The sequence below is a fragment of the Neovison vison genome, chromosome 7, assembly GCF_020171115.1.
Source record: "Neovison vison isolate M4711 chromosome 7, ASM_NN_V1, whole genome shotgun sequence".
In the NCBI taxonomy this organism is placed as follows: domain Eukaryota; kingdom Metazoa; phylum Chordata; class Mammalia; order Carnivora; family Mustelidae; genus Neogale; species Neogale vison.
In genome coordinates, this window is record NC_058097.1 from 97,953,444 (window position 1) to 98,025,532 (window position 72,089).

General features: G+C 42.4%; 2 protein-coding genes and 1 long non-coding RNA gene across 8 annotated transcripts; 1 reads left to right on the plus strand and 2 right to left on the minus strand.

Moving 5' to 3' along the window:
* Positions 1-1,665: 1,665 nt before the first annotated feature.
* Positions 1,666-23,637, minus strand: AASDHPPT (aminoadipate-semialdehyde dehydrogenase-phosphopantetheinyl transferase). The gene is made up of 6 exons (XM_044257729.1): positions 23,404-23,637; positions 20,879-21,104; positions 9,384-9,505; positions 8,343-8,504; positions 5,316-5,387; positions 1,666-3,652 (listed from the first exon to the last, which is right to left on the minus strand). The coding sequence occupies exons 1-6, from the start codon at positions 23,584-23,586 to the stop codon at positions 3,488-3,490; spliced, it is 930 nt and encodes a 309-aa protein (XP_044113664.1). The 5' UTR covers positions 23,587-23,637; the 3' UTR covers positions 1,666-3,487.
* On the minus strand, positions 14,286-14,908 carry LOC122912239. Its single transcript, XR_006385578.1, has 2 exons — positions 14,864-14,908; positions 14,286-14,640 (listed from the first exon to the last, which is right to left on the minus strand). It is a non-coding gene; the product is annotated as an uncharacterized LOC122912239 (long non-coding RNA).
* A 219-nt stretch (positions 23,638-23,856) lies between the features above and the next one.
* KBTBD3 (kelch repeat and BTB domain containing 3) lies at positions 23,857-57,077 on the plus strand. 6 transcript variants are annotated; one of them, XM_044257730.1, is made up of 4 exons: positions 23,857-23,996; positions 38,232-38,311; positions 49,659-49,903; positions 54,286-57,077. In XM_044257730.1, the coding sequence occupies exons 3-4, from the start codon at positions 49,683-49,685 to the stop codon at positions 55,886-55,888; spliced, it is 1,824 nt and encodes a 607-aa protein (XP_044113665.1). In that variant the 5' UTR covers positions 23,857-23,996; positions 38,232-38,311; positions 49,659-49,682; the 3' UTR covers positions 55,889-57,077. The 6 variants fall into 6 exon arrangements, with proteins under 6 accessions (XP_044113665.1, XP_044113671.1, XP_044113668.1 ...); XM_044257734.1 differs by having other exon boundaries at positions 23,978-23,996; positions 38,232-38,294; XM_044257736.1 differs by lacking the exon at positions 49,659-49,903 and having other exon boundaries at positions 38,232-38,294.
* Positions 57,078-72,089: the final 15,012 nt, after the last annotated feature.

Sequence of the window (72,089 nt, forward strand, 5' to 3'; positions counted from 1 at the left end):
TTACTGGCATGCCCCTGAATTCTGTAGATTAGAGTTCAGACTCTGTATCTAGTCTGTCTGGTCCAAATATTGAGTCTGCTATTCCACAGATGCAGGATTTTTAACTAAGTCCTTAACATCACGCTACCTTTTATTCCCCCATCAATAAAATGTGGATAATATACCCTACTCTGGAAGGTTCTCAGGGCTGACTAGCTCGACACTTCTAAAGCACTTACCAAGGGAGAGAGCCAGTCTACGTATGAATGAATACCTTGGGACAGAGAAGCCACTTGATATTAACTGGACATATGTCCAAAGACCTCTGCTAACCTCACATCCACAAACTCTATGATGACATATTTAGTTCCCCCATAAAATGAAATTAGCTCTATCTCCCCTTTGATTGAGTGCTGGTTGATGAACTGTTTTCAGACGTATTTTTGATCAAAGATGCATGTACCTACATACTTACGTATAAACCTATTTCATCTTCAAGTTCGGATGGCAATAGTTCAGCCAGTGAGGGGCTATTGGGTTACCCAAATCTAACTGGTTTCTGATACTGAGTAGTAAGGATAATGAAAAACTTAACTGAAAATTTATCCAAATCTACTTGATTCCCGAGTTTTAAATTGCAAGGGGTACATGAATATGCACACATACCTAATAGATTCATTTCTCAAATCAATCCATCAGTTCCTATGCAAGAAACTATTAACAGAAACCAATGAAACTTAAGCAGTACAGTATAATGCAAATAATGGTTTTGGACTCAGCAAAACATAGTTAAGGATCAACAGCACTGTGGTCCAGCGCAGCAGAGGATTCAACAACTAGCAGGACCAAATACTGGGCTTTTGTGGTGAGGGGAACAGAGCGTCTGTGTCGGCAGCAGCTAAGTCTCTTACCACTAAGGAGACTGACCTTCCTTGTATAAAGTCTCGAAATGTTATCTCCCATGTCCCCGTTGTTCTTAGGAAGCTACTTGAGGATATGCTAAGACAGGAGACAGAGGACATGGGAAATCTGGGAATCCAATGGAGGGGAGAGGCAATTTCAGGATGATGGCTATAGCAGCCACAGAAGTGACCAAGTCCAGACTGGACAAAACACATCGCCCCAGAAACAATTTCTTTCAGAAAATAGATGAAACCGATAGTATTGACAAGTCCCTGTATCTAGCAGAGTTTGTGGTCACATCAGCAGTAAGCTTGTAGGAACCTACGCAAACAAAGTCAACTGTTAACTCAGGGAACTAAAAATGCGGTATGGGGTGAGAGGAACACCCCACCACTCCGCCGTACACAGTGTTACATCATCTTCTAAGTCAGTCTAATAGCGTGAGCGCAAAATTACAACCTAGTTCCGCTGGGGCAAAGGGGAGCAGGGAGGGAGCCCCTAGTGGACTGGGAGCAGAGGAGCAAACCTGACACTAGGAATTTGTGCCTCCAGTTGAGAATTCAAGTAAAAGCAAAAGAAACACATTATTGGAAGATACAGGCATGGTGACAAAAAGAGCCTGCTCTGGGAGGCGGGTAGGAAGGTGGGGAATGAGGTCAAGGGGGTAGTATTTTTCATTCAGAAGAACAAATCAATAGATCCATTTGACTCTGTAAACTGTGTAACTTCAAGAAACAGAAAAACAAAAACATGAGATCTAGCACAGTGCCTGGCTCATAAAAATTCAGGAAAGGTAACTGCTTTATTGTCATAACAAGACAGATGACAGGTTTTCACTTCACCATTACATTCATGCTAGGGACAACACTGTTTCCCACTCCAGAGGCTATGTGGTCTTTTAAAAACACATTATTTACTAAGCTTGGGATATTTGGGCATGCTTAATAAAATTTTAAAAAAATTACAAAACATTCCTTTTTTTTTTTTTTTTTTTTTTACTGAGCAAAGTACCTAATTTTATACAATTGACACACAATTTTTAATTTTAGTAACAGAAATAATGATGTCATTTCACTTATTGATATTTAACAGTAACAAGACTTGCACTCCCCAAGACATGCACTACGGCCAGAAAAAAGTCTGTCGTCGACAGGACGGTCTTGGCATCTTACATATTGTTCCCACAAATTCTATTTGCTAGATTTTAAAAGACGCAAAGACAATGAACAAATGGCTCATAAAAAAGGAATAAAAACAGCCAATAACAACACTGATGTATCAATCTCATTTATGATTAAAGAAATACAAATTAAAAAAATAAGATACCATTTCCCACTTATATTGGCAAAGATTAAATTAAAAAAGGGCTCCTATCTATAGCTGAGCAGGGAAAACGTAGCTGGGGGTGAAGGGCTGGTCACACACCTGATACACTATGGACGTGGAAATCACAGGGCCTTCCGGGAGAAATCTGGCATTACTTATCAAAGCTCTAAGAGCGCTCAAGCCTTAGGAACCAACTTGCAGAATTTTTCTTAAGGACAGAAATAAGCACGTACACCTCATAACACGGTTGCGAGGACAACCACTGCACCAATGCCCATCGTAAAAACTGCAATCAGAACGCCCAACCCGGGGCAAGGAATCTGTGCACCGTGGCGCACCCCACTTAGGCCTCAGGCAATGGGATGGACACCCCCCAACCCCCGCCCCAGCCATACCCCCTACCGCGCCTCGGTCTCCTCCTTACCCAGAGTCCACTTCCCACAGAGGCAGATACTGCTGGAGAACAGCTTTCTCAGGGACCTGAGTCAGCAGGAACTGAGGGGAGACGCGGGGCTGGGGGAGTCCTCTTCACAGACAGAAATGAGATGTGAGAGGAGACCCGGCCCTCACTGCTGGTCAGATGCAAGTCTATGAATGTGAAGCTGAAAGTTACAAGAGCGGCTCTTACAATGAGGGAGAGAAGCTGAAGGCAAACCCGGCAAACAGGCTCAGGCAAACCAGGTGTCCTGAAGGGCACCTGTGCCCTGTATGTGAGGTCAGAAGAGAAATGTCCCAGGCTACTGAGGTTCATTACAGCCGGACATTGTTACCTCTGGTCAAAAACATCCTGGCTGTTATTTACTATATGGCAGAAGCCTTTAGCGCCTGTCGGTTATGCCACAAACGCACGGCAACGACCAGATGAGCAGTTAAGACAATAAAAAGATAACGCAACACTATGTTTCTACTAAAGAAAAAAAGTGTACTAATATGGATTCATGATGGCTGAAAGATTAAGAGTTTAAATGTTTCCTCCGCATATTTGCATTTTCTATTCTTTTCTACAATGAGCACTTACCACTTCAGGATTCTGATACCTTTTCTACTCCTTGCATCAACCCAGTGCGATGGGGGGGGGGGGGCGGGGACACACACACATATTCTAGTGAGCTATCCTCAACTGACAGCCTGCTGTTTCTAATAGGAAAACTTTTTTTGTTTTTTTTTTTAAAAACTGGTTTTTGAAATAAAATTTGATACTATCAGGCATTTATTTTTTTAAGTGAATACAGAAGATTACAAACAGTTTTCATTTTCCTTTGTTACTCAGGGAATCCTATCATGACTTTGTACCATTTCGTATTGGAATTTCTTCTGTGAAGCAAAAACAGTCCCAAAATGAAGGATCTTCAGGGGTCATAGGAACAGCAGATGATATTAAATCATTAAAGGTGAGAATAGTGAACTGCCTCTGAGTTGGTTTAGAATCATCCTGAGATGGAACCTATAAGGGAAAAGAATAGATTACCTCATTGTTTTACCGCATGTTCACCTTACGATCAACTTCATGATTAGGAAAAAGAGAAGTAAGACCAAATTATTACAGGTCAGTAATATTAAGTTATAACAGAACAGGATTTCTAGATAATTGCAATCATCCCTCATGTCAGTGTTGCCAACATAATAAGTTAAGAAAAGTTAACAAATAACCTGGCCCTTGAACTTTCTTGGTTCATAACCTGTGCTATTTGTTTCAAATGTAGCTTTCTGAGCCACACATCCAAAAATTCTAAGAGATGAGTTAAAAGGATCCCCAAAATATGTCACTTTTAATATGCAGCGAGGTTTTTCTGAAGAGGTGGGCCATAATACAAACTTCTGAGACCTCTCCTGAGGGCAGACCTGATAAAGTTCCCATCAACACACAGCACCTTTAAGGAAAACATTTATTCAGCACTCAGTGTGAACTCGGTTTCAGGTTCTCAGAGAGAGCCCCCGTTCACAACTAACCCAGTGGAGACCTTCTTTACCATCTCATCTCCTCTCTGAGGGAAGACGTGGATTTCATACTGTACATTAACAAAGCCCAGTACAATTTTGCATGATTTGTCTCACAGCTAAGCTGACGGCACTGTTATCCCAAATTTACAGATGGGTAAACTGAGGCTCAGGAAGATCCAGCACTATGCAAGCTCACCCAGGTTAACATGGCAGACTTGGGTCTAGAAGCCGGGTCTTCCTAACAGCATGCTTGTCCTTGAGAGACAGCCTAGAGTGCTCTGCAGCATAAAGCTGAGACTTACCCACAGGGACGGGTAACCTGGGCCAGAACAGCTTCAGGTAACGTCCGTGTGTAACTAACTTAATGTCCCCTGTAACTAAGTTATAAAGACTTTAAATCCTTGGCTAACGATCAGAGGCAGGGTCTGTGTGCAGAGCTATTATTCCAGTCCCGCTATGGTTCCTCATGCGGGTTCCCTAAAAACAGGGACATGCACACGGCTCCAATTCTTCTAACACTACCAGGATTCTTTAACACATCATTTCCGCAGAATCACAACTCTGTATGTGGAGGTCAAGGGTCCTTGACTGGAGGGTCTTTCTGTCTCATTTTCTCATGTAACAATTAACAGCAGAAGCAAGCAACCGCAGACTGTGATGGGAAGAACAGAGCCCCATATTCTGCTCCAACATGACACACGGCCCCCATGTGTGTGAGCCTGTAACTCTGGGAATAATTCAGGAGATCGCTATAAAAAAGGAAGGGGGCTCAACCTGCCAGATAATGCCATTACTCAGCACCCCTCAGCTGGTACCTTCCTATTCCACACAGCCCCAGGGCACCCGGAAATAAACCACTGCTAAGGGGACTAAGACGGGCTATCTGGAGTTTCTATGGAAATAGAAGTAGGAGGACAAAATTTAACAAAATTTCTCCTTTGTAGTATTCTTGAATATGAAGAAACAGGTAATACGCTCTTTAAAAATTTCTGTGAATTCCGAGATGATATTAAGGATTTGATAATGAAAAAACACTTCTAAATCCATAATCTTAAACAGACACCTCTAACATGATAGAAACCAGATGACTGTTTCCATCAATAAAGAATAAGTCCACACTGATTCATGCTTTTTAGAAAAAAGTAAGAGAAATCTTAAAATCTTACATCCTGATGTCTGGATCCATCCGGTTTCCTAAGAGCCACGGCAACAAAATGGTGCTCATCTATTTTGCTTTCCTGAAAAATAAAAAGTAGTTAATAACATCACTAAATATGCAAACTCCGATGTTGTTTGGTCTTTATTTTTCAATCTCCTTTCCCTCTCTCTCTGTATACATAGGCACCTGCCTCCTCTGACCCATTTACGATGTCACCTGTAACCACATGAGTTAACAGCTTCAGGAAATTTACATTGAGAGAGGAGTTGAATCTACCACCTGTACTGCAATGTTTGTGACTGAATCCAGGAATGTCCCTTCCAGCATTCCCACCTTCTAGCAGCAGAGCCCATCGAGGGTCAAAGTCTGCTTTCAGTTGTCCTGTCTTGCTAGCCCTTGTGTCTTTTATGACAGCATTTTAAAATATAGGCCCATTTAGGGCCTAAAATATAGGCCCCAGTAAAGGAGAACTGTCCCTCCTTTATTAACAGAGCATTGCTCATTTTTCTTTGGTCTGATTATGCTTTTTCAACCAGAAAACGAACTAGACGGAGTGCCCTATCTGGCGGCCCATCGAGACAGTCCTCGGCCATCACTGGTGTTTATTCTGGACATATTTCAAGCGCTCACGTAAAAAACTCAGACCACAACCCTGGTTTGTAACCATTTCGTGAACTATGGAGTACAGCCCGTGGGAACTCACAGGTAAGCCTGAAAGAACACGCAGTTTTCTGCCCTCTGCTAGGTCTGAAACATGGGGATGGGGCTTAGAATAGGACAGATATTGAGGTAATAGTTTGGATGTTTTAATAGTTTCTAATAGTTTATAAAGATATTGCAGTTACCTCAATATAAATAATATTTATTATATACGTATAATAATATAATATAAATTATATATAAAACCACCCCAACTATTAAAGTTTCCAATGAAAAGTCACTTCCTAAGGGATTCTTCCATAAGGTACCAGTCTGAAATAGGAAACTAATAGTCAGAAATAGTATCTTCTTCGTATCTTCACACCTTAAGGTACCCAAATTAGCAAAAAATAAATGAGATTGAGTAAGAGACAGGTATGTTTAAAAGAAGAAAAAATTTGTCAGAAGACTGAACAAAGGTGTTTTCCCTTTAACGAAAAGCAAGCTCACAATATTTGTAATTATAGACACAACTGCCCTCACTGATGCACTGCCTTCCCTTCCTCACTGTGAATACACGGACACGTGCACTTCCTAATGCAGGCACACTTCAGCTGTAATCACTTTTACAAAACCACTGACCACTTGTAAGAGCTCTGCGGTGTCTGCACCTGAGGGGACTATCAGAAGGAATCGTGGACAACCACCAGTCCGCCTTCCGTCCGCCCACTAGAACACCAGGATGCCTAGCTCGACCCACCTATACATCTCGCCAGAAGCCACAACTCAGTGACGTGGATTTCTAAATACAGCTTCCTCCTACCTAATGAGACCTCATAAGCGCCATGTAAATATGAAACACGACACAACAAACACGAAGAGACCGCATGACAATGAGTGACTCAATCACAGTACACCCACACTCAGCGGGACGCTGCAACAGCAGCTCTGTGAGGGGAGAACTTTGCTCCTATGTCCTTTCTATCAAAGACGACATACAAGAAATATCAGATAAAACAAAAAAAAGGAAACCAGCAACTTAGGTACCTACTTAAACCAAGCTCATTCAGTGCTCCTGAATTTAAGATTTAACTTCTGAAGACTCTCCAAATTTTCAAGACTTTCTCCTAAGCTTACAAATTTTTTTTTAAAAGATTTTATTTATTTATTTGACACACAGAGATCACAAGTAGACAGAGAGGCAGGCAGAGAGAGAGAGAGAGGGACGCAGGCTCCCTGCTGAGCAGAGAGCCTGATGCAGGACTCGATCCCAGGACCCTGAGATCATGACCTAAGCCGAAGGCAGCGGCTTAACCCACTGAGCCACCCAGGCGCCCCCCTAAGCTTACAAATTTTATCCATAAAATTACTGTGAATATCAGAACTTCCCTATAATCTCCAACAAACCAAAAGGGAGCAAGAACATTTTATCTTTTTAGGAGATAGTTTAGTGTAAAGATTACAAAGATCAATCATCTGCAGTTGAGAGTGCATGTTATTTTCTTTATAACGTAGCCCATTTTTAAACAAAGACAAAAGTTTAAGCTGGAACTTAAAAATTCAAATTTTGTAATTTTTTTCAAATGGCAAAGCTGAAAATGTATCTGTCCTAAATATTAATACTTCTAATTCTTTAAGCACTTTCCTTTCAATGCAAAGATTTTTTTTTCAACCTAATCTCATCATTTGTAACTTTTTGGTGGTAACCTTCTATGGAAACTGAGAGCCTACAAAAGAGGACATCCCTCTTGACCTAAGATTCCATTTTTCTAGAGGATTATTCTTCCAGGTATGGAATACAATATTTAAGTGAAAGTCCTTTGTATTTGTTACAATAAATAATGGATTCTTGAGTATGTCCAAGCTAGCATTTTTGGTCTATAATAAAATGAGCCAGGTCATATAGAAAGGAAAAAGGTAAAAGAAAAAAATATCTGAGTTTTTCTAGTCCTGAATTCTAGTTATTTCTGAAGCCCCATAAAGTGAATCCCTCCAACAGGCCATAATACTGCATTTCTGGCTTAAATGAGTTTGTGTTGGGTTCCTCCCTCTAATGACCAAGAATTGCTAGTGAGAGACCAAATATAGAAAGAGACCAAAATCTTTAACTCAACTAATTACGGCCACATGATCGTGGTCGTCTAACCTGGACTCTCTCTCTCAAATCCCCTCATCATGGGATTTCCCTTCCCATTTTACTGAACTTCCTGTGACTGACCTTTCGAGTATCAGCCTAAAATCCGTAGGCTCTCACAGCTTCCCTCACCCCACTCAGAGCACCAGTAGTGGATTCCAGCTGTGTCTCATTTCAATGACCAGACCCCAAACTCATCTCGTAGACATGCACACACTATGGAGAATCTTATAGTTAGAGCTAGTGTGATAAATTTCTTACTTCAAATGCCCATTCTTTTTCTTCTTCCCCATCCAGGAACAAACGTGTTTCCTTATAAACTTGGCCAATATCCAGATTTAATGGGGATATATCGAATTCAAGCCGTTGCAATTCAAAGCCTAGTCCAACACCAATGGCCTTTATGAAGCTTTCCTTGAGTGCCTAAAATACAGAGATATTTTCTATTAGAACATTCAGCAAGCAACATTTTTCATAAACTTTACAGGCCCAACGCAACTGGAGTTTTAACTCTATGCTACATTAGGGCTGTAAATTATTACTATTTTGGGAGGTGCCTAGGTGGCTCAGTTGGCTGAGCATCTGCTTCTGGCTTAGGTCATGATCTGGAGTCCCAGGTTCACAGTCAGCGGGGAGTTTGCTTCTCTGTCCGCTCCCCTACACCCCCCACCACCTGGCTCATACTCTCTCTCACTCACTCTCTCTCTAATAAAATCTCAGAAAAAAAAAAATTACTATTTTTACACTTACAGTAGCAAAGAGACAAACCAGATGTGTGATCTTAAGGTCATTTAATCTCTTGATGCCTCCATTCTGTCACATGTAACAGGAGATACTAATGGTACCTTCCTCACAGCACTGTCATGACAATTAAATGAACTACCACGTGAAGAACATATGTTACATTAGAGCATATTACATTAGTATTTGTTAAATAATATGTCTCCTGGCATGTAGCAAATATTACATTAGTGCTTGTTAAGTAAGGCCTCATATGTATGAGCTCCTTTGAAAACAAAAACATTAAATATTATTTAGAATTTAATATTTAATATTAAACAGTGATAAAAGGTCTTGTTTTAACTTTAGAGCAGGTACCTTCTGAGAATTGAATATATATTCAATTTTCTTAAATATGATTATAGCAATGATGCATAAAAATCATGAAGTTTCCAAGTAGTCACCCATTTATTCCAAACACTCTAAGAACTACTGGGTAACTAAAGGACTTTTGCTTCTGTTTTTAGTGAGGCTAATGGATCACCCTAGGCTTTTATTCTCACAATTAGAAAGAAATTATACCCAGTTCCTGTAAAACATGTCAAGTTGAGTCCATTCATCCTTAAAGCTTCTGATCGTTTCCCATTCTTTGTTGGTGAACTTTCTTTTCATAATATGAAAGAATTCCGGAATTGAACCACGACCTGCCAATTGAGGAAATATAAAATTAAAAATAGCTATTCTGTTAACCAAAACCGTCAAAGAGCACAAAGAGAAAGCTACAGGTCAACCTCACTTTTGAATATAATCACAATAATCCTAAACAAAATGTCAGCAAATCAAAGGTGGGAATTAAAATAAGATTCCGTGACCAGCAGGGGTTAGCCCATAAACGGAAGCATAGTTTAAAAGAAATGGTGAAATTCTGTGGAATATTAAATAATTAAGGGGAAAAAAAACACATATGGTTATATGAATAGGTGCCTTCTGAAAATCTGATACAATTTAGCAGCCAAATGAGCTATAAATTCTAAGTAACTAGGAGGAAATTTCCTATATGTGGTAAAGTATCAGAAATCCACAAAAAACACTCTTAAAAGAGATACTCTCTAGGGTTTACATTTTTTACTTTGCTACAGAACAGGGGGAAAAAAAAGCAATTTCCTTATTAGAAGTTTTTAAGAACCAAGAAAAAGCTGAAGATCTTTGTTATTACTCTTAAGTCACCACTTTGCAAAATTAACATAAGCTCATTTCCTTCAAAATAGTGCTCTTTCAACAGGTTTCCTAATTTGACATCTCCAAAAGAAAAAGATTTTAATTTCTGTCTTTTCAGGGATGCTCCTGTGAAATAAGTGCATTTAAAAGAAAAAAAAAGAAACTGAGACCCAGTCCTAGTGCCTCTTTACAGAACATTCTCAACAGGAATAATAGAAGAACTCAGAGAATCTGATTCTCAGAATTAAGTGCTAAGATGCAAATTAAAAATACAACATGTGCCCTTTGTATTATACTTTCCCAAAATATGACTATGTAGTTTGTCTACCTTTACCCCTAAGCAGGATGTTTCTATCATCGTTCATTTCCTTACTGTACAAATATGCAGATTACATATAAACATTACACAGACATGTAGAGACCTAATGGTTACAAATGTCTATCCTGGTTCCTGGCCTCACACACCGACAGCCCAACTGGCCCATCAGAGAGCCTGGCCCTAGGGAGATGAATCACAAATGTCTACTGTATGAATAAATGAACTTAGCCATTATTTGTTTACTTCCCAATGCACTACTGCCCTATGTCCTTCCTTCAAGACTACATATTTTGCAGAAATACCACCTCCTCCACTGTCAAGGCAGTCCCTCCGTAGATTGTGATAACACAGTTTATCTACTGTAACTCCAATTTCCATTTCCAGAATACCCAGCTCTAAAATCTGCGTGCCCAACTGGCTGACCACCACTTTTTTTTTTTCCTTAAGATTTTATTTATTTATTTGACAGAGATCACAAGTAGGCAGAGAGGCAGGCAGAGAGAGGAGGAAACAGGCTCTCCATGGAGCAGAGAGCCCGATGTGGGGCTCAATCCCAGGACCCTGGGATCATGACCCGAGCCGAAGGCAGAGGCTTTAACCCACTGAGCCACCCAGGCGCCCCTGACCACACTCTTGAAGTGACAGCCGCCACTATACTCTTTAAGGCCATTAGAAACTTGTCTAGGGAAAAAAGATGTCAAATCCCCCTGCTGAACCTTTCCCTGGCATTTCATTGCTAACTCACCCCATAAGGATTCAATAGCTGGGCTCCTATGACGATCCTTTCCCCTGCAAACATCCCAGTGCTAGATGCCAGGGACATGCCAACGAGCAGAACAGACCCGCGCTCACCTCCACAGGGGGCTTACAGTTTCTCCTGCAGTAACCATCTACCATTCCCAAAGCTCTGTCAAGGGTAGAACCCCATAAAAGCCAATTCTTCCACATGACTGTTTATGATTCGCCTACCATTCCCACTTCAACAGTCAACAGTCTCTTCTTGTTAAGCCAGGAAATATTTCTGATGACCTACCTTACAATGAGTGATATGTGGTCCTTTACAAATCAAGACAAACACTCATTTATTTTCAAGTTCATCAGACTCATTTAATTCATCTGTCTACTCCCTGGCACTCTATTCTTCTCAAGAAGAATACCTTTGAACACATTTTATGAATTCAACTAATATTTACTGTCGGTATCTATTCATAATGTTAAAAGACTGCTATTTCCTAAAATTAACCCAGCAAAGCTATAAAGTCATTTCATGTAACAGCACCGAAATAGTAAACTGATCTGGAAGTCCCAGGGAAGGGGATTCTTCTTCAGGCCATGGACCCCTTACTCTTCAACACCTTCTTTAAGCCCCTGAATAAACACGGTGTTGTTAAAAAGCAAAGAGAACTAGTACATACTGGCTTGAGAAAGAACACGCTTAAGACAGCAGGCTTGCAAAAGTGACAAGAGAAAAACTGGTATTTTAAATGCTGGAAGTGTTGTTATCTACATAAATCATCAACTGTTACCTCTTTAACAGATCCTGGCACAGAGCAATAACAATGGGGAAAAGCTACCTTGGATTTAGGAGACAGCATTGCATTGCATATTTTGAGTAGAACTGTAGTTTTAATGGAACACTACCCAAAAAGCCATATTTAAAAATACATGCCTGTTGTCAACTATACTGTCATTTTGTTTGCTGGTTTTTTCATAACCTTCAAAAAGCCTTCTGATTTTTTTAACTAAATAAGATGGGGCAATCATGAAAGAAACAAGACTTAAATATGCATGCTAATAAAAAACAAACTGATTAACATAAAAAGCAATCTAGCACAATCACTGAAAGCAATCACAAACTGATTATGTACAGCTAAAAAAGTATCCAATGAGTGTGTTTTCATATACTTTTGAGAGCATTTTATCCATTCCACGAAATAAGAGATTTGAGAGCAACAGGAAAAGAGGATTTTGTAAATATTCAGCCAAAGCACGACAGCGCCACGGTGTGGCACTGTGGTGGAAACACATAGTGGGGAACAGTCAGTCTAGGAAACTGGAATTTAAAGGAAAAAAACAAAAAACAGTATGAAATACCAGAACAACACACCTGTCCCTCAGACTATCTGAAGGCCACACAACTATCAGCCATATAATCTGGCAAATCTTCCTAATACAATCTTCGACTTAATCATACCGGATATTTAAGAATTTACATATAAAGATAAAATGACTCAAAAACTAACATTGTTCTAGATTAACCAAGTTTACAGAAACCAGATCCCCCCGCCCTTGTAGCTTAAACTTCAGGAAAAGCAGTATTAGATATTCACCGTTCCACAATGACCAACTACTCAAGACTACAAAGCAACCGGGAAGTTCATTGAACAATTAAACATACAGTAACAACCTACAACCAAGTAATTTACATTAAGTGCCTCCAGCTGCTGTTGCCAGCCTATGGAAAAAAATCCTATTAGTGCCACAACCGACATTAATCTGTCCCCCAGGGGCGCCTGGGTGGCTCAGTGGGTTGAGCCGCTGCCTTCGGCTCAGGTCATGATCTCAGGGTCCTGGGATCGAGTCCCGCATCGGGCTCTCTGCTCAGCAGGGAGCCTGCTTCCCTCTCTCTCTCTCTGCCTGCCTCTCCATCTACTTGTAATTTCTCTCTGTCAAATAAATAAATAAAATCTTTAAAAAAAAAAAAAAATCTGTCCCCCAAACAAGGTCACTAATGTGTATCTGGACCAGCATCTCAGGTGAAGTTCACCTTTCTTCCTTAAGAAAAGGGATCGTTTATTGGGGCGGGGGAGGGCAGGAGCTGAGCAAAGTCCAACTGTGTGCGTAGGAAAAACAACATTTAGTTTTTGATAGTAGGTCATATTAGAAATTCCAGTAGTGTCATTTTCTGGATTACATACATTCTCGCTTCCATGGGAGGGGACAGATTTCTAAAATCTGAGTTAGTATGTACACAATGATGTGTGATTTACAAGCTTACCTGTTTGGGAATTTATCCAGACACAAACCCAGAATAAAGCAAACTGCAGGAGCGACTCCTACTGGGTTTCACAAGCTCAAGGGCAAAGCCTCTCCCAGCTTCCAGACAATGGAGCTCTGGGGGCCCTTCCCAGATGTGCTATAGGGCAGAAACACTGGACCAAAAGGCAGCTACCTGGGCTGAGGCCCTCCCTGTCCACAGCCCTGAACCCTGGCTGCTCTCCGTGTTTCTGTGAACACTTTTTTCAACACACACGTGTCAACACACACATAGGAAACAGGCCTGCAGAGCCAGGACAGGATTCTGTGGCTGTAAATGTGCTTTCTTTTAGAGAATCTTTTTTTTTTTTAAATTTTATTTATTTGACAGAGAGAGAGAGAGAGACAGACAGACCGAACAAGTAGGCAGAGCAGCAGGCAGAGAAAGAGAAGGGAAAGCAGGCTCCCCAGTGAGCAGAGAGCCCGATGCAGGACTCGATCCCAAGACCCTGAGATCATGACTTGAGTGGAAGGCAGAGGCTTAACCCACTGAGCCACCCAGGCGCCCCTATAAATGCGCTTTCAAGGATCCTGAAGGCAAGGTGGAGGGGAAGGAGGGTGAGACCACCCCAGGGACCAGAACACGGATCATAAGAGACCCCAGGGACTAGTTGTACACCTTGAAACTTTAGCTCATTTGTCCTGCTGGGTTGCACACTTGCTTGGAACCCATGCCTCCCTTTTATTTTCCAACTTCTCCCCTTTGAAGTGGGAAAGGCTACCCTACACCTGTTCCACCACCGAGTCACAGGATGAGATGGTCTGTTTAAAGGAGTTCTGCCCCACCAGGGAGCATACCCACCTCACCTCTACCTGACTTAGATCAGATGATGACGTCTGGAACTTTCTGAGTTGACGATGCTCAGAAGAATCTTGGGAGTCGGATGGAATAGTCTAAGATCTGGAAAAGCTGGGATAGGATGACTTTATTTTGTATGTGGGAAAGACAGAAACTGGGGAAGGGGGAGGCAGAAGATGGACTGTGCTGGGTTGAACAGTGTCTCCCCCAACTCATGCCCACCCAGAACCTAGGAAATGGACCCTTCCGTGCACACGGTGCAAATGTTATCAAGCCAAGAAGAAGTCACACCGCGTGAGGGTGGGCCCCGTGTCTACCGACTGCCGTCTTTCTGAGGGAAACGCTGAGGCAGAGGACGCAGGAGAGAAGGCCGCGCGAAGATGAAGGTAAAACCAGTGATGGAGCTACAAGCCAAGGAACGGCGGGGACTGCCGGGGGACCAGGACGGGGTGACGATGGATTCTTCTCTGGAACAAGAGAGGGAGCACGGCCCGGTTAACACGCTGACTCGCGGCTCTCGGAACACACGGAGTTCTGTGGTGGCAGACACAGGACTTCGCCGTCCTCCGCCAGGGACCCTGGCAACCGACACCCGTGCCCCCGGCCCCCGTATGTCACGCGCAACCGCACCGCTGCGCTCCTGGGACTAAGCGCCGCGCCCGCGCCCAACGTCCCCACGGGCCTCCGCACCTCCTGGCTGGTACGCACGGACGTCTCGGGGGTCTCTGAAGCTTCGGGCGGGGAGTCGCGGAGACGGAGGAATACGCGAGGGACGTGCCGGCAACCCTTGAGCACAAGGACGCCGAAGCTCTGCCCTGCCCTCGCTGCGGCCGCTCCCACAGCCGGGTGTCGTGTGTCGTGTGGGGCTCCTCCGTCCCCAGCCCGTCCCTTCACTGAGGGAGGCCCGAGCGCTTCTCCCACCGAGACGTCCAAGCATTTTACACCACAGCCATATGAACCTCCGTCCACCAAGGGTGCCACAACGCAGTCCCGCATTCCTGACAGAGAAGACTGACTGAAACCGGCCTTCCGCGGACCTCGTGGCTCCTTCCGGCCTTTGGGAGCCTGACAGGAAGCCGTCCTCCGGACGTCTGATGAAGCGGACTCGTCCCTGGACTCGAGACCATTAGGAGAAGCTAGCTCTCCTGGCGCTCCGCAGCGCGAGACCGGGTCTGACGGCGCCGCACTACAAACAGCGAGCGCGCAGCGTCTCTCCCCGCCGCCCTGCGAGGGCGTCCGCTACAGCGTCCCCACGTCAGCACGTCGGCCACGCCCCCAAGCAGTGCGCACGCACAGAAGCCGCCTGCGCTCTCAGAAGTTCTGTGCCGGCGGGTGCGGGGTGGCTGTCACCGCGTCTGACGTGCAAGCAGCATCCCGACCCGTATCAGAAGCACCACTCCATACACGCCACAGCGGCGATGGGCACAACCACCTTAGAGTGAGCGTTTCTGAAGAAGGTTCTTAGTAACATCAGCCCTTCCCAGGTTTAGGCCCTGATCTACCCAGCACTGCTGGTGGCAAAACTGTTAAGCCCTTAGAATGTGAAACACAATACACACACAAATTCTAGAGGAACGAAAGATTTAAATGTACAAATAATTTTAGAACAAATTCTAGTAGATTCTATAAGTAGAGTAAATCTTTCATCAATTATTTTTTCCAAACAAGACAATTCAGAACTTATCAAGAGAGATGCATTTAATTAAAAAAAAAAAAAAAACTCATATGGCCAAAAATATAAGTTTAAAAGATAAATATAGAATGGGAAAAATCCAACAAATTTGGTCACTAGACTGTTAATATCCATAATATATAAAAATCTTTTATATAACGATTAGAAAGTATGGATATGTAGTTTACACACAAAAAATTCAAAGTCAATAAGCTATTGACTATTGATCACTCTTGTTATCAGAGTAATGTACCATTTAATAAATGATCTTTAACTACTGAACTACTCTATGTAAATAACTCTTAACGCTCTTAGCTGACTATTCTTCTGCTGATACCTCGCTTTTGTTTATAATGCCTAACGCAGCTGCAGAGAATGGTAAAGCCAGTCCCTCTCACTGTATTTCTCATCCTCTTAAGACATCAGTACCTCCAGGGAAACCAGGGTGGCTCAGTGGGTTGAGCCTCTGCCTTTGGCTCAGGTCATGATCTCAGGGTCCTGGGATCGAGCCCCTCATCAGGCTCTCTGCTTAGTGGGGAGCCTCCTTCTCCATCTCTCTCTGCCTACTTGTGATCTCTGTCAAATAAATAAAATCTCAAAAAAAAAAAAAAAAAGGAATCAGTACCTCCATAAAAACGTTAAATTCATTTAACTCAGTTCACAGAATTTTTCATACACTTTTGTGCTGACAAGTCCTTACACAGCAATCAACAAAATGTAGTAGTGAGAATCAGTGGCTCGATATGTGGGCTCTGTATTTGTGGCTACAAAGCCATGATCTTCTATTTTTGAGCCATCACCTTGGGCCAGTGTCTTAATCTATTCTTTTTTTTTTTTTAATATATTTATTTGAGAGAGAGAGAGATAGCTAGAGAGAGAAGGTGCAAGCGCACACACAAAAAGGGGGAAAGAAGGGAAAGGGAGAGAGAATATCAAGCGGACTCCACACCAAGTGCAGAGTCAGATGTTGGGGAGGAATTCATGACCCTGAGATCACAAACTGAGCCAACTGAGCCCCTCTGGCACCCGTCTTACTCTTTTGTATACAGTAAAAGGAGTACTTACATCCTAGGCTTAAGCAGATGAAGAAAACATTTAAGAGGCTCTAACACAGTGTCACAAAGAAGAAATGCTCAGTAAACACTAGCTCCACACTACACACCCCATCAAATCCTCTGCATAGCGAAGACCTGTCCTGTATCCAGGCAGGGGGAAAGCTCCCTGCAGGGGAAGACCTGGTTCTCCTGTAAGGAGGTCAGAGAACAAAAGGAAGAGTGACTTACTGAAGGTGCCTGCAGGCTGTGTCTCCAAGCTTAAGAAAAACGCTTTAAGCATATCCGGCAAAACACAGGTCCAGGCAAAGAGAGACTAGTCTACGTGGAAACGACAGAGGAATAAACTGTACGAGCAATACCGATGAAAGCTGAACCCGAGAAAGCGGGGGGTGAAGAAGAGAAGCAGCTGGGGTAGATCCATGGATGTTGAGGATTAAGACCCAAAGAAGAACTACTTGTGATTGTAATTCAGTTTATATTCCAGCTAGAATCTCAGATGAGTAACATTTTCTGTCGTGGCTGTGTACTCATTTTTTTATTCTTCAACAAACACAGTCGGTAAAACCTAGAACCCCGACCCTCTGTACATGCAGTAAATATTCACGGAGCACCTGCTCTGTGCCACACACTTGGGTAAGTCCCAGGTCTGCGACAGCGAAGACAAGCCAGTAGTGGTTCCTGACCTCCGGTGTGGGAAAACAACGTTCCAGTAACTAAGCTACAATCACAAATCAGAAGGGCCACAGAGGGTCAGAGAATCTTTTCTAAAGAGGTACTCGCTCTGTCTCACCCTTCAGGTCTCAAAAATCATGGAGAAAAAAATTGATTTTTGTTTTTCCCAGATTTAAATCATAATTTTTATATTATATTTATTTTATCCTGCCTTAAACATGACAACAAAATTAAACAATTCATAAAACTATCTTTTCTTTTATACTTATAAAAGCCTTTAATGCTGGATAAAAATTAGAAAATGAAGCAAAAAAAAAAAAGCAAAAACCAATTTCCCAATTGGGGGTAGCAAGCTATAATGATGACCTACAGAAGTCCTTCCCCACCGGGGTTAGAAAGGCACTGCACTGGCACCTTCCTTCCAGCAGGGGCCCCAATATCTTCTAATCCCTCTTCTCTGGATAGTCATTTCTTGAGTGCAAACCATGCACGAGCTACTTTGGTGTAAGGCTCTTGTCTCCATTAAGGAGAGAATCAAGTGGCAGGTGCAACAATGTCCCCAACTGTGAACACCTGGCTGGAAGAGGCCCAGAGCACCCAGATCCATCAGTCATCCCACAGCAGCCGTGGAGGGGACCAGAGAGCAAGGGCAAGCACCTGCTTCCGCTGGAAGGCAAGACTCTGCAAGTCCCTACATGCCACTCGCGGGGACAGGAGAATGAAGGACAACACAGAACTGAGTCTTTCAAGGTACCCTTGATGCACCAAAGGCCGACTCCATCTTGAGAGCGGACGATCTAATAATGATGTCCGACACAGGGTATGAAGCTGTATCCTCCATCACTCAGCAGCTCACCTCACGGACTCAGGTACGCAGAGCAATTCTAATGAAAGCCAGCAAAGTAGAACAGTGTGTACTCCCCCGCGTGATGAAACCGTGTGCACTCATACTTCAGAAATGAGGGACACGATCACAACACTAGGGACAAATGGAAAAGATCTCTTCCTCATGTGAGATGTATCAACAGGTCTTTGGCAATGAAGCAAAGAAAGTAAAAGGTCTGGACACTGAGACCAGCCAAATAAAATCAGTCAAAATAAGTTTGGGGGGGGCTCTAATAAAATACAATAAACAGGAAACCGAGTTTTCAATTTTTGCTCAATTACATTACCAATGATTAGAAGTTTCAATTAGCAATTACTTGTTTATCCAGTACCAACCATAAGCCAACACTGTTCATGAAGCCAACTGGTAATAAATTCTGTCTCACAGGCCTAATTTCAAGGCAGATATTAACCTGATGAGCCAGTGGTCACTGTAATTGTGCTGACTGCACTGTATGGACCAGTGGCCTCTCAGATGATTTCTGATTTTTGGAATCAGAAAAGAAAAGAAAGCTATGAAAGCATACGTGCTTGTTCCCATGCTCACCTTTTCTGAGTAAGCTGCCTTTTATTTCTTTATTTCTTTTCTTAAAGATCTTATTTATTTGCGAGAGAGAGAACACAAGCACAAGCAAGCAGAGGGAGAGGGAGAAGCAGACGCCCCACTGAGCAAGAAGCCCGACGTGGGGATTGATCCTAGGACCCCAGGATCATGACCTGAGCCAAAGGCAGACGCTTCCCTGACTGAGCCGCCCAGGGGCCCCTTATTAGCTATAATCCTGCTGAAAAGCCGATCCTCTCCAGAGAAAACCATGTGCATATTCATATGAAATGTAGTAAACAATATTAAGGGGGTTAAAAAAATGCCTTGATGCTTACCCAGGGATTTCTGGGTCGAGCCCCCATTCCTATGAGAGAGCTTCCTGAGCAAAGTTAAGAACCGAGCTCTCACGGAGAGGCCCACGAGCAGGTCAGGAAGAAAGGAAGTGGTGGGAGAACGCGAGTAAATACACTGACCGCAACAGTGAGAGAGGAGAGTCACCTGGTCCTCTGAAGCCCCAGTGGGGCAGCACAGGGCACGGTGGCATCCGTCTGACAAAATACTTAGCGGGCACTGTGACCACTACACAACGTCGGGGCGGAGACGTGGGTGGCCACCAACCTCAGAAGGAGCTCACAGTTCTTGCTCTCGTGCGGCTTGTAAGGACCACGAGTGACAATCGCGTATCCTGACAAATCGTCGGGAGCTGAGACAGGTTACTGGCATGAAGGAAATGTCTCTTACGAGAGCCTGTCACTAAAGAATCTAGCTACAACAGAGGGTTCACAGAGCCTTAGAGTGAGACTGAGGTAACAGCCAACCAGTCCATGGTCATTTCTGCAGAAACAGGGGTGGGGTGAAGCTAACACAAATCTTCCAGACTAAGGGTAATGGAAGATTCTGTGCAGAGACAGTGCCAAGACGTGGAAGCCACACTCCGAAGTTAGGAAGATGCTGGTTCTCTTCGCCTGCTCCTTACCTCCTGCCAACAGTACTAACGCATTCACAGGGGTGGGGGGGGGCGCCTGAAACCATGAAATCGGACACTTTTCATAGAGCACCGGGTACAATGCGCTGGCAGAGAGGAAGCGCTCACTCAAAGTGAGCGACGCTGAAAATCACAGAGCGGTGAAGAGAACCTGTGCTCTGCTAATACAGTCTGGGTACACCAACCCCACAGTCAATGTGAAAAGTTCCTACCGCCAATTATGAATTTCTAAAGCAAAATACAGGCACCTTAAATATTTTACTAACTGCTTGCTCTTTGTTTTCACTAATGTAGTAAATGGGATGCACTGAACTGTATTTAGATATAACACAAATCTCTACCCAAGGGCTAGAATATACTTCACCATTGAGTTTTTTTTTAAGCAAAACAACAACTTCCTGGTGAATTCTGGAGAACACTTGAGTGAAACAAAGTTCTTACAATATAATTATTAAATTTTCTGAATGGAATGCTCTTGAAAATTGATGAATTCGGTTTAACATCTGTTATTTAAATCAAAGACAAACAGCTATTTAAAAACTGCTCTTTAAAAAAATTTGACCATCTTGGAAAACAGTTTCAAATTTAGTCTTATTTAACAAGCGGAGGTATAATCCAAAAACCCTCATATTTTCACTTTGCCTCCAGGCAAAGCATTACGTGCATCCCCAGTAATGGGGAATCTTGCCTTTACACAGAAGTCTGTTGATGTTCACAGAAAAAGGGAAACACACCCTTTTCAGATTCATGCTCTCTCAGATACACCACCGTTGAGTACTGAGCACATTTTCCCTAAGCTTTAGTAACTGTAATCCACCTCCTGGCCTGAGATTTCAGAACAGATAAGAACTGAGAAAACAAGACACTTAGCACCGCAAAAATGCAACATTACCTGGAAAACTGGTCTTCATTACATCGATTCCAACTTGTAGCTCAGGTTCAGCAGCGAGCACCGCATAGTCTCCTTGATGAGAGACATTAAAGTTGAAGTTGGGATAGGGATTCAAGGAGTCTTTTGCAAGAACTGGTTTTCCCTTTGCAGTTCTTTGCAAACGAATATTATTCCAAGGGATATTCAATTTCTCTGCAACTAATTTCCTTATCATCAGACGACCAGCCTGTTAAGGAAGTAAAACATGTGGTATGTATTGAGAAGTCTACTAAAGACTCAGATACCCTGCCTGTAACATACAAAATCTATTTTTGTGGTTTCTAAAATAAATTCGTTTTTAAGTGTTTAAAAGTATATTAAGTATTAAACTTGCTGTACTAAGATTTTAGCAATGCTTAAGAAAGTAGAAGAGGGGCGCCTGGGTGGCCCAGTGGGTTAAAGCCTCAGTCTTCAGGGACACCTGGGTGGCTCAGTTGGTTAAGCCTCAGTCTTCAGCTCAGGTCATGATCCCAGGGTCCTGGAATAGAGTCCTGCATCTGGCTCTCTGCTCAGCAGGGAACCTGCTTCCTCCTCTGCCTGCTTCTCTGCCTCCCTGTCATCTCTCTCTCTCTCTGTCAAATAAATAAATAAAATCTTAAAAAAAAAAAAAAAAGAGAAAATAGAAGAAAAAGTTAAAGTCCCTCTTTAGCAATTCCCTCCCCTCAAGAAATAACCAATGTTAACAATTCTGCATCTTTCTGTTCTTCTAAGTATCTATATACCTTTTCATTTAGATATGCTTCTTTTTTTTTTTTAATGTAGATACATATTTGAGATCCTACTATAAGGAGTACTGCCACCAGGCCTAAGCTTTATAACTTGCAAGTGTTGGAGATTATTTATTTATTTATTTATTTATTTATTTTTAATGGCTCCTTCTACCCCTGCCATCCCTGTAACGTTGGTGTTTTCCCTCCCGTGTCTCCAGAACCGCTTTCACGACATGAATAGAGCGCTGCAGCTCTGCAGGGCCGTCGGAACGGTCTGTGTGTGCCGTGGATCTTCACAGGCCGTGAGGAACCCTTCTGAACTGGAGGCCTGGAGGACGTCAGGTTTGGTCGCCCTGAGGTCTGCCGTGATGACCGTGCCGGGCGCCTTCCCTTGCGCACCTGTCCACAACCCCTCGGTGCGCCCCTAGACTGGCAGCTCGGTGTCACGTGTGCGACCCCATTCCATCCCATCTTCCGTCTTCGTCCGAAGGGTTTCGGGGCCAGAGGAGCTGCCTGGGCTGTGTGGGGGGCGCCCGTGCCAGGGGTCCCCCAGCATGGCGGGCACGGGGAGCAGCTGATGGAGGGGGCTGCGCTTCCCTCCTCCTGGCCGTTGCCGAGGCTCCTTTACTTCCAGGCATTTGTGCCAGACACCAAGGGCCACAGGTTAATGTGACGCTGAGCCTCAGTGTTCTCATCTGTATAAGGGGGTGACTGTGTGTCTGCCTTGCAAGGGCCACGTCCGGGGGCCGGGCCCTGGTGTCAGCCGCTGGCCTTTCTAAGGAAGGGCACAGGGGGCTGCTAGGTGGGCGGCATCCCAGGCCAGCCTCCAGGGTGGAAACTGGTACCTATGAGTCCGCTCTGCCTTTTAGGTGTAGTCTAATATTTCACAATATCAAGATACTCCTCTTGATGGACTCCTGTGCTATTACTGGATTTGTAGGCTGGCTCTAGTTTAGCTATTATGAAAAATTTCCCAGTGAACAGACCTATTCTACCTACATCTCTGTACATATGTCCAGGTACTTCTAGATCCCATATACCCACCACTCAGCTTCAGTAATTAGCGATGCATGACTTGTTTCACATACACCCCTTCCACTGTCCCACTTCCATGAATTATGAGAAAACAAACTACTCAAATCATACAAAAATGCCCAAGAGCAGGAAATAAGTCTGTAATAATTTATAAAATGCTTTTCCAGATGTCTCCCCTTCCATTCTAGCAGTCTAACCTTGACTTTCAAAATCTGCACGACATTATGAATTACACAATTTCTTACAAACTATAAGAAAGTTAAAAGAAATTCACCACTCTGCCTTCAAAACACTATCAATTAGTCCACAGCCCAAACGAAAAGGTGTTTCTATCCGGGGCACTTTCGAGCAATGGCGGTCTTGGAAGCGACGATCACCAGAGGCGACTTCAAACTGCACCCTGCGGCCGAGGTAATTCTGAAACCCAACTTTCCCTTTGTTGCTTGGAAAGGCCTAACCACAAGCAACACCTCATTTACAACGGCGTTCCCCGAGCGACGCAGTCGGGGAGGGAAGCCCGAGGGGCGTCCGCCCGCCGGGCCGGCTTCTCCGGGAGGGGAAGGCCGGACCGGGCCTCCTCCCGCGACCCCGAGCCCCCGTCGCGGCGTGCCGGGGCCTGTCCGTGCCGTCGCGGGGTCGCGCGGCGTGGCCCGCAGACACGCTGCCCGCGGGACGGGCCGCACGGCCGCCAGCCCGCCCCGACACACAAAGGGCCCTCCGCGCCCCAGACCCGAGTAGTACCATGGCCGCCTTAGCGTCCCGGGCAAAGACGAACTGGCCGATGCGCTCCTTCTCCTCGGGCTGGATCGACCGCACGGCCAGCAGCCACTCCGCGCGGCTCGGCAGCCAGGTGCCGCACGAAAACGCCCAGCGCACGCCCTCCATGGCCGGCACCAAGCGGGACCGCGGCGCGGGCGAGACCATGCACCGAGAAAGGACCTCGCCGCTAGCCCGGCTCTGATGGCGCGGACGCTGGCGTGGCCCCGCCCCCTTCTTCCCGGCGTCGCGGCGGAGGGGGCGGTGCGGACGGCGACGCGCACGACGCCCCGCCCACCGGGAGCGCAGGTTTCCCCGGCCCAGCCGCCGTCTCCAGGAGAGATGGGCTAGGGGCGGAGACGGAGGCCCGCCTCTGCGCTCCGCGCTCTGCGGCAGCTCGTGACGTCACGAGGGGCGGGGCCTCGCGGCGAGCAGAGGGAGGGACCAAGGCCGAGAGACCCCTAATTACGCCAGTCACACTCGGAGAAGCGCTAACGGGACAGCGGTTCAGGCCAATCGCAGTCAGGCCTGCGGAGGCAGCGAGACTAGGGTGGAGACTTCGGAGACTGCAGTTGCAGGTGGGTGAGCTCTGGGGTCTGAGGGAGGAGTGGGATGGCAGCGCCGGGTGCTGGGGGTCCGCGGAGGAGGGGACCCCCGGGGCTCTGGCCGCCCCTTGGGTCGTCCGTGTGCCGGGTGGGGGAGGGCTATGGGCGACGGGGAGCGCGCCGCTCGGGGACTGTGCCCGCGGCCGCCCCGACCTGGCCTCCCCGCCGGCCCTGGGACCCCTCGCTGCGGCCGTCCGGCGGCCCCGGCACCGGGGGCCATAGGAGCGGCGGAGCGCACTTAGCTCAGCAGCCTTCCTCGGGGGCTCCGTGCCTCGGCTCGGTGGTTTTCCCAGGCCTGACCGAGGGCCGTCTGGACGCCTCTGGGGGACCCTCGTGACCGCAGCCCCTGCGGTACTGGCCTCTGCGGAGCCCTGTCGATGCCCAACTTCGCGGCCGATGAAATGCCATCCGCTGAGATGGAGACGGTCCCCTCCGCCCTTTGGCGGCCAGGGGACGTCAGCCCAGGGCCAGCAGTAGTCATTCACACAGCGACCTAAGGTTTATTTCCACCCTTTTTAAGATGGCTTCTATTCTGTTTTTATCTATGCTTGTTTCTCTAAGTTTTCCTGATCTCACGAGCCCCTTCCAATCCTTTGCAGGTAGGTGGGGTTCTGAACGCCCAACACACACAAATCCTCAAAGGGGTGTAACGTACTGTCTTGATAGATCAACTTGGGTAATACTAAGAGCCTGTGTCAGGGGCGCTATGTAAGATCTGCTTGCCACCTGAAGAGAGCTTACAGTCTGGCCAGGCAGAGGGAACATGTGCCAAAACCCCGCAGTAACTGAAAATGTGTAGGTACGTGCAGAATACGGTGACTACTAATTTTCCTGTCCCCGATGATCACAACTCCGTTCTCCATTTTTAACTTTATGTATCTGAGCATATGGTAACTTCTCCACTCTTGGCTTTTTGAACTGATCTTTTTAAATTTCACTGTTTCCAAAACACTTCCATGCTCTGTGCAGTAGTAATTAGTTACTGATGGAAAATCTGAGATGAGAAAGAAATCTGTGGGACGATTTCAAAACAGGTTTAGGAATTCATAGTCCATTCTTTTAGCATTGAACTGAGCTCTGTGTATTCATCTGTACAGCCTCGTAGACAGATAGTGCAGTGGATATTCGTACTTGCTTTCTCTGCCTAGAATATTCTGTCCTCCCGTCATCACATTTCTTGTTCCTCTGTGTCATTCCGGTCTCGGCTCAAATGTCATACCTAGGCGAATGTCTATGTACAAGCTCACTCTTCCCACTCCCTTCTATCCCTGGTACTACAGTGGACATTCTTTTTAGGTTTGTTTAATGGAATCCCCTTCCTTGTCTACTTTGTAAATTCTTACTTGTCCTTCAAGGCTTAGGGAAAACCCGACCTTTTCTTGAGGACAACCCTGAAGTTTTTTGTTTTTTTTTTTAATTCTCCGTTTAATTCATTTGGCAACTATTCTTACACAGCCTTATGACATCTATTATCCCGAATTATTTTTATGTATGTCAGAATATAAACTACTTGAGAGGGAATTTAATGCATACCTTACGTTTTACAAATAGTATACACGTTTTGATGAACTCTTACAATAGATTTTACTTCTTCTATAAGCTAACATTGGTATTTATATTCTGTCTACCTTTACTTCCCTCATTTTATTTCTTAAGGAAATATAAAGTGTGCCTAACTATATTCAGGAATCCCAAACATTTTATTATGATATTTTTTTATTACATTGGTGAGGGGAAAAGGAGGACTGAAGTGTTAGGGGTTCAGCAAGCTTGTAATAGTCAACTTGCCAGATTCGGAGCTGTCGCTTCTTAGTGGGATTCTGAGAAACCTGTGTTCTTTTTCCAGTTCCACCACCACTTATCTGTGTGACTTTGAGAAAATCACATAACCTCTCCCGGGTTTCAATTTGATTGGAAAAGCATCAAATGAAATCCTCTAAGTTTCATCGATTTTAGGGAGCAGGGGAGATAACGTTCATTAGCTTCTTATTGGGTCACAACTTTAGTCCATTGCAAAGCTTAACTTTTCAAGACTTTAATAAATATATATATATATATTTTTTTTTTAGATTTTATTTGTTTATTTGACAGACAAAGATCACGAGTAGACAAGAGAGGCAGGCAGAGAGAGAGAGAGGGAAGCAGGCTCCCTGCTGAGCAGAGAGCCCGATGCGGGACTCGATCCCAGGACCCTGAGATCATGACCTGAGCCGAAGGCAGCGGCTTAACCCACTGAGCCACCCAGGCGCCCCAATAAATATATATTTTTTAAATTCTACCAGTTACCCAATAAAGAAATCTTGCAACCTTTCCCCCCTCAGTTTGCATATCCAAGAGTTACCATCTAAATTTCTCCTTCTCCACTGTTAACACTCTGGTCTAAACCACCATCCTGTCTCACTGGCAAGACTGAATCATTATCTAGCCTGCAGGAGAAGGGGCAACATTGTTTTCCTAAGTCCTCCCTGCCATCAGCACTTCTGAAGCAGCCAATCTTCAGAGCTAGGTCTTCAAGTCCACGCCCTTGAGCACTGCATCATATGAGCTTCTGACCAGACAGTGTAGAAGAGGCCAGCAAGATAGGAATCCTGAAGACCGTTGTGCTCCAGAAACTAGAGATGCGTGTTGCAAGAAGGGGGGACTAGTTAGCAACGTGAGTTAACTAGAACGTGGAGAGAGAAGATGAGAGCACAGTGTGGTGACACTGACTCAGCAGGATGTCGGGTGAGACGACTGGACGGTAGCGGGCTCAGATGGCCACTGCATGGAAAGCTGCTACAGACTTTTTCTGGGTCAGAGAGTGGGAAACCGGGATGGTCGGTAGAGGGTAATGAAAGTTCAAAGGACAGATTTTTGTTTGATATTTAAAGATGGGAGATACTACAATGTGTCTGCTGATGGAATCTGTCCAGTGCAGGGGAGAAGGTGTTGATGCAAGAGAGGCGGTAGTTGTGTGGGTGTGGGTGTGCGCGTGTGTGCATGGTACTCTAGAGTGTACTCCAGAGTGGGGGACCCTGTCTCCACTGGTTTTGGCCATACACCCAGTAGTTAGAACAGTACTTGCCAAAGTAACAGCTACTCTGTAAACTTTTTAATATCTGTTGAATAAATGATTAACTTGGACACTATTTCTCTTACCTCCTTTTTAAAAAATTAATTCTTCACACATCAGCCAAAAAGATATTTTTAAAAAATAAATCAGACCATGTCACTGCGCAGTGCGAAGTCTTCTGTGGTCCCAACTGCACATAGAATGGAATTCCAGCCCCCCGGGGCCTATCGGGTCCCACATGAGGTGATGCCCATCTTCTGGAGCCCTACCTCCCCTGCATTCTTCTCTCCTTAACTGAATTCTAGTGATGCTGGCCTTCTTTCATGTCCTCAAACAGAAGGACTCCTTCCCACATTAGGGCTTTATACAGAATTTCTCCCCCGCCCCAAACTTCTTGTCTTGGCGTCATTCAGGTGTCCCCTTAAATGACACCTTCTGAGAAGACACTCCCTGAGACTGTAGTGAACCAGAGCAAAATCTCCTGGAGCCACGTGGTCCTGGGCCAGCTCCCTGGGACCTGCCATATAACCTTGAGCAAACTGCAGAAGGTCTTAAGGCCTCAGCTCCCCTTCCTGTGAAGTACAGACAGTAGCAGTATCTGGTCTACACACTCCTTTTGAAGACTCAAGAGTATGTGGAGCAGCAGTACAGAGTGAACCCTCTGTAAGTGTTACCAAGGTCACTCCCTGAAGCTGAATATCCCCCCTTGTTCGTTTCTGTTCCTTTCCCAGAGGTTTCTTCACTGTTTTTGCAACAATGTCTAATTTACCAGTCTTCCTCACTAGATAGGAAGCACCAGGAAAGCAAGGATCAAGTCTGCCTCTATCCTCCATGCTTTCCTGACTAACTCCCTACCTGGCACACAGTGAGCAGCCTGTGACAAATAATAGTTAGGTTAGGCCAGAAATCACACACGGTTTTGAAACTCCAGTGACCAAACTCGCATCACCTGACGGAATCAAAGCCCAGACCAGTCTTTGGTGCAGCCTCAGTGGAATCCCGCACTCCTGTCCAGCACCTGCATTTTCTGTCCTTACTTTGTATCAATCTTGTCAGACTTGATTGTTGTACTTTTATTGATTCAATTATTTAAATCAAATTTTAATGGAGATGTTAAAAGGAAGAAGGAGACAACAGTATTAAAAATTGATTGTTTTGAGCAGGAAGGAGTTTTGTTGAAGCTAAGATGCACCCTTACACACCGCTGTCCCGTGCGCTTCGAAGAAAGAAAACACTGCCATCCTTAGCTCGATACAACTCCTTATCGCCTGGTATTTTTCATACTCAAGGAAAGCCCCTTTAAAATTTTCGTATATCACCCCAGTACACACGCAAAATTAGCTGAGATGCTCTTAAAACATTTTCACATTGAGTCCAGTGCTTCAAATTCACTTGCAACTCAGAAGCTCGAAGTCCATGTTTTTCTACATCATATTCTGTTATCAAGAGCATTAGTGATGCATCATTTTTTTTAAGATTTTATTTATTTATTTATCTGACAGATCACAAGTAGGCAGAGAGGCAGGCAAAGAGAGTGGGGAAGCAGGCTCCCCACTGAGCAGAGAGCCCAATGTGGGGCTCGATCCCAGGACCCTGAAATCATGACCTGAGCCAAAGGCAGAGGCTTAACCCACTGAGCCACCCAGGTGCCCCTGATGCATCATTTCTTAAATGACTATCTGTTATTATCTCCAGGGCTGTCTTTTAAGACATGGATACCCATTCTTCACATTCTGATGCACAGTTTGATGCACATAGGGACAAATAGGTCATGTTGCTACCTGACCAGAAGCAATAAAATACCTGTCAATTTCAGATATGTTTAGGGTGGGAAAAAATGTGTCTTAAAATTAGTGAAATATTAGGGGCACCTGGGTGGCTTAGTAGGTTAAGCCTCTGCCTTCCGCTTGGGTCATGATCTTAGGGTCCTGGGATCAAGCCCCGCATTGGGCTCTCTGCTCTGCTCTGCCTGCCTTTCTGCCTGCTTGTGATCTCTCTGTCAAATAAAATCTTTTTTAAAAAAAATCAGTGAAATATTATATTGAATTTGCAGAGTATTTGAAGAAAAAATTGCCTTATATATCTTTTAACAAGATTTAAAATTGTTTTAACAATAATGTTATTAAGTACATGTTATTACTGAGTTTAACCATTAATATTGATACACCACCTGACAGTATTGATTTATTATTTATGACATAGCTTAAGCATCACAACAGTACGATGTATTGGTGTGTCTGCCTTGAACACAAGGAAGCTAAAGCCTCAGAGAGCCTCCATAGGCGCTGCAGTATGGTGATGGGCTACTTAGGACCCTATTCCTTCAGCCTGAGTCCTGAATTCTGGTTATATGCAAAATACACTACTACTATGAGTGCACATTTACTCCAACCAAATTTAAGAAATGAAGATTTCAGCTTCTTTGCTCTTTCATTCTGTACAGAATATACACAGCAGGTTTTATCTTTTAACAGTGTCATAAAAGTAAATATCTATATATGACTCTAATAAGTTTGAGAATACTTATTCTTTTTTTTAAGGTTTTATTTATTTGAAAGAGAGCGTGAGAGTGCACACACAAGCCAGGTAAGAGGCAGAGGGAGAAGTAGGCTCCCCACTGAGCGGGAGCCTGACTCGGGCTCGATCCCAGGACCCTGGGATCATGACCTGAACCAAAGGCAGATACTCAACCGACGGAGACACCTAGGTGCTCTGAAACTTAAAAATTTTTAGTAAAGTTTGCTTTTTTTTACTATTTATAGAAATGAGAATTCTTTATATATCCATCATTGGGTTCAATGAACAGTGAGCCTCAAGAGACTTAATCCAACACAAGATCCGAATTCAATACATATTTTTAATGATAATAAAGTTAATTAAAATGTGTTTGTGGCTGAAGTTTCTTAAAATTTATTTCCTCAAGACTCATATCACAATATACAAATACAGTTTTTATCCTTTTTAAAGTCTCAGGTTTGAGTACCTTTTAGCTTTATTTTTTTATATTCAACTTCTCTTTTGAAAACCAAGGAACAGGCCACCTGGATGGCTCAGTGGGTTAAGCATCGGACCCTTGATTTTGGCTCAGGTCATGATCTCTGGGTCGTGGGGTTGGGCTCTACATCAGGTGTGGAGTCTGCTTGGGGTTCTCTATGTGCCGCTGGCCTTCCTGCTTGTGCTTACTCTCTCTCAAGTAAATAAATAAATCTTAAAAAGAAACTTACACTAAAAAAGAAAACAATGTTTTCTTTGCATTTTTAAAGTGTTTTGAACAAGAACAAAACTGGGATATCCGTTTTTAAACTGAATTTCTATTTGTGGTCTTTAATTTTTATTTTGAAATAATCACATATACATAGAAGTTACAAAAATAGTATAAAGCAGTCCCAGGTGCCCTTTACACAGTTTCCCCAGGGCAACATCTTCCACAGTTACTGCCTAAAATCAAAATCAGGAACTTGATTTTGCAAGTGTGGGGACAGTCCTATGTCATTTTATCACATGTACAGATGCCTGTAGCTGATCAAGTCACAGATTATTACAATTCACTGCAGAAGTCTCCCTATGCATTCCTGCCCCTCCACCCCCACCACGTTCCTCAGCCCTGGAAACCACTAATATGTTGTCCATCTCTAACATTTTGTCATTTCAAGAACGTTCTAGAAATGGAAATATACAGTATGTGACCTTTTGAGATTGCCCTTTTTCACTCATCATAATGCTCTTGAAATTCCTCTAAGTTGTGATGTACATCGGTGGCTTGTTCCTTTTTTTTTTTTTTAAAGATTTTATTTATTTATTTGACAGAGAGAGAGATCACAAGCAGGCAGAGAGGCAGGCAGAGAGAGAGGAGGAAACAGGCTCCCTGCTGAGCAGAGAGCCCGATGCGGGGCTCCATCCCAGGACCCTGGGATCATGACCTGAGCCAAAGGCAGCAGCTTAACCCACTGAGCCACCCAGGTGCCCCATGGCTTGTTCCTTTTTAATGGTGGGCAGTATTCCATGGTATGGAAGTACGACAGTCAGTATACTTGTCCATATGTTGAGCAACATTTTGGATGTTTATGGTTTTTGATCATACAATTCTAAGTGCTATGATAAACCATGTACAGATTTGTATTTCTCTAGGATAAATGTGCTCATATCAGTGATTATTGGCTAATATAATGTATACTTAGTTTTATTTTTAGTGAGATGTAACTGACATATAACATTGTGTTAGTTTTAGGTGTACAACAGACTGACTTGCTATTTGTAAATATTATGGAATGAATACCACAATAAGTATAGTTAACATCCATCACCTTGCAGAATTTTTTCTTTTGCTGATGGCTTTTAAGATTTACTCCCAGAGCAACGTCCAAATATAGAACTCAGCATTGTTAACTGCAGTCCTCATGCTGTACATTACATCTCCAGAATTTGGTTCTCTTATAACTGGAAATTTGTACTTTCACCCCCTTCCCTCAGTTCCCCTACCCCCATCCCCTCTGGCAAACTCCAACCTTTTCTCTGTTCCCATGAGGTTTTTTTTCTTCTTCAAGATTCCACATTTAAGTGACATTCTACAGTCTACATTTATTATTTCACTTAGCATAATACCCTCAAGGTCCATCTGTGCTGTTGCAAATGGCAGGATTCCTTCTTTTTTATGGCTAATGCTCTACTGTGTGTGTGTGTGTGTGTGTGTGTGTACTTCACATTTTCTTTATCCATTTATCAATCTACAGACACTTAAGTCATTACCTTATCTCGGCTGTTGTGAATATGCTGCTGGAACACAGCAGATAGATGCCTCTTCAGGATAGTGATTTAATGTCCTTTCAGTTCACACCTAGAAGCTGAATTGGTTAAGATCATATTGTAGTTTCATTTAAAATTTTTGAGAAACTGCCATACTATTTTCTATATTGGTTGCACCAGTTTTCATTTCAAGGTTCCCTTTTATTCACATCCCCAACAGCAGTTGCTGTCTCTTACCTTTTTGACAAGAGCCAGACTGACAAGTGTGAGTTTGTATCTCGGGGTTTTGATTAGCCTTTTCCTGATGATCAGTGACAAGGAGCATCACCTCATGTACCTGTTAAGCCATGTGAATAGCTTTGGAAAAATATCTATTCATGTTCATTGCCCATTTATTTTTATTTTTTTTAATTTTTAAAGATTTTATTTATTCATCTGACACAGAGAGAGAGAGAGATCACAAGCAGGCAGAGAGAGAGGGAGAAACAGGATCCCTGCCGAGCAGAGAGCCTGATGTGGGGCTCAATCCCAAGACCCTGAGACCATGACCCAAGCTGAAGGCAGAAGCCTAACTCTCTGAGCCACCCAGGCACCCCTCACTGCCCATTTTTAATTGGATTACTTGGAGGTTTTTTTTTTTTTTTTTTTTTTTTGCTCTTGAGCTCTAGAAGCTCCTTACAAATTTTGGATATTAACACCTTATCAGATGCGTGGGTTAAGAACAATTTCTCCCAGTCTGTAGGCTGACCTTTCATTTGGTTGATCACTTATTTTATAGTGTAGAAGTTTTGTAGCTGATATAATCCCACTTCTTTATTTTTTATTTTGTTGCTTGTGCTTTATGTGTCTTATCCACCACCACCACCCCCCAAAATAATTGCTATTACCAATGTCAAGGAGCTTATTCCCTACTTTTTCTTCTAGGAGTTTTGTAGTTTTTGGTCTCACATTAAATATTTAACTGACTTAATTGTTGTGAATGGTGTGAGGTATCCATTCTTTTGCATGTGAATATCCAATTTTCCTAGTGTGATTTATTGAAGAAACTATCTTTTCACCATTGAGTACTCATGCCATCCTTGTTAAATAATAGTTGTCCATTTATGTGTGAATTTACTTCTGGTCTCGCAGTTCTTTTCCATTAGTCCATGTGTCTGTCTTTATGCCAGTGCCATACTGTCTCGATTACTATAGCTTTGTAATATAATTTAAAATCAGGCAGTGTAGGGGCGTCTGGGTGGCATAGTCAGTTAAACATCTGCCTTTGGTTCAGGATCTCAGGGTTCCAGGATCAAGCCCCATATCAGGCTCCCTGTTCAATGGAGAGTCTGCTGCTCCCTTCCCCCTCTCTCCCCCACCACCCTCTTCTGCTCTCTCTTATACACACTCTCAAATAAGTAAATAAAATCTTTTAAAAAAATCAGGAAGTGTGATGCATCTAGCCTTGCTATTCTTTCTCAGAATTACTTTGGCTATTGCAGGATTACTCTGGCTGTGTAGATAGTTCTTTATGAATTTTAAGATTATTTTTCTATTTTTATGAAAAATGCCTTAGGTATCTTGATAGGGATTACATTCAATTTACAGAGGCATTTAGGTAGTATGGAAATTTTAATAATATTAATTTTTCCAATCCATGAACACAGGGTGTATTTCCATTTATTTATGTTTTCTCCAATTTCTTTCAACAATGTTTTATAGTTTTCAATTTTTAAGTCATTGACCTACTTGGTTAAATTTATTCCTAAGTATTTTATTGTTTTTGACACTGTTGTAAATGAGATTGTTTTCTTTATTTTAAATTTTAATTTGTTAGTATATAGAAATGTTACTGATTTTTGTATGTTGATTTTGTATCCTAGAGCTTCACTGAAGTCATTTATTAGTTGTTACATGTTTTTTTGGTGTAGTCTTTAGGATTTTCTGTATACAAAACATCATCTGCAAACAAAGACAATTTTACTTTTTTCCTTTCCAATTCTGATTCCATTTATTTGTTTTTCTTGCCTCATTGTTCTGGCTAGAACTTCCAGTACTGTGTTAAATAGTGATGAGAGTGGACAACCTTCACTCGGTCCTAATATTACAGGAAAACCTTTCAACCTTTCACCATTGAGTTTGATGTTAGTTGTGGGTTGTCATGTATAGCCTTTTATTATTTGAGAATTCTATGCCCAATTTGCTTCTATGCCCAAATGAGAATTTTTATCATGAATTGATGCTGAATTTTTAAATTTTTTCTCCATCTGTTGGGATGCTCATATGACTTTAATCTTTTTAATTAATGTGGTAAATTACAATTTTTGATTTGCATATGTTCATTCATCCTTGCCTCCTAGGAATGAATCCTAATTGATCATGGTGTATTATCCTTTTAGTGTGCTGTTGGATTCAGTTTTTTATAATTTTGTTGAGACTTTTTGCATCTTTAGTCACCAGGGATATTGGCTTGTAAGTTGTTTTGTTTTGTTTTATTTTTCTCTTGTTTTTGTAGTGGCCTTATCTGGCTTTGATATCATGGTAATGCTGGGTCAGTTGGTTAAGGACTGCCTTCAGCTCAGGTTGAGTTCCTGCTCAACGGGGAGTCTGCTTCCTCCTCAGCTCCCCCAACCCCTCCTCCAACTTCCTCCCCCAACTTCCTCCTCAGCTCCCCCAACCCCTTCCCTGGCTCCATGCTCCCTTTCTCTCTCTTTTGCTCTCTTTCTCTCTCAAATAATATACTTAAAATTTTTTTATTTGCAAATTTTCCCATTACTGACTTCTGCTTTCATATGATTGTTGCTAGAAAAAATAGTTGGTGTAATTTCAGTCTTCTTATATTTGCTACAACTTGTATTATGGCCTAACATTTGCTCTATCCTACAAAATGTTCTGTGTCTGTATATGTCACTTAAGTCCTTGTGATTTATAATGTTATTCAAATCTACTCTTTCCTTACTGATTCTCTGGATGGTATATCCATTGCTGAGTAGGATATTAATGTCTCCAGTTATTATTTTATTGCTATTTATTTCTGTCACTTATGCTAGTATTTGCTTTATATATTTGGTTCTCTGATATTGGGTGCATAAACATTTACAATTATGTATTTTTTTAAAGATTTTATTTGTTTATTTGACAGACAGAGATCACAAGTAGACAGAGAGGCAGGCAGAGAGAGAGAGAGAGGGAAGCAGGCTCCCCGCTGAGCAGAGAGCCTGATGCGGGACTCAATCCCAGGACCCTGAGATCATGACCTGAGCTGAAGGCAGCAGCTTAACCCACTGAGCCACCCAGGTGCCCTACAATTATGTATTTTTAATGGATTGACTCCATTATCATTATATAAGGACCTTCCTCATCTCTTCTGACTATTTTTTTTTTCCCCAATTTATTTATTTTCAGAAAAACAGTATTCATTATTTGTTCACCACACCCAGTGCTCCATGCAAGCTGTGCCCTCTATAATACCCACCACCTGGTACCCCAACCTCCCACCCCCCCGCCACTTCAAACCCCTCAGACTGTTTTTCAGAGTCCATAGTCTCTCATGGTTCACCTCCCCTTCCAATTTACCCAAATTCCCTACTACTCTCTAATGCCCCTTGTCCTCCATGCTATTGGTTATGCTCCACAAATGAGTGAAACCATATGATAATTGACTCTCTCTGCTTGACTGATTTCACTCAGCATAATCTCTTCCAGTCCCGTCCATGTTGCTACAAAAGTTGGATATTCGTCCTTTCTGATGGAGGCATAATACTCCATAGTGTATATGGACCACATCTTCCTTATCCATTCATCCGTTGAAGGGCATCTTGGTTCTTTCCATAGTTTGGCGACTGTGGCCATTGCTGCTATAAACATTGGGGTACAGATGGCCCTTCTTTTCACGACATCTGTATCTTTGGGGTAAACACCCAGGAGTGCAATTGCAGGGTCGTAGGGAAGCTCTATTTTTAATTTCTTGAGGAATCTCCACACTGTTCTCCAAAGAGGCTGCACCAACTTGCATTCCCACCAACAGTGTAAGAGGGTTCCCCTTTCTCCACATCCTCTCCAACACATGTTGTTTCCTGTTTTGTTAATTTTGGCCATTCTAACTGGTGTAAGGTGATATCTCAATGTGGTTTTAATTTGAATCTCCCTTCTGACTATTTTTAAAGTCTCTTTTGTCTGATATGAGTATAGCATCTCTGCTTTCTTTTGGTTACAATTTGTGTGAAATACTTTTTTCCCATTCCTTCACTCTCAGTCTGCATGTGTTTTTAAAACTACAGGGAGGGATGCCCTCATGGCTCAGTTGGTTAAGTGGCTGCCTTCGGCTCAGGTCATAATCCGAGGGTCCTGGGTTTGAGTTCCATATTAGGCTCCTTGCTCAGCAGGGAACCTGCTTCTCCCTCTGCCTGCAGCTCTCCCTGCTTGTGTGCTCTCTCTTTGACAAATAAGTTAAAAAATAAAATAAAATAAATAAAGCTACAGGAAATCTCTTGTAGGCAGCTTATTATTGGATCTTGTATTTTTCTCTATTCAGTTATCCTGTGTCTCTTGATTGGAGAATTTAATCCATTTACACTTAAATTGTTAATATGTCAAGACTTACTACTACCATTTTGTTAACTGTGTTCTATTTTGTAGATACTTTGTTGCTTCTTTGTGGTTTGGTGACTTTTTGTGGCAATATTTTGTCATTCTTTTATCATAATCTTTCATGTGACCACTTCAGGGTTTTCTTTTTGGCTACTGTGATGCTAACATAAAATCTATTTATAACATTCTATTTTAAGTTGATAATAACTCAATTTTACTAACATAAACTTTAAATTTTTACTTCTCCCTCAATCACAGTTCCAGTTATTAATGTTTCAGTATATATGTTCATATATATATGTATAGGTGAATATATATATAGTATTTTCAGGATTTTATTTCTACGTAATCTCTGCTCCCATTGTGGGGCTCACACTCACAAACCTGAGATCAAGAGTCACATACTCCACAGACTGAGCAAGCCAGGCACCCCTCAGTTTACATATATTTTATATATGTATATGTATATATATGTATCCAAAAATAAATTATCATAGTTAAAACTAGAGTTGTAAATAAATTACATATTCGAGAATACAATTCCCCAATATTGGAGAATCTGATTTTCACTGTATTTACTATTACCAGTTCTACAAACATTTATATATTTTTATGATGTTAATTAGCATCATTTTATTTCTCCTTGAAAAACTACCTTAGTATTGCTTGTAAGGCAGATGTAATGCTAATTAACTTCCTTAGCTTTTATTTGTTGAGAAATTCTTTACCTCTCATTCATTTTTGAAAGACTACTTCACCAGCTATACTATTCTTAGTTAACAGCTTCTGTTTCTCTTTCAGTACTTTGAATGTATCACCTCATTCTCTCCTGATTGAAAAGTTGCTATTGAGAAATCTGTCCATAGTCTTATGGGAGGGATCACACATCACTGTGATGTGTCAGTCTTTTGCTGCTTTCAAAATTCTTTGTCTGTGACTTTTGACAATTATAATATGTCTCTATGTAGCCCTTTTTGGATTCGATCTACTTGGGGTCTTTTGGGTGTCATTATTCTGATATCCATTTCTCTCCTCATGTTTGGGAAGTTTTCAACCATTATTGTTTTTAAATACTTTCTGTCCCCTTTTCCCCAAAGAATTGGGATTCTTACAATGCATATTTGTTCTTTAGATGGTGTCCTAGGAGTCCTGTATGCTTTCTTTACTCTTTTTAATTCTTTCTTTTTGCTGTTCTGACTGGAAAATTTCATGTGCCCTATTTCATACTTCACTGATTCTTCTGCTTGATGGAGTCTGCTGTTTAAGTTCTTTTTTTTTTTAATTTAAAAGATTTTACTTATTTATTTGACAGACAGAGATCACAAGTAGGCAGAGAGGCAGTCAGAGAGAGAGGGAGGAAGCAGGCTCTCTGCTGAGCAGAGAGCCCAATGTGGAGCTCGATCCCAGGACCCTGAGATCATGACCTGAGCCGAAGGCAGAGGCTTTAACCCACTGAGCCACCCAGGCGCCCCTACAGTTGAAGTTCTCAATTGAATTATTCAGGGAAGTCACCAGATTCTTCACTTATAGGATTTCTTTCTTTCTTCTTTCTTTCTTTTTGTGGTTTCTATTTCTTGTTGAACTTTTCATTTTGTTCATGCATTTTCCCCCCAATTTTGTTTAGTTATTTGTGTTTTCTTGTAGTTAACTGGACTTCTTTAAGAGGAATAATCTGAATTACTTGCAGACAATTCACAGATCTGCCATTTCTTTAAAGTCAATTATTGGAGCTTTATTACCCCCCTATGGTGATGTCAATGATTATCTGATTCTTTATCATCCTTGCTTCTTTGTGTTGTTATCTGCATATTTGAGTAAGCAGTCTCCTCTTCCATACTTTACAGGTTGTCTTCTCCAGAAATGGCCTTCCCCCAGTCAGTTCACCTTGATTCTGGACCGGTCAGCAGGTAGCATCCTTGTTCAGGTGGGGCTTGCTGACAGGGTCTCTGTTTGGGCAAGGCTGCTGCCTGAACTCTGAGGTCAGGCTGGGTGCCTCTGGCTGGTGGGTTCCTGCCTACACGAAGCTGTGGGATGCGCTCTGCAGGAATTCTCTGGCTAAACTTCTCAGGTAGGACTGGTGCTATACTCAGCAGTTAGGAAGGGCTACAAATATGCTTCCTTGCCTGAGTGGAGCTGTAAGACAGTCTCCATGGCCCTTTAGCTTGATTTTGGGGATCTATATCCAGCAGAGCTACCCACCAAACTCCTGGGTCAGACAGTGCCACCAGCTGTGCTCTGCAGATGGAAAGCCCAACTGGCTTGGTGCTCCACTCAGGTGCTGTTGTACACTTAGGTGTAGGTTGGGCTACACAGCTTCCCAGGTGTTCTGGTTAGGCTTGCTCATTGGGCAGGGCTAGAGGCTATCTTCAGTGCCAAGCAGGGCTTCAGATTTGCTTCCCCACATGGGGAAAGGCTGTATAACAGCCTCCACAGCCAGGTGGACTTGATAGTCAGGGACATGAGTCAGGCAAAACACACTGAGCTCCCCAGACAGATGGAGTCACCACATGGGCTCTGCAGATGGGCAGGCACCCTGCTTAGGTACTCTCTCAAGTGCTGCTGAGCTACTCGGTTTCCCATATGCTCCGGTCAGGTTTCCTGGTGGCGTGAAGCTGGGGGCTGCACTCAGCAGTAAGCAGGGCTATGAATTAGCTTTTCTGCCAGGAAGGGTGGCAAAAGTAAGCTCTAAGGCCAGCAGGGCTCACTGTTTGGGTTCTTGAATCAGGCAGAACTGCACCCTGAGTTCCCTGACCAGATGGAGTCACCATGTCATGGTTAGCTTTTTTAAAAACTTCCAAATATGGGCGCCTGGGTGGCTCAGTGGGTTAAGCCTCTGCCTTCGGCTCAGGTCATGATCTCAGGGTCCTGGGATCGAGTCCCGAATCGGGCTCTCTGCTTGGCAGGGAGCCTGCTTCCTCCTCTCTCTCTGCCTGCCTCTCTGCCTACTTGTGTTCTCTGTCTGTCAAATAAATAAATAAAATATTTAAAAAAAAAAAAACTTCCAAATAATTTATATTAGCAACATGTGAATGATACAGTGTCTCTCTGACTTCTCAATCATTTGATATTATCAGTATCTTTTTATTAGCCATTCTAATGGATAGGTAGTGCGATTTCATTGTGGTTTTAATTTTGTATTTCCATGACTAATGATATTTAACATGCCTTCATGTGTTCATTTCTGTATTTTCTTTGGTGAAATATTTCTCCATATCTTCTGCCCATTTTTTAATTGAATTGTTTGGTGTTTTTTACTGATGGATTTTGAGAATTCCTTATATATTATAGATATTAATCTTTTATCAGATTTCATTTGCAAATATTTTCTCCCAGGCTATAGATTGTCTTTTCTTCTTAACAGGGTCTTTCACAGAGGAAACGTTTTCAGTTTGGTAACATTCAACTAGCATTTTTCCTCTGTTTAATGGATTGTGCTTTTAATATCATAGATCTAAGAATTGAGATCTAAGAACTTCCAGTACTATGATGAATAGCAATAATAAAAAGTGGACATATTTGTCCTTTTCATCATCTTAGAGAAAAAGCATTCAGTCTCCTGCCATTTAGTTTTATTTCTTTGTTTTTGTATTGTCTTTGTCTGGGGCACTTACTTAAGTAAGTAGTATTGACTTACTTGGGAAGTGTTCCCTCCTCTTCTGTATTCTGGAGGAAATTGTACAGATTTAGTATTCACTTTTTTAAAAACTTCTGGTAAATTCAATGTCTTTAATAGTTACAGGGCTGTTCAAATTTTATATTTCATCTTGAGTGAGTTGTGGTAATACATGGGTTCTTTGGGAAATTAGTCCATTTCATCTGTCCTATTGCATTGTTACATGTAGAGTTGTTTATAATATTCCTTTCCCTTTCTTTCTGATTATCTTCAAGGTCTGTAGTGATTCCCCTCTTTCATTCCTGATATAAGTAATGCATGTCTTCTTTCCTTCATTCCTTGTTAATCTTGCTCAAGTTTGTCTATTTCATTAAGCTTTTCAAAGAATTGAACTTTCATTGATTTTCTCTGTGGTTTTCCATTTTTAATTTCATAGAGTTCTGCTCTTTATCATTTCCTTTCACATAACTTTATTGAGTTTATTTTGCCCTTCTTCTCATAGTTTCTTCAGGTTGAAGCAAAAATTATAACACTGCCTAATGTAGATCTCAGCATATGTAAGGAATTACTTAAAACGATTATATAAGAAAGATATGAGGGAGTGTAAAGGGAAGTAAAAGAGTGTAAAGTTTATATACTTTATTCACACTGGTAAAATATTTGCACAAATATTATTATAATATATATTATACACACACACATAATACACACATATAAATGTAATACATAGAACAACCACTAAAAAGTCCATACAAAGCGGTACACTCATAGCCACTATAGCTAAATCAAAATGGAATTCTGCAAAGGGTTAAGTAACTTAAGTATCTCATAGGAAAGGCAGAAAGCAACTCACAGGGATCTGAGTAAAGAAAGTTACTCCAAGTAACTCATAGGAAGGCAGAAAGAAGAAAAATAAATTAATTAAAAACAGAAATCACAGAAAACAACCAAAAAGCAGACCTAAGTATTAATGTATCAATAAATGTACTAAATATAAATGGTCTATATATGCCAGTTAAAAGACAGAGATTAGCAGAATAGATTTTCAAAAAATGATCCAATTTTATACAATTCCTATAAGTTATTCACTTCAAATGGAATGACAGAAGTAAGTTCAAAGTCAACAAGCAGGTTGAAAATATACTATGCAAGCATTAATTAAAAGTAAACAGGTAAGGTTATATCAATATTAGACAAAATGGATGTCAGCAAGGAAAATTATGAGGGACAGAGAGGAATATTACCTGTCAGTCCACCAAGAAGTCACAGCAAACCTAATTGTCTAGGTACCAAACAACAGAGCTGCAAAATATGTGAAGCAAAAACTGATGGAACTGTTAAGAAAAACAGACAAATATACTTAACAGCTGAATACTTTACTATTTTCCTGTCTTAAATTAATAGAACAAGAAGAGAGTAAGAAATGACACAGAACACAATACCATCAATCAACAGAATCAAATCAACATTAATAGAAAACTCCACCTAACAAAAGAACACACAGTATTTTCAACTGTCATGGAACATATACCGAGTAACCATATCCTTATGCCTAAAACAAACCTCAAATGACTGAAAAGAATAAAAGTCACACAGACTTTGCCATTACTCATTGAGGCATCTCTGTGAGGGCTGCTTTAAAATTCTTGGTAGATAATTCTGACATCTGTGTCATCTCTGTTCATAGCTTTTGATTGTCTTTTCAACTTGACATATACCTGATTTTGGATATATTGGATATTATGTGGTAAGATTCTAGATCATATTTAAATCCTGTGTTTTAAGTTTTTGTGTTTTGTGTTTTTTGTTTTTTTTTTTTTAATTGTTGTCATTCTGTTGGGTTAAGGTCACCACCTCATTACTGCTAGGTTGGATGGAAGTCCTGATTTTCCACCCCACCTTTGTGGACACCTGGGAGAGGGGGGCTGCTGGACAGAGTTGGGAGTTAAGTTTCCCCTCTTTGCGTCCTTTGATACCACTGTGGCTGGGAGAGGGAGGCGCACATCGTTGCTACTCTCCATAACGTCTCCACTGACATCATGTGGGGTGGCCTTCAGGCTTGAATATCTCGTTATAACTACAAAAGTTAAGAGTCTCTCAGCATTTATTTGCCTACCAATGTTTACCTATTAACAGAAATGGAAGTTTTGTCATATGGTATTGTTCTCTGATTTATTGGTTAAAAGGTCCAGAAAGATTTGCTTTGGAACACAGACACAGATGGCAGATTTAGACTGTTGTAATCAGTGATCAAAATTTGCCTCCCTAAAAAAAAAAAAAAATTTGCCTCCCTGGCTCCACTTTCTCCTCAGTGTATTAACATGCTCAGGTCTCAAATAAAACAAAATTTCCTAGAATTCACCTATTCCTCAAGTCCTTACCTCACTGAACTTCTTTAAAAAATAATTTATACAAATTGTGTCCATTATTTCCTCATTAAGCTACTGTAGTGTGGCCTCTCCTCACCCCACCCCCAAATCATCAGTGATGTTTTCTCAGTTCTTACCTCAGCTTTGGATGATGTGTGACCATTTCCTACATGGAAATTCTCTTCCTTTGCCCTCCACCGCCTCTTTACTTTTCCTCCATTTCTGTCCTTGTTCTTCGTGAGTTCTTCCTTAGCCAACAAACTTTGTCACCTGTGTCTTCCACAAATTGTACTTTCTGCTATATTTTCAGTTCATCTAGACATCACCTGGTAGGTAGCTGTTCAAACACAAATAATTCTTCAACTAAGTGGTCTATGCCTTAAGGTTAGTTATCCTCAGTGTTCCATTCTTGGACCTCTTCTTTTCTAATTTTATTTATTTTCCTTGATTGATTTTTATCTGTTTCAATGGCTTAGTTATCTTGTGGACTGAGTTCCCCTATCCCCTTCATAAACCTTCCCATACCCTTTCTCTTTGATAGCACTTAACTTTATCATGATTAAATAAAGTCTACATATACAAAAGTACTCAAACCAAGTTAAGAAAATAGAAAATTTCAGCTTCTCTGCTTGGCCATTCTATATAGAATAAACATGGCAGGCTTGAACTTATAACAACTTCATCAAAATAAATACCTGTGCATAATGCAAATATATAAATTTGATACTTGAAAGTTACTTTTTTGTTTTTTTAAGATTTTATTTATTTATTTATTTGACAGACAGAGATCACAAGTAGGCAGAGAGGCAGGCAGATAGAGAGGAGGGGAAGCAGGCTCCCCACTGAGCAGAGAGCCCAATGCGGGACTCGATCCCAGGGTCAACTCGATCCTAGGACCCTGGGATCATAACTTGAGCTGAAGGCGGAGGCTTTAACCCACTGAGCCACCCACGCACCCTGATAATTGAAAGTTTCTAGTAAGTTCTTTTACTTATATTACTAGTCACAGACAAAATTACTGTATACATATATCATTGGGTTCACATTTGACCTGTGAACTATAAGCTTCAATAGTTGATTTACTCCAATAAGTCACTTATATATACTGATATTAAAAAGTATTGCAAACCATTATTGCCTTTATTAAACATTGTACAGGAGGTCTTAGCTACTTCTGTAGTAAAAGAAAGAAACAGTATCTGTAAAAAATAGAAAAAAAAACAAGCCCCATTTGTTACAAATGATGTAATTTTTATGCAGAAAACACTAAAGAATCAACAGATAAATACTTAGATTAAGAAATGTGCTTAAGGAAATAAAAAAGAAATGTGCTTGAGTTACTGGGATTAAAATTTGTATGCATTAATTAAAATAACCCTATTTGTTGTAATAGACACATCTCAGTGACTTAATAATTTTTTATCCAAAAAAAATCCCAAAATCAAAAACCAGTGTTGGCATCTTTTTAAATTGACATTCCTCGTGCCAGTGAACCTCAGATAGTAAGCTCCATGAGAATAAGAGCCACATCTTAGTCATTTACTGCTGGTATTCTGAGCAGAACGATCTTTCTAAAATGTAAAGCCATGCTGTAGTGCCTCTCCAACTTCAAGTCCTTCTAAATATTCCGCATTACTTCTAGAATGAAAGCCACTGCCCCCTCGCATGGTATGCAACTTTGCATGAGCCGTTCCACTTCAGCTTTATCTACCCCATATCTGCTCCTCAACACTGCTTCTCCCAAGGGGCTGTGGTAACTCTTTCATCCATGCCTCTCCACTTACACTTTTTTCTCTTGGACATGTCTTTCTCATCTTCTTTGGTAATCAGTCATCTTTTAAGTTTTCTTTAACAGCTCAAATACCATCAGAATGTCTTCCTCTGTCCTCCCCTCTCTCTGCCTTCTCTGCTCTGTCCTCCTCACCCCTGGGATCAAGACTGAGCTTTGTCCTTCCTTCCTGCCTCCACAACACTCTTCGTGTCTCTACTAGGATGCTCACTTGTTACTTCTTTCTCTCCACACCAGCCTGTGAGTCGGCAAGAGCAGGGACCCTGTGACTCCTCTGTCTTTAGATTCCCAATGCCTGCACAGGTTAGAAGCCCAGGAGATATTCAATAAAAGTTTACAGAAGAGGGAAGAGCAGAGTGGAGGCAATTCAAGTGAGAACAGTGACACATTTATCTCAAAGAGTGGCTGTCGGGGTGAAGAAAAGGTAGTGGTTTTAAAATAGATATGGCTGGTGCAGGAGGACTTCTGAGTGCCTGGCTTGGGAAATAGGAGCATCTCCATGGGAAATCCAAAAAGAATAGCATTATGGAGGGGGGTGGTGCGGGGGATCAGAATGCTATTACTTAAACTTCAGTAGTTTTCATTGGTAATTATGGCCACACTGAAGAATTGAAAAATAGAGATTTTTTAATGCCCAATAAAAGATATGTTTTAAAATTGAAATTAAATTTGTATGTACAGACACACACACACACACACACACACACAATCAGATACAGAACAAAAGTGTTGTGGAACGAGTTTTCAGCATCTAGCCACGGTCCTCTCCTCTCTCTCTCCTTGATTAAATGGCTTGAAGGCCAAGGTAGTAATTTCTGCTTTATATTGTCCCATGGGGATCACAGAGCCTTGTCAGCACCAATAATCCCAAACTTTGAACTTCTGAAAACCAAGAAGAGTCTACGATTATAGGAGAGAAATGTATCTTTCCATCTACATCTAAGTTCTTCTGCCAGAAGCATTTAATACATTTCTAAATGGATGAGGATTTAGAGCAGTTCCGAAAGGTGTGCAGGCTGTGTGCGCTGAGTGTCCCCGCCACTCCTGTGGTCCTCTGAGGCAGCCGTGGGGAGACCCTGTGTTGCTGCTACAGATGTCCAGTGCTCCAGCCCATGGCCAGACTTAAGAAACAACCCAGGAGATACACCTGGTTTGTGTGCTTGAGAAAATGCTATGACCCTCTGCACAGCATTACGTCATATCTGTCTGTCTAGTCCAGATGAGGCTGCTTATTTGCTCTGTGTACCGTTTTGTGTACTGTACATGCTCCCTGGTCTCTCCCCTTAAATATTCCTTTCCAGCATTCTGGAGTCAGTACAGGAGGCTGGCTCAGGTCTCAACCAGTGTGTCTTTCTCTCCCCTGACCCCCTGGTCCTGGCACTTCAGATGAACTATGTCACAGTGACACCGCTTGTGCTCGACTTTTCTCTTATGCCTTAGGAGCTCTTAGAGTCTGCTTCTTCCCCTACCAGCTTATTAGGCATGTAAACCTCCTGATCAGTGTCAATTAAAGGGCTTCCTTGGCTTTTATGTTAAATGTTTAGTAGAAGAAGAAAAATGGGAATCGAAGACTAGAAGCTCCTTGCCTCAACTATATCCCAGGTAAAGTGCTGGAGCAGCACTGGAGCCGTGTGTCCGATCCCAAAGCCCTGCTTGTCCCGCTTCCTCACATGACATCATTCCCCTGGGAAGGTGGATGATTTGTAGTTACTAGAAAAGGAGGGAAAAACATCCATACTTTTAAAAACAGAGTTTTACAAGTGACTTAAGAGGCATGCCTTGTGAGGTGACGAATGACTCTTGGGATGGCAGCCATATGTAATTGTCTGTGTACACCACTCTTTGGCCTTAAATATTCTTTTCTGCCTTAGGTCACACATGAACAACATTCTTAAGTAAAGATTATAGTGTTGTGGTGATTCATGTATTGTATCAACTGAACTGGACCACAGGGTTCCCAGACATTTGGTCAAACATTATTCGCTGTGTTTCTATAAGGATGTTTCTAGATGGACTGAGTGAAGCAGGTTGTCCTCCCTAATGAAGGTGGGCCTCACCCAATCAGTTGAAGACCTGGATAGGACAAAATTGCTAAGTAAGAGGAAACTTATCTGAGTGCTGAGTTGAGAAAAATCATTTCCTGCCTTTGGACTCAAATTAAAAAATCATCTGTTTCCAGGTTTCCAGGCTGTCAGCTTTCAAACTAACCTAGGTCTCCCGCTTGCCAACCACAGATCTTGGGACCTCCATAATTTTGTGAACCAATTCCTTATTTTTTATAGACACACACACACACACACACACAAACTATATGTACCAGTATAGAACAGTGTGTGTACCTCTGTACACAAAAACAATAGGCTTGTAGCCTATTGGTTCACTGGTTCTGTTTCTCCAGAGAACTCTGACTAGTGCAACTCTTTTCTGCCTTCCTTTTCTTCGGAACTGCCCCCAAGCCTCTCATTATCTCTCTCCCTTCATGGCACCCACTCTCATTATGTCTCCCTCCTTACAGCTGCTTTAGAACGCTGCTCACAGAATCACTGCAGGGAACTTGTTTTTCCAGGAACACTGCCAGTCACATCCTATTACCCTCCCCCACTTGTACACGCTCGCTGTCCCTCCCATGCATGTGTGTACACACTGGCCTTCCCACAGTACATCAGCCGTCCAGTGGATCTTCCTGTGATGATGAAAATATTTCAGATTTCTGCTGAACAATGTAATAGCTGCTGCCGTATGTGACAATGCAGTTCTCCAGAGAAACAGAACCAACTGGAGAAATGGATAGACAGACAGATTTACACTAGGAAGCTGGCTTCTGTGATCATGGAGTCTGAGAAACCCTGAGATCTGTAGCCGGCATGCTGCCAGGAGAGCCAGCAAGAGAGCAAGTGGGACAGGGACAGTCCTAAGTCTCAGTCCGAAGGTAGGAGAAGCCCAACGCCTGAACTCCAAGGCAGTGCAGCAGACAGAAAGAATTCTTTTCTTATTTGGCCTTGTGTTCTGTCTGGCTTTCAAAAGGAATGGATGAGCCCCATTCACATGAGGGAGGGCACTCTGCTTTACTGAGTTTCGCACTTCAAATGTTAACGTCATCCACAAATGCCCTCACAGACATCCCCAAAAATAATGCCTAGCTACGTATCTGGGCACTCCCTGGCCCAGTCATGCTGACACATGAAAAGTAACCATCACACTACATGTGGCTACTGATTACTTAAAATAGGGTTAGAGCAACCAAAGAACCAAATTTTTAATTTAATTTAATCAGATGATTTAAATTTAAATAGCAGTACATGGCTCATGATTAGTGTATTGGACAACATAGCAGTAGATGGACTAGAGCATCAGCTTTAACTGATGCTCTAGGACCGTTCAGACTACTTCTCTGTGTATAGCTTCCACCTGGGCTTGAAACAATCCCTCTGGGAGAACCAAAACACCGTATAAGAAGTCTACCTACCCAGAGACTGCCGTGTTGTGAAGTGTAAGCCCACATGGAGAGAATGCATCGAGAGACACACACAAAGACAGAGACCTGTCTGTTCTAGGCATCCCATTTGAAGCATCAGAAATGTGCGAAAAGGAACCGTATTGGACCTGGAGCCCAGTCAGGCCTTCAAATGACTTCAGCCAGAGCTGCCACCTGATTCTAAGCATATTAAAGCCTCAAGCAAGATGCTCCAGTTAAACCCACAGAACCATGAGAGAGAGTAAATTGTTCTCACAAGCTACTAAGTTTTCTGGTGATTTACAAAGCAATAGATAACCAGAATAAAAACATACTAAGAGAATCAAGGTTCCCTATTTCTCTGGCTTCCTTAGTTCCCAATCTTCTCTCCCTTTCTGTTTCCCACCTCCTTGCTTTTTGGTGGGGTAAAGTTGTGTGCATAGAACTGAATTTGGGAAAGTCACAATCATCTGGCCTTCAACTATCTTGGATTTCTGATCTCATGTTTAAAAGGCCTTTTTAAATAAAGTTACACTGTTTTCTGTCATGCTTTCAAATAGGACAATTTGGCTTAAGAGAAAGAGAGAGAGAAAGGACTCAAAATCACAAATGAGAGGGGAGAAATAACAACCAACACCACAGAAAGACAAACAATCGTAAGAGAATTTTAATGATAAACTATGCCAACAAACTGGACAACCTGGAAGAAATGGATAAATGCCTAGAAACATATATATTACCAAAACTGATATAGGAAGAAATAGGAAACTTGAACAGACCAAAGCAAATAGACTGAATCAGTGATCAAAAAACTCCCAACAAACAGAAGTACAGGACCAGATTGGCTTCACAGAGGAATTATACCAAATGTTTAAAGAAGAGTTAATGCCTGTCTTATCAAACTATTCCAAAAGAAATAGAAAAGGAAGGAAAACTTCTAAATTCACTCTATGAAGCCAGCATTACCCTCATACCAAAACAGGATAAAGAGTCCACTAAAATTTAAAGAGAACTACAGGTCAATATCCCTGATAAAAATAGAAGCAAAAATCTTGATAAAATAGTAACAAGCCAAACTCAACAATACATTAGGAAAATCATTCACCATGATCAAGAGGGATTTATCCCTGAGTTGCCAGGGTGGTTCAATATTCACAAACCAGTCAACGTCATATGTCACATCAGTAAGAGAAGATAAGAACCATATGATCACCTTAATAGATGCAGAAAAAAGCATTTGACAAAGTTCAACATCCAGTCATGATAAAAACCCTCAACAAAATAGGTTTAGAGGGAACATACCTCCATATAATAAAGGCAATATATGAAAACCCACAGCTAGTATCATCCTAAATGGAGAAAAATGGAGAACTTTTTAAGGTCAGGAATAAAACAAGGAGGTCCCGTCTTACCACTCTGATTCAATGTAGTACTGGAAGTCCTAGCCACAAGCAATCAGACAAGGAAAAGAAATAAAAGGCAACCATATCGGCCAACTTGGACTGATGTTTGCCTTTCTTTCCTTACTAAAGGCCATAACTAGTTAATACAAATACAATCTAGCACTCTGGCCTTTTTTGGTGTTTATCTCTGAAAAGCTGAACCCCAGAAGGCATATATCTGTGCTTCAAGATCAGTATTTTAACATTTTCTTTGCTGCTAGAAGAAAATGGATGGGAGGGGACAGGGATGTGTTGGGTATACAGCCATGTGATAACTATGGGGTAAATAATACCTCTTAAATATAACAAGACTAGTCATGTAGTGAGAGCCTATGTGTGTACACATACAATTTTAAAATTGTGCTATTTGACACAATTATATAGCCCTGAACTGTATTCTTCCATCTGATAGTACTTTTTATTCCAGGAATCTCAATATTTATAAAAATTCAGAAGAAGTTTATTATTAAATGTCCTGAAAACAAATGTTTAGAACAAGTTTACTATGTTACAGTTGTTCTCAGTATAAATGACACTGAATAGACTTTGGATCTGAAATGTCATCAGGACTCACCACAACAGTGATTTTTCTTTTCCATTCCAGTTCTAAGAACAAAAGGAATTGGCTATGGATAATTCATATCATTTCAATCAACGAAACTCACTTAACGGACTTCCACCTGAGAAGAAAAACAACTTCCTTGTATCTGAAGATCATGGACAGAAAATCTTAAGTGTACTTCAGAATTTTAGAGAACAAAATGTCTTTTATGATTTTGAAATAATCATGAAAGATGAAATAATCCCATGTCATCGCTGTGTCTTAGCAGCATGCAGTGACTTTTTCAGGTACTTTGCCTTCTGTGTGTGCCTCAGATTTTGTGTTATTAAGTTATGTTTCATAACTACTGAATTTCTCCCCTACAGGAGCACAGAATGGTAATTTTTAATTCTTAAAATAAAAACTAATTTGAACCTAGATTAACTAGTGAATTTAAGACTACCTTTTTTTTTTTTTTAAGATTTTGTATTATTTCTTTGACAGAGAGAGAGAGAGGAAGGGAGGGAACACAAGCAGAGGGAGTGGGAGAGGGAGAAGCAGGCCTCCCACCAAGCAGGGAGTCCAATTCGGGCCTCGATCCCAGGACCCCAGGACCAAGACCCAAGCTGAAGGCAGATGCCCAATGACTGAGCCACCCAGACACCCTAAGACTACCTTTTTAATAGTTCAGGTCTTCCCAGGTCAGCATTTCCTAAGGTTGTAGGGACCACTGATCTCTTGGAAAAAAAATTGTTTTGATCTAGAGCCAGTTTTGTTTGGGGGAGTTCTTGCACTGTGTTGTTTAGAAAAAAAGGAGAGGACAAATGGATTAAAAAATGGAAGTATAATTCAAAGGAAATGAACTTGAGAGGAAAACTGAGTTTAGTCATGTATCCGTGCGCTAAACAAGGGAGAAGGACTCACACAGAGGATTTCAAGATTTCTTCTCTCTTTAACAAAGAGAGTCCTATATGGGAAAAGTACCTCCAGAAGCATTTCTGGAGAACTCCCAACTTGTTCTGATTCCAGGCAATGAATATTGAATATAACTTGGTTCCCCCATAGATCATCCTACAGGGAATGTCCTCGTAATGACACTGTTCCAACCCCCTGTGGTGACAGTGGGTTTCTGATTCTGCAAGGGCAAGTGCCAGACGCAGGACCTCAGTACCGTGGCAACCATATCAAGGTCATACCTGCCTGTGAGTCCTCTTGGTCAGACGCATGAACCTCTCCTGGTGACATCCTGGCCTCAGCCCTCCCAGTCTCACTGCAATAAATTTAATCCTAATTGCAGTATATGCATTATGTTCAGTTATAGAAACAATTTTTATTCCAAATAAGCAGGACTTAAATCTCTAGTAAATAAGATTTATAAAAACAGAGTAGGATTTAAAATACAAATATACTAGGTTCAAGGTAACTTATACTGATTTTAATCCTTAATTAAAACTGCTACTTTGCCACCAGCATCTGATTAGACCTCACCCCTGTTGCTCTGGAGTCAATCAGCAAAAGTGTATTGATAGTCACTGCTCGCTGAACTCCCGTGCCTGGGGGTTTTCCTGCTCGAGTGGGGAGCAGTGGCTTGGTGCTGCGTCCCATATCACCGGGGACATGGAGGCTACACCTTCTCCCCACCCAGACACTAGTTCTTTCTCTGCTCTTTTCAGGTCTTCTCTCTGGTAACCTAAGCTGTTCTTTGAACTCCACTGTGCCCCTCACTGTCCCTGTCTGCCTCTCGGTGGTGCCACCCGTTTCTCCCCAGCTCTGTTCCACTCCAGGTGTTCTTCTAGTAGCTCCATTCTGTTCCCCTATCTTCTGCCACCTCCTCCCGACAGGAACCTGGATGCTCTAACGGTTAAGTACCTGGCCTCTTAATACACAGGCCCTAAATCTAAATCCTGGTTCTGCCACTTATCAGACATGACCTTAAACAAGTGACTTAATTTCTTCAAGTCTCGGGTTCCCTATTTGTAAAAATTAAGATAATAAATAAGAATCTAACTTACCGAGTCATTATGAGGGTTAAAATGAAATAATGTATATGTACTGTTTAGGATGCTGTCCACTACTTTCAACTAACACTAGATGCTATGATTACTCTTATTTCCAAAGCAAAAAATGGACGTAATCTGGTGCAAACACCCAGGTTGATTTCCCTATCATGTTAACGAAATAAGAAGTTCCTGTGAGCATTTGGATTGCAGGCCTCTAGTCTTCATGTAGAGTTTATTTATTAAATGTATCTGCACATAATTTCTGCACAGTATTTTGTTCATCCTACTCCTAACTTTTATGGATCTGCTTTAAATTTTTTAAAAGTCCTGTTAAAACAATTAGGGGCGCCTGGGTGGCTCAGTGGGTTAAAGCCTCTGCCTTCGGCTCAGGTCATGATCTCAGGGTCCTAGGATCGAGCCCCACATCAGGCTCTCTGCTCGGCAGGAGGCCTGCTTCCTCCAATCTCTCTCTCTGCCTGCCTCTCTGCCTGCTTGTGATCTCTGCCTGTCAAATAAATAAATAAAAATCTTAAAAAAAAAAAAAAAGAACAATTAAAATCTTCTCCCTGCTTTGATGTAACACAAATGTCCATGTTATAATGTCCTAGATCTTTTATTATATATAGTATTTTACTAAAGGAATACCCAGTTCATATAAAAATGGAAACAAATAAAGACTGAAATTCTGTAATTTACACTCTTGAGTGATGAGGCCACTAATTCATAGTATTTGTGTTATCAAGTTCACTGAAGTACTGGGAGGAAGAATGTAAAACAGCAGGTCAGTGTGCAATGCATGAGAAGTGCACTTTATGATGATTTTGAAAAATAAAAGTTATGAGATGTAAAGTCACAGAAGACTGAAGAGGAGTTGCACATATTGTACAACCACTTTCTGGTAATATGGCAAATTTGAAATGGATGGTAACCGGATACTTTAAGGATGAACAGGAGCAAGTACAGAAATATGACCTTACTTGTGTCTTCTCAAAGAAAATGTGGAAGCTGGTGATAAACTAAAAATGTATAGCATCTGACAGAAAACATTTTCCTAAAATAATGATAGTACCTAATACTTTCCATTGATTAACTCATTGATGCCTCTGAACACTCAGTGAAATAGATACTACAAGTATCCCCATTTTCAGATGAGGAACTGGAAGCACAATGAAGCCTTCCCCACCAAGGTCACAGAGCTAGTAAGTGACAATGGCCAGACACCCATCCAGGCAGCCATATTCTAGAGGTCTGGCTCTTATTATTACCCTAAACTGATGATCCATGTCTTCATAATCCAATATAATTGTCATCACAGTTTCATATTACTTAGCTGACATTACTGAGATACTGTACATGATGCAGAACGTGTATGTAATTTGTGTAACTATATCCACTTGTGGATTAAGAGGAGCCCAGTAGCCTAGTGGGCAAGTGTCATCCTTCCTTGTCCTGAGGGGTGTTCCCGTATTTGGAGGGCTCCTCATACTTCTCAGTTGGATACTAGTACTTCCTGAATAGCTTTGCTTACCCTCTAGAACAGACTCTTAAGAACGAAACTGGTCCCCCCGCCAGTACTTAAGCACCTCAGGGCATTGCTCACACAGGTATCCTGGACAATAATGGTACAGACGCAAACAAGTATTAAACCAGAACCCACACCAGTCAGTCCAGTCCTACCAAAGATACAGCTACTGGTGGTCCTTAGTTCTTTCTTGTAGCTGTTTCTCTTTAATCTCAGTCTGCACTCGCTGTCCACTGACAACCACCATAGCAGGTCTGTGTGAAAATGAATCATGCTGGATATGAAGTCAATAGAAGGATGGATGGCAAGATTGGTCTACCAAAACCAAAAGTAAAATACGTCTTAGTTTCCTGCCCAAACACTTAAAATAAGTTACATTTTCACTTAAATTGAGCTCCTAAAGTTCCCACTTCCTTAGACTCTATCATCTTGGCCAGGTGGGGATGAATTACAGCTTAGAAGAACTCAGAAGAACTTAAATCTGGGGACCACCTCCATCTCTCAGTGGCTGTCTGTTCGAAAACTTACTTTTAGCCTTTTGGGTTGGTATTTAGCTCCACGAAATCACATTCCCTTTTGTTCCTAAAGTGCTGCATGAAATGTGTCTCTTTCAGGGTGTATTTAAATATATCTCATGTGTGGATTTCCCACATAGACTCCTTGGAGACATGCGATACCTCACAGCATTCCACCTTCCCCATGTTTGACTGCTGCCAAGCTGAAAATTACTGTGCAAGATACTTTTAAACCCTAAACTCAGAAGCACTGTATATTTTAAGTACTCCTAGTTATCACCTGCAGAGTTGATACTAATTAACTAAAAAAAAAAAATTCAGCCATTAGAGAGATTTTACCCTAATTTTATGAATAATATTTAAGAGCATGTAATTAGTTCACCAAATGTGACTCTTCTTATAGTCTTCTTTGGATGAGTTGCAACAGCTTGGCTATCATGTGTGTATTCTGTAGTATGGGAGTTATGTTTAGATCTTAAAGATAAACAACGCGGTATACTACTCTTCTAGATAATTCATAAAGATAAACTTGACATGTCTGAAATATATTTTAAATCAACCTCAGGGTCAAGGAAGCGTCTGGAAGGTAATGTTGACAGCTAGCACGGAATGACCTCTTCCCACGTGTTCTTCTCTGTTCTTCACTGTTGCAGGGCTATGTTTGAAGTAAACATGAGAGAGAGAGATGGGGGGAGTGTCACCATCACGAATCTGTCCTCCAAAGCTGTGAAGGCGTTCCTTGACTACGCCTATACCGGGAAAACACAGATAACAGATGAGAATGTGGAAATGTTCTTCCAGTTGTCCTCATTTCTTCAAGTCTCCTTCCTGGCCAAAGCTTGCAGTGACTTTTTAATAAAAAGCATTAACCTTGTCAACTGTCTACAGTTACTATCTATATCAGACAGCTATGGCTCCCCTCGCTTGTTTGATCACGCCCTCTACTTTGTACAGAACCACTTTTCCTTGCTATTTAAATCCAGTGATTTCTTAGAGATGAATTTTGGAGTCCTGCAAAAATGTCTGGAATCAGATGACTTAAATGTCCCCGAGGAAGAAACCGTCCTGAAAGTTGTCCTTAGTTGGACCAAACATAACCTAGAATCAAGGCAAAAGCATCTGCCTTATTTGATTAAAAAAGTCCGATTACATCAGTTATCTGAGGAGACGCTTCAAGACTGTCTGCTCAACGAGGAGTGTTTACTCAAGAGCACGAACTGTTTTGACGTGGTCATGGATGCCGTGAAGTGCGTGCAAGGTTCTGGCGGACTCTTCCCTGATGCTCGGCCATCCACCACCGAGAAATACATCTTTGTCCACAAAACCGAGGAGAACGGAGGCGACCAATACACATTTTGCTACAACATCAACAGTGACTCGTGGAAAGTACTGCCACAGTCGCACCTGATCGACCTGCCAGGGTCTAGTCTGTCTAGTTACGGAGAGAAGATATTCCTGACCGGGGGCTGCAAGGGGCCGTGCTGCAGAACCGTGCGGCTTCACATCGCAGAGTCCTACCACGACGCGACTGACCAAACCTGGTGTTACTGTCCAGTTAAAAACGACTTCTTCCTGGTATCAACTATGAAGACCCCAAGAACCATGCATACGTCTGTTCTGGCTCTCAACAGGTTATTTGTCATAGGTGGAAAGACCAGAGGGTCTCAGGACATTAAAAGTCTCTTAGACGTTGAGTCTTACAACCCTCTTTCCAAAGAATGGATGTCTGTTAGCCCCTTACCCAGGGGCATATACTACCCCGAAGCCAGCGCATGCCAGAATGTCATCTATGTCCTTGGGTCGGAGGTAGAGATTACAGATGCCTTTAACCCGTCGCTCGACTGCTTTTTTAAATACAACGCGACCACTGACCAGTGGTCTGAACTAGTAGCAGAGTTCGGGCAGTTTTTTCATGCAACGCTGATCAAAGCTGTCCCAGTAAACTGCACACTGTACATATGTGACCTTTCCACCTACAAGGTGTATAGTTTTTGTCCAGATACTTGCGTCTGGAAGGGGGAAGGCTCTTTTGAGTGTGCGGGCTTCAACGCAGGTGCGGTTGGGATTGAAGATAAAATTTACATCTTGGGCGGCGATTACGCCCCGGACGAAATCACAGATGAAGTCCAAGTCTACCACAGCAGCAGGTCAGAGTGGGAGGAAGTTGCTCCGATGCCAAGAGCCTTAACAGAATTCTACTGTCAGGTGATTCAGTTCAATAAATACAGAGACCCATGGTTTTCTAACCATTTCTGAAAGGAGCATGTGCTTAGACATTCTAAAACTATTCCAGTTCTAGAAACCTACCGTAAATCTACTAACCGTAATAGTTGGTAACAAGGCCTTTACCTCTTAGTAAAATAAAATGTACCGTCTGTTAGAGAATCACTATGAATGTAAGCATATATGACTTAGCAGTTGCCAGAAACTTCAAAGACAAAATACATTCACCAAACATTATACTGAATATAACTGAATCTTGGAGAATCCAGAACACTTAGTATTCTCATCTGTAAATAAAACTCGTAGGCGTTGCTGTCCTGATTTTTAGAGTACTTTATCCATAAAAGACTAGTAAGAACAGTGTTCACAGATTTGTACTATCTAGGTGGGAAAAATCTCTTAAGGTAGTGAAAATGGATTATTTGCACATTATATTAGATGAAGTGAAATTTTAATTAGAAAGAGGTAAGAAGCCTGCCCCGTTACTATAGGAGTTAAGAGTTGCTGAATTCTTACCCTTTCTGATCCTGGCTTAGCTTCTTTTCAGCCCTTCCTTTTTTCTTTTCCTTCTTCTTTTTTTGGGGGTTAGGTAAACTTTTCTAAAATGCTGTGTATTTCCCTAAGCTTCTAAGCTGTACACTCAACATGGCTTGACTTTTTTTATGATTCAACTCTTCATTAAAGCATAATGTCCCATGCTACAAAGCCATAATGCCAATGGCAGTTACTGAAATGCTTTTAAAATTGCTTATTCTGTTAGTTCCCAGTGTTTGTTGGTTTCAGTTTCTAGCAGTATCATACCTTTCTCATTTTCTGGCTCAGGCTCAGTAAATTAACATTCTTGATTTAATTATTAGTTCTGAGTTACAACCAATCTGAGTCTATCATAACCTTCTGAGTGAAGTTCTTGGATTCCAAGATGGTGGTCCTCAAATACTTATTCTCTGTCCTTGCCAGGTTCCAACATAATTGAGGACGGAGGAAATCTGGCCTCTAGATCAGTGTGTCCTTATGTTGATTTTCGTAATTTTTTAAATGTTCAAATTTGAGTTGCAGTAAGAAATTTCAACATTTAAAAAAAAAAAGAAATTTCAACATTTAAATTAGTACCATATCCATTTCCTTTGATGATATATATCAACCATAAAGCATCGTGTTGGTTTACAACTTATGTAACTTAGTCACAGTGATTTATTTTCTAAATTTTTTTTAAATGACTAGGTTTTTGGTGTTGCTCAAATTCACAACCTGCTGTAACTGTTTAGATGCTTCATCATCTTTCACCTAAACAAAGAGAGTATCAATCATCCTTGTTCTCAGGTAGGATGATTCTGGGTTGTAAGAGAGTATGTTTCTTTCATTAGTTTAATATATATTTTTTCAAAATAGAACAGAATATTAGACTACATGATCATGCATTTCCAAAATTGGACTGTCCCTAATCAGATGGCTGTTGCATAAAAAGTATTCTGTAGAATTGTGGGCTGTCCCTCCTAAGTGGGCTCTGCCCTTTCCCATATGTATGTGTTTGTGTGTGTGTGTGTGTGTGTGTGCAAGAAAAAAAGAAGTTCACTGAATGCTTTTGTGTGTATACTTGTGGCTATGAAAAAAATTATTTAGGAAAGACCATAACACAGTGGGTGACCTACCCGGATTTACTGAACTGTTAACTTAAACATATATAAATAATGAAAGTATGTTTAAAATAAATATTAATTACTGACTCTAGGAATTGTTCATCTCTTCCAGAAAGGAAAAACTAAGGCGAAACAATCCCTTCCTGATCTTGATTCATTATCAGATTATCTTGATGTCTGTCAATGTTGTCATTAGCTGTTGGTTCATGGTAATGTTTCTAGAAACAAGGCCTAGGAAGCTACCCCTGCATTTGATTTAATACACTTTCTAACACACGAGGCTTTTTTTCTACAGTTGCTGCACTTGACTGGTTGATCATGTTTTTCTCATTGCCATCCCTTTACATCCACAACTGGGTGATCTTTGTCAGTTACAACAGCAAGAAAAGTACTCCGTCTAGTCATCAACACCTGAATTCTTCCTTTATTTACTGTGGTGTTTTGTTTTGTTTTGTTTTGTTTTGTTTTTACTTTGATCCTTGGCATCAGAGCAGAGACTGCTGGGCTGGGCTTGGCTCCATTAATGAACTGATCTTGTTCTAATTTTACATCTTCTTGTAAAGGTGGCACTTTCATTATCTGTCTACCATATTGACAAAATGGTTGTCTGTGTCCCGCACCCTCGAGGAACCCAGCCACATGCACACGTGGTAAGTGACTGAACTGGGTATAGCCTTCTCATCTTGCCGATCCCTGGCTTTACTGTCCGAGAACCATGCCCGTCATTCTGGCCTGACTCCATTCTGGATCTCCAACAGGCAAGTATCTGATCTTTCAAAGTTATTCTCAGAACGCCCAGAAAGAGCTGCTGTATTCCTGTCTGTAAAGTTAGGTCAGAGGAAACAATGCATCCCTTTATCTATGGCCTCTTCCCCAAGTCTTTTTTTTTTTTTTCCCTAAAGTCTGCTTTCCCTTCATGATCCTTGTTCAGCCAATAATGCAATGTAAGAGACAAAATAATTGTGCTCATTACCTAGATTGCTTTCGTTCTTGTGGAAAAACTCTGTTAAACATTTCTAAGTCCTTTATCATTTGGATTATGCACACACACACAAAAAATCTAATACATCTTCTAAAATTGAAAGTAGGTCTCTGGCATTATTATATATGAAGACGATTAAATTGAACATTTATATGAGATCAGTTCAAAGTGAATGGGCACTCCCAGAGTGATCCACAAACTTGATTTCAAATGTGGAGCACCCTTTGTTCATTTATTGCTTGAAAAACTGGGGAGTAGGAAGAATATTTGCATAATCAAAATTAACTACCTTCCCAGCACACTCAGCTCTGGTTCTGGGTGGGAAGTCTTTATCATGGCAGTATTCAATCTGCTACTCTGGAAAGCGAGTGTGCTTTGAGAGTGACCACATCTGGTATCGAGCAACTGGATCTGAGCACGGTACGCCTCACTTAAGGGGCCCCGTTCAGAAAATGAGACTCAAGTAGAGAGAAGCAGGTATTGACATTCCGAGATAGGGAGGCAGTAAATACAATCTAACGATCAAGTATGGTGTGGACCATGTAGTGTTACTGTTCGGTGCTCCTTCTCAGTTTAATTGGATCTTGTGTGTGGAAAGTCTTTGATATTTAGAGTTGGAAATGGCTTCCATGGGCAGCCCTAGAGGGCAACCTAAAAAGAAAGGCTAGACTTCATAGGGAAGCAGATTTCCATTCAACGTAAGAAATCACTTGACTCCCCTTTGAAAAGTCCTAGTTAGAGTAAGACGTCCTCAGACGGGCCTTGTGGCTGATGGTCCACTCCGTTAAGTCCAATACAGCAGTCAACAACCAAAGATTTCTACATGCTCTTTACACTTTCCCATCTTTCTAGTTTTCTGATGTATGACTGATGACTGCCTCCTCTGATTTATTGAGCATTTTAGATTCTAAGGAACTTGTTCTCAGTAGCTCAGTAGCTCTGCACATGCAAGGTTTCAGTAGGACCAGAGTCCTAAACAACTATGCCAGTTTAGGACCAGTCTTATTGGAGACAATCTGTTCTTCATTCTTTCTTTTTTTTTTTCTTCTTTTTAATCACTCAGGAAAAATCTATAAATGGTGCTGATGTTTTTAGTGCACTGCTAATAGGGCCTTTTCCTCCTCTCTCCTGTGGATGCACATCTGTTTCACAGAGAATAGACACTGAAAGACCAGCACCTAAAATTTTCTCCTGAATTAGTGCCTGTTTTGCTGCAAATGTTGCTGTCTAGTTAAATGCAGTGATTCTAGTTAAAGAGTATTTGACTTAAAAGAATATCTTTGTATCTTAAAACCCTAGATGTGTTTATAAATCGATTCTGTTGGATGGCACTAATAATGCTTAATTAAATTTAATATCTCGTTAGGGAATATAATCACAGGATGGTACTATTATACATTGATCAAAAGATAACTTCTAAATCCTAGACTCCTATTCAAACTTGAAAATAGCCTTAGAATCTAACACAGCTTCTGACAACAAAGACCCTCTAAATTCCAAAATACACTGACAGGTGATTCACCCTGACAAATGATTTTTTTTTTCCAATTTCTAATTCAGTTCTTTCAGGAATAAAGAGCTCAATGCCTTCATTTGTGAAAATTTCTATTACTGCTCACATAGAAAGCTCTGCTTCCTCCCGGCATTAACTTCCTGCCCCTGTCTCTCCACAAGTATTTCAAACTGTAGCATGTCTCCCCTTCCTGTAAAATAAAGTTATTATTTTCCTTCCTGTTGAAATGCTTAGCACTTTAAAACCTGCCACAACGGCTGGGGTTACATGCCTTTTCTTACAGGTGCCTCGGAAAATCTATCCTAATTCTCTCACCTTTTCTGTGGGTTGAGCATGACCAGCATTGTGGAATCTCTTGATAATTCAGGCATTTTCATCCCCGAACCTGCTCTAGTTCTTACAAATCCATTCTGAACTAGAGCCCAGCTGGGTCTTTCTCCTTTTAAGCCCCCTCCCTCTCCCCCCACCCCCCCACCACCATCAACATAAACTACAAACACAAGTTTTCTGGGAGAGGAATTCTAAAGCCAAATTTTAGTAAGTCTTTCAATCATTTGTCATTAGCTAGGGTTTTCAGACTCTTAAAACCACTTCTAATAAAGACCTCAAAAAGTATACAGAAATGGAAACAAAAGCAGTCACATCCTTGGTGGGTAATGAGAGGACGATTTGCTTATAAATCAATGAAGATTAGCCTTATGGTAACAGCGATCTAAGCGCTGAGCTTCACCTGTACTGTTAGTCTGGTTGGCTAGAGCATGCCCTCTCTGGTTCTGGGTGGGAAGTCTTTATCGACGCCGTGCTGAACAGTGCTATGAGCCAGGCAGCTCTACTCATCCCATTGACTTGGACAACATTCCCCACCACAGCTGTCTAACTAGTTCACCAAATGATGCTGTTGGTTCCAAGGGAAACAAGGCGGGTGGCCTAACAGTACAGTTCCCTGAGTATCACGTTGTGGTGTAAATATTTCTTTATGTGTCTGTCTTCCTCATTTAATTGGAAACTCTTAGGAATAGGGACAATGTATTCATCGTTTCTGGACCTAGCAATTAGCACAGTGCCTGCATATAATTAGACATCCAGTAAACTGCTATTCTGTTGACCCAATATGTGAAACAAAGAAGATTTGTTACAACTATATTGTTACTGAGTAGGTACATTATAGCTGTACATTTTGCAACTTATTTCCACGGACAAAGGAAATCATTTTGATCTACTTCAGGATCTGACCTCTTAGAAGGATAGCACATCAGACTTCAGTTATGAATGTGTGTGTTCTTTTTGTAATATCTGAGACCTGTCTCATGATCAAAGTCTGAGAAGTCTGGGTTAGGGGATTTACACAGCTGTAGTTTTTGTTAGTTTGGAAGAGCTAACACTGAAGCATTTGCTGAGAGCGAGACGCAGAGCCCTGTTGGAGAACACAGATGGCTGTGCCATATATGCACGGTTGGTTCCTGGAAGTAGAATTATAGGTCCAGTCATTTATCTACCTGCTTTTTTAGTGCTTAGGAACTGTTTGTTCTCAATGAATTTTGTATCTAATTCTGTGCTTCCTTTCAAAGGTGATCATATATAATAAGACAATGACTGCAAAGTTCCTTAGCGGACATGCAACCCACTTTCGTCCCCTATTACAGCCCAATAGTTCAGCGACATCCTAGGCACGGGGGTGGGGGGGGGCAGTGCTCCGGCTACTGAACCCTGCGTATGCAAACAAGTTTCTTCATTTCCCTATTGTGGAACGTGGGCTTTTGCGATATGCTTCGAGAAGCAAAATCAGAATTTCTGCAGGTCCATGTGAACCATATTACCATGTAGTGAACATTTCAATTCTGTAAAATAATAACTTATTAAAATGTATCTCAGAAAAGAACACATTCTGTGTGTACCTGTAGTTACTGGAAAGGAAAGCAGTGGGCGCAGGTGGGTGCTGAGCTGCTCATTTTCTCGCCACCTCTGCTCCCCAGATGCCCTGAGTGCTCTGATCAGATTCGGGGTTCCAGGGTGTGGTGGCGGGAGTTTGGGGGGAGGGTTTCCAAAGGGACCTCTAGCTCTGAGAAAGGGCCCTGCATGCACTTCAAGGCGGACACCCCCATCCGAGAGAGCACAGCACTCCTCAGACTTCAGAGGAGTCACAGGTGTGTGAGACCCCCCACCCCCAGGCCCTGAGAGCTAAGGAAGAGGAAACCAAAGGTCCCCGAGCCACAAATAACAGCAGCAGACACCAGCCAGCTGTGCACGGCCCCAGACCTGGCCATCCCTGCCTCCCTGGATCAAGGCACACATGCAACAGCCAGCTTCTGGGCAATAAGCCTCCTCCCTAAGCTCATAAGCCCAGATGCCTGGGGGAACTAGGAAGGGGGCCTGAAGACGGACTCGGACCATGGAAAGATTGTTCACGTGTTTACACTGGACAAATGTCTCAGTTCCAATTCCTGTCATGTTTCCTCTTTCTGCATAGGCCCATTTTCCATCATGTCTCTGGCCTTCCTATGTGGTGAGCTGTGGTTTACTAATGACATTAACCTTGGCTCCCAGGTTCCTCTCTGCACTACTGTCCAGGTGGAAACAGAGTTCCTCCTCAGAAACCCAACCGTTGAAAAACCAAGTCCGTTCCTATCCCACAGGACTGCATAAGGCCAGCTGCCTTCTCCGAATTTCTAAAGCTCTCTGGCACTCCCGTTAACCACTGGTCCAGACTAACTGCTCCAAACAGTCTCTTCTTGCCTCCAATTCCCCATCTGCCTCCAGCTTCTGCTATTCCCTTTGTCCCTCAAACCTGGAATAATTCCTTCTCTTTAATCCCCTACACAGAAGACTCTCAAAAGCTTATTAGAAACATCAAGGTGGGAGTGCCTAGGTGGCTCAGTTGGTTAAGCATCTGACTCCTGGTCTCAGCTCAGGTGACAATCTTGGGGTTGTGAGATCAAGCCCCATGTCAGGCTCTGTGCTCAGTGTGGAGTCTGCTTAAGATTCTCTCTCTCCCTCTCCCTCTGCCCCCTGCTTGCTTGTTCTCTCTTGCTCTCTCACACATACACACAAAAGAAAGAAGAAGGAAGGAAGAAAGGGAAAGGAAAGGAAAGGAAAGGAATAAAGAAAGAGAAAGGAAGGGAAGCTTTGTTCTTAGGTCCTGAAACAAAATGTCCGTCTGACGTACTGCCATTTGAAGTTCTTTCCCAATTCTAAATCTACCCGAATTTGCCCTCCCTGCCCCCATAATAAGAAAAAAAGAGAGAGAGAGAGAGAGAGAGAAAAGCCCCTCAGGGACAAAATGTAATCTCCGTACGTACAGAAAATAAATTGCAAAGGACACTTAAACTAGCAGTTTATCCCCTTTCCAATCACTCAGCGTCAGTCACTACTCTGCTACGGGGCCTCACGCATTTACCGAATGAAGTACCCAGTATGTTCTAGCAAAAACTACTTGGAGCAATTTAGCCAATAAACAGATTTTCATTGACTTATATGTATATTTTACAGAGAAAAATAATAATCCTAAAAATTAATACCACTTTTACGATGACCATAGAGTCAAAATAATGTTTATAAAGTGTTTTGAAGTTTTTGAAACTAAAAAATGCTGGTTTTTTAGGCAATGTGGCACTAAACCAATCAATTAATGAGGCTTAATTAATTAAAACTGCAGGCTGTATTTTTAAATACTTGTATAAAACCCATGTTTCCATGGGCGCCTGGGTGGCTCAGTTGGTTAGGCGACTGCCATCGGCTCAAGTCATGATCCCAGAGTCCCAGGGTTGAGTCCCGCATTGGGCTCCCAGCTCCATGGTGAGTTTGCTTCTCCCTCTGACCTTCTCCCCTCCTATATGCTCCCTCACTTTCTCTCTCTCTCTCAAATAAATAAATAAATTCTTTAAAAAAAAATGTTTCCAGGATAAAATTTGTTTGCATTTATTAAATTTTGCAATCTTAAAGACTCTACAAAGCTTGATGAAACTAGACCCAAGATAGCAAACTTAGTAATATCCAGGAAAAAAAATTAAGAAATCTGTGGGACTTAAAATAGAATGTAGGCATTAATATTAAACAGATCATCCTAGTATTTATAGTGTTAGATTCTACTGCACTGCACCTGATAAATATTTTTGCATTTCTTCCAAGTTCAAGGTTTGTGTAGCCTGATTTGGCTCTAGTGTTAATTAGTGAATCTTCCATGGGAAGTTAATTACCCTTCCCTAACCCTGACCAAAATATATGCTGTAAAATGAGCTAAATTTTTTAATCAAGAAAAGGCTTTCCCTGTGGGCTTTTCAGATTTAAAAATCCAATTAGCCTTAATGTTTTCCTTTCAGAGATTAACCATCCTTTTATGTTATGAAACATTAATTGGAATTCAAACTATTTATAGATCTTTTTTAAACAACCTTTAAACAAATCAGTGAATTTTTTGTTTCTTTTACAGATAGTATTCACCTTGTATCTATTCCTAAAGAAATAAAATGTAACCATAGTATTCTTCCATTAATACAGAGTTAATGTTCCTCTTAAGGATCACAAGCTATACTCATGTTTCTAGGAATTTTTATGCAGAAAATTATTCAACAGTTCAAAGCACTGAAAGTTCTTCCATGCATAAGTGACATATTGAAGCTCTAACCAGTAATTTTAGTAATGGGATAGCCACCGGGAGCATATAGCGTCCGTAGTGTACCTCAAACTTGCTTTAAAAAAAGGCCATCATCTTTTGGGACTTCAAAGCAAGCTGGTATTTTCCTCCAAGTTCTAATTGCCATATGCTCCGGGTGGGGAGGTGGCTTCCGGTGGGGGCCAGCCCTGCATGCAGGCTTCAATGTTATTAGATTTATTTTTTGGGACTTCAAAAAAGGCCATCATCTAGAGTGCCAGTTAAAGATACATAATCCAGGACCTACTTGTTGGTTATTTTGATTCAATAAGCCCAGATTCAGGTCCTGGGAACTCATATTTTCCATAAGCACTGCAAATACTTCTTACTTCTTAACGGTAAGCTAGTCGGGAAACTTGTGGCTCAGGCGGACAGGCCGGCTCTCAGTGGATCACCGACAGTGGTTTAAAAGCTGCATTAACTTGACAAAGTTACTTCAAAGTCTGTGCCCAGCTTCTTCATCAGTAAAACCGGGCTACTGGTTGCAGCTCCCACAACATGTTGTGAGAATCAAGACAGCAGGTGTGACACGCTTGACACAGTGCCTGCTGGTGGGAAATGTTCAGTAAAATGCCCGTGTCTCCTCTGCTATTTTTTCTTGCTTCGTTTCCGCAGGACCAACTTCCCCTAACCCTTCACTGTGCTACCAGTCTTAAATCCAACAGTTAGAGATAAAATTTTAAGTCTAAGAAGTTCCACTTCTACCTCGGCAGAGGGAATGGAGGGACAAAGTAAAACATGGCTAATGCCCGACAGAGCTTGGACTTGGCCCTAACTATTCCTTCCTAGGTTCAACCACAAGATTCTCATCTAGTCATCTGTTCATTCAACGGCCGTTTCTTGTCCCACCGACGTGTGTCATGACCGTACAAAGCATGGAGGTATAACAGCAAGAAAATCAGAAGTGTTTTTTCAGATGGGGTTTTGGCCCCATTTTTGGTTTTCTCTCTCCTCTTCTCCCTTCTCCCTCCCCCACTCTGCCTTGACTTCCACATCTGCCCCGCACAGATGAGAATTCCCTTATGCTCCCTGACCCACGGCTCTCAAGGTCAAGCTCAGCTCCTGTGGCTGATGCCAGAAGGAGAATGAAACCCACTTTCCTACACGCACATGAGCAGAGGGTCAGACAAGCCAAGACCCCAGAACCCTAGAACAGCCCCCAAATGGGTGAGGGCTCTTAGGAGTCTACAAGGACTCTCAGATATCGTGAATATTTTATTTGCACAAAATGTAATGCAGAAAAACGTATAAATCTTGGAATGAACCAAGTCTTCTCAATAATCCCCTCCCCTGGGGTCTATACCCAGCCCTACACAATGAGTCACAGAGTGTGCAGGGGACAGCTTTAACATTTTCCCCCGGCCAGTTGAGGGAGAGTACCATTTCTCATCTGTTCCCCAAGTACATATCCTCACCAAAACAGCACAGACTTGAGAAAGGGTGCGGCGGTCAGCCAATGGACATTTGGAAAGGAAGCATGATGATGGTCAGGAGGGGAAAATTCCACTCAGGTAAAATGATCCCTTTCATTAATAATTCACGGGCCCGCCTTGACCCTGCAGATGTCGTTTATGCAGCATCGGGGCAGTAAAGGAGAGCAGAGACAAGGAGCATCAATTCCCTGTGACCAAGGACACCGGGGAACCCACAGGATGTGGAGTCAGCACCTCAGCAACAAGGGAGTTGGTGCTGGGAGTAGAAACCGGTGCTTCTCCGAGGAGTCAGGCCAGAGGAGTCAGGCCAACAGCTGTAAACAATCCTGGCTCCATCCTGCTCTCCAGCCACCCCCACTGGCCTTAAGTGGGCTACACTGAAAACCAAGGCCAGGACTTTGAGGGAAAACAAAACAGAACAAAACAGAACAGGAAGGTGTCCTGTGGGGAGGAGGAGGGAGCAGGGCTCCCAGGAAGAGGCCCTCAAATGCAGCAGCGGGGCCCACACATCCTGGTTCTGCCTTGTTCCTCCATGGGCCACTGGGGTTTTCTGAGCAGGAGACCCTCGTCCACAGTAAGTGAGAAGGTTTCTCCTCACCCGTTCTACTTCCAGCACCTCCATTCCTTCCACGGGGCCTGTGCAGCCAGCGCTCCGGCAGTGTGACAGTTACCGTCCTGGGCGGGGAAGGCACGGGCAGGAAGGTGTGGCAGGCCTCGCTGGAGGGCGGCCCTTCTGCCACCGTCTTCACCAGTCCCCTACTGAGCTGCCCGGGACACGCTCCCTCAAATGCAGCGGCGGACGGCAGCCTTCTTGCTCCTGCTGCTGCAGGGTTAGCGGGGACAGCTCGGCTCCGCTGAACACCCAGGGCTGGGGGCCTCGGGCACGGCCGCAGGGGGCTGGCTGCCCGGGGCTGCTCCGTTCCGTCCACGGGCCGCTGGGTCTGTTTCCGCGAGGACCGCGCGGTCCCCCACGGGAAGCGCCAGCCACGCGTGGCTATTTACACCGAAAATAAGACCGATGAAAACGGCCGGAAGCCAAAGCGCCCGTTTCTCAGCTTCCAGCCCCACGGCAAGGACCGAGGAGCCCCGCGTGGCCAGCGTCTACCGCGCGGGCCAGCACAGGGCCTCGTCGAGGGCCTCTCCCGCAGGGGCTGACTCCCGACCCAGCAGAGCCTCGAGGCCTCAAGACCTGGCCTCGGACACCCCCGACGCCACTTCTGCATTCTGCTGGCTGAAGCCCTTCACAAAATAACAGATTCAAGGCCGGAAAATCGACTCCGAAGCAAGAAATACCACAGAGGCACCGCGGCAGGGAGGGAGGACTGATCGGACGCCATTTTCAACCTCCACAGCTGACTCAGCCTCGCGTTCTCTCACCGCAGAGCGCGGCCCCTCCCGGCCTCGCCTCTCCTCCCCGGCTGCCTTGCATTTGTGTCGCTCTCTGCGTGGCAGCCACGTTCCCTCCAAGCTCTTCTCTGTATCCCCTTTCCGTCACGACTGTGAGGTAAAACTACGTGAAGTCAAGACTGCTTGTGTCGCACTGTCAGACTTTCGGACGGTCCCACGATCACACGCTCCAATGCTTTGCCCCTGTCTTGCTCGGTCACGCTTGGCAAAATCAAAACTCGGCACAAGTGGTCTGATGAGAACATCTCTAAACCCCCACCACCAATCACACCTGCCCACTGCCAGCATCCCTCTGGCTCTACCCACCAGCGCCCCACTCCCAGAGCCCCAGGGGAGGCCGGAAACCAAATCCTAGTACATTGTGTTTCTCCCTACATATACTCTCATTTGTAAACAAGGCACAGAGATTAACAAGAATAACTAGTGACAGAATAGAACTATAACAATACACTGTAATGAAAGAATATGGTGTGTGTCTCTCTCTCAATACTTCATCATAGGGGACTCACCGTTCTTCCTGGGATCTTGGGAGATGGGAAAACCCCTGCATGGCGAGAGGCGCGAGGTGGGCACTGAGGTAGTGTCAGTTCATCAGGAGGAAGGTCATCGGGTTCTGGCCACGGGTGACCACAGTACCTGGGAAAGCGAACCACAAAGGAGGGGGCTGTGGTAGATGCCGTGTTCTTGTGAGATTACACCCCCTTTCACCTCGGCAATCCTTCCTCCTTCCATCTCCCAGCTCCCTGGATCACTCCTACCAGCACACAGACATGGGGACACCATATGCCTTCCAGCAACTGCCCCACTTCTCGGCACATGTCCATTTATTATCTTTCTTTGCTCAGGCTTCTGCCAATGACTTCACCACAACTGCTTCTGTCAAGAGCACCGGTGGCCTCCAGATACTTCTCCTGCCTGACCTGTCAGCGGCGTCTTACTTTCCTTGTGGGGCTTCCAGAACCTCACCCTCTTCTGGCTTTCCTGCGGCCTCACTCCAGCTCAGTTTGCTATGCATGCTCCCTCCCTTGTCTCGGATCTTCTGAAGTGAGGGTGCCCTGGGGACCAGCTCCAGACTATCTGCTCCCTCCACACCATCTCCCCAGGTGACCTCATCCAGTGTCAGGACCATCCATTCGCCCATGGCTTCCAAACGCATACTTCTAATCCATACCTCTTCTGAAGATCCTACATCAAAATTCCTGCATATTATCTCCTGTCACATCTAACAGACGTCAAAAAACTTAAGGTTTCCAACACTCAACTACTACTACAGTTTCTTACAACCCAGACATTGTCCTTCCATTTCCTCACACCAAAGGTTTTGCAGACATCTTCAACTCGCCTTGCTCACCCTTATGTCCCATGCGTCTGGAATTCCCATAAGCTCTATCTTCAGAAAACCACCGGAATCACCACCTCCTCTGCCCTGACCTGGGCCACTGCCATCTCTTATGTGGAGTATCCTAGTAGCCTCCTGACTAGTCTCTCTGCTTCCACTCAGAGCCCTACAGTCTGTTTTTAACACTGGAGCCAGAGTGGTCCTGTTGGAGCTCTGTGGATCAGGTCATTTCATTCTTTTGCCCAGAACCTTCAGATGGTTCCAAGTTTCTCTAAGAAAACCGAAGCCTGTGCCACAGACCCACTGTCTCCTACCGACCTCCTCTCCTACTACATTCTCCCTCCACTCACTCAGCACAGGAGGCCCCTTCTCGGGGCTTCCATGCTGAGGGCTTCCTTTGCAGGAAGGCTCTCTCCAAGCACCCTCTCCCTCTTCAAAGCTCAGCAGAAATGTCAGTTTGTGAACGACGCTTACCTTACCCGAGCACGCTAAACCTGCCACCACCCCAGTCCCCAGAACCTCCAACCCCGACACTCTGTTCTTCCTTTATCCACTGTTCATCTTCTAATATACTGTATTATAGATATAATATACATATATTATGCACATATACATACATATATTATATACATACATATATAGTATTATATACATACATATATAGTATATATCATGTAGAGTGTATTATTACACAGTGTATAGTTATATTTTATGTTTTCTTCTGCTTAAGTTACATTAAGGCAGGGATCTTAAGTACCTACTACTAGGTACATGATAGGTGCTGAACAAATACTTGTCAAGGGACACCTGGCAGGCTCAGTTAGTAAAGCAGGAGATTCTTGATCTCAGGGTCCTTGAGTTCAAACCCCATACTGGGAGGAGAGATGAGTTTAAAAAAAAAAAAAAAAAAAAAGTCACGGGTGCCTGGGTGGCTCAGTGGGTTAAAGCCTCTGCCTTCAGCTCAGGTCAGGACCTCCAGGGTCCTAGGATCGAGCCCCACATCAGGCTCTCTGCTCAGCAGGGAGCCTGCTTCCTCCTCTCTCTCTGCCTGCCTCTCTGCCTACTTGTGATCTCTGTTTGTCAAACAAATCAATAAAATCTTAAAAAAAAAAGTCAAATAATGAAATGAGGTATTTGAACCCTGCATATTTTGTCTGTACCAATACCAGAACGATGCCAAAACAAATTTAAATACATTAGAACAGCTGGATAATCAAGAGTAACTACTCCAGGTGGTGAAATTATGAATGAGGTTAAATCATCTCTTTCCTATGACCACTTCCAGGTCAAATTGTCAGGACACATTAATTACCCTTTCCCCTCCATTAGCTTTTCCTCTTTATTTTTCTGACCTATGTCCCATGTCTAAAGAAATCTGCTACAGAGAGTCTGTTAATGCATTAATCCATAATGGGTTAAAGTAGGTACTTCATGAGGAAAACGCCTATAACAAGAATTTTATTTCCAAAAGTCATTTTTTTAAAAACCGGTGTTTGTCTTATACTTTCAGTTGTCCTTTAGTTGAACTTTAGTTGTATTTGTGACAATTTGAGAGGTTTACATATCATTTTTGCAATGTGAAATTATTTTTATTTGAATACATCATTCCTCCTCCACCCTTAATTCCCATCACTAGGAATTTGGGATAGGGAGCGAGACTCTGTCACAAAGCTATTTACCACCTCACTGACTCTGTTTCTATCTCTGGAAAATGGGAAGAATAGTTGTGTCCTTACCACATGGTCACTGTCAGAATTCTGTGTGTTTAACATATGCAGAATCTTCCCAGTAATGTCAGGTCCGGAACAGTACCATGGGAGGGTTTATTGTTGAAATTCTAATTTTGAAATTTATTTTTTTAAAGTTTTATTTATTTATTTATATTATTTATTTATTTATGTATTTGAAGGAAAAAGAGAGAGGCTGGGAGGGGTGGAGCGTGAGGGAAGACGGAAAGCAGACTCCATGCTCAACATAGAGCCTGATGCAGGGTTCGACCTCATGACCCTGAAGATTATGACCTGAGTTGAAGTCAAGAGTTGAACATTTAACTGACTGAGCCACTCAGGGACCCATAATTTTGAACTTTAAGTTGTATATTTATTTTCAAATACAATTCTCTGGCTTTTAAACTTACGGTGCAGATTTAAAGATAAGAAGAAGAGTATGAAGTAACACAGTTTTTAAAATAGTAGGTTTGCTCTATGATCCAATAAATTATATACTTAACATTAAATAAATCAATATATTTGTGTTATACCAGATGTGTATTTCATTCTAAACTTTCTAAGGGCAAGAACTGCTCTAATTAAAATTATAGTAGTTCACTGAAGAAGATACAAAAGGATGGAAAAACATTCCATGTTCATGGATCAGAAGAAAAAACATTGTTAAAATGACTATGCTGCCCAGGGTAATCTATATACTTTTAACATCATCCTAATCAAAATACCAATGGCATTTTTCAAAATGCTGGAACAAACAATCCAAAAATTTGTATGGAAGCAGAAAAGACCCCGAATTGCCAAGGAAATGTTGATTTCAAACTATGTTACAAAGCTGTGATCACCAAGACAGCATGGTACTGGCACAGAAACAGACACATAGATCAGTGGAACAGAATAGAGAGCCCAGATATCGACCCTCAATTCTACGGTCAAATAATCTTCAACAAAGCAGGGAAAATACCAGTGGAAAAAAAAATAGTCTCTTTCAATAAATGGTGCTGAGAAAATTGGACAGCTATGTATAGAAGAATGAAACTCAACCCTTGTGTTATACCATACACAAAGATAAACTCTAAATGAATGAATGACCTCAGTGTGAGATAGGAATCCATCAAAATCCTGGAGGAGTTACTTGTTCTTTGGGTGTTGAGTTTGATAAGTTCTTTATAGGCTTTAGATACTGGCCCTTTATCTTCTATGTCATTTGGAAATATCTTCTCCTATTCTGTCAGTTGTCTCTTGGTTTTGTTGACTTTTCCTTTGTTGCGCAAAAGCTTTTTATCTTGGTGAAGTCCCAATAGTTCATTTTTGCCCTTGCTTCCCTTGCCTTTGGTGATGTGTCTAGGAAGAAGTTGCTGCGGCTGAGGTCAAGAAATGGGCAGAAGACATGAACACACATTTCTGCAAAGAAGACATCCAAATGGCCAACAGACACATGAAAAAGTGCTCCACCAGGGAAATACAAATCAAAACCGCAGTGAGATACCACCTAACACCAGTCGGTCAGAATGACTAAAATTAACAAGTCGGGAAATGACAGGTGTTGGA

Bases quoted from the DNA above. Each gene is read 5' to 3' on its own strand.
- AASDHPPT (XM_044257729.1), bottom strand. From the start codon at position 23,586: ATGGTCTCGCCCGCGCCGCGGTCCCGCTTGGTGCCGGCCATGGAGGGC. The intron at 5,388-8,342 runs GTAAGAAATTTA...TTTATTTTTCAG, and splicing joins AAAAAGAATGGGCATTTGAA to GAAAGCAAAATAGATGAGCA. The intron at 3,653-5,315 runs GTAAGATTTTAA...TTTCCCTTATAG, and splicing joins ATGGATCCAGACATCAGGAT to GTTCCATCTCAGGATGATTC.
- KBTBD3 (XM_044257730.1), top strand. From the start codon at position 49,683: ATGGATAATTCATATCATTTCAATCAACGAAACTCACTTAACGGACTT. The intron at 49,904-54,285 runs GTACTTTGCCTT...TCACTGTTGCAG, and splicing joins GCATGCAGTGACTTTTTCAG to GGCTATGTTTGAAGTAAACA.